General features: G+C 45.1%; 1 protein-coding gene across 2 annotated transcripts; it reads right to left on the bottom strand.

The window, feature by feature from the left end:
* Positions 1–13,663: 13,663 nt before the first annotated feature.
* On the bottom strand, positions 13,664–63,229 carry LOC137299390 (cysteine dioxygenase type 1-like). 2 transcript variants are annotated; one of them, XM_067968095.1, is made up of 5 exons: positions 62,956–63,229; positions 29,466–29,543; positions 25,203–25,363; positions 22,196–22,365; positions 13,664–13,843 (listed from the first exon to the last, which is right to left on the bottom strand). In XM_067968095.1, exons 1-5 carry the CDS (start codon positions 63,123–63,125, stop codon positions 13,814–13,816), a joined length of 609 nt encoding a protein of 202 aa, XP_067824196.1. In that variant the 5' UTR covers positions 63,126–63,229; the 3' UTR covers positions 13,664–13,813. The 2 variants fall into 2 exon arrangements, with proteins under 2 accessions (XP_067824196.1, XP_067824194.1); XM_067968093.1 differs by lacking the exon at positions 62,956–63,229 and adding an exon at positions 50,336–50,463.
* Positions 63,230–72,089: the final 8,860 nt, after the last annotated feature.

Below are 72,089 nucleotides of genomic sequence, written 5' to 3'. Positions count from 1 at the left end.
AACAATTTTACAACACCAAGTTATAGTCCAACAATTTTATTTGAAAATCACAAGCATTCGGAGGCTTCCTCCTTCCTCACATTCACCTGACGAAGGAGGAAGCCTCCGAAAGCTTGTGATTTTCAAATAAAATTGTTGGACTCTATTTATAAAGTCCAGGATCCCGTATGCGTTTTTAACCGCTTTCTCAACCTGTCCTGCCACCTTCAAAGATTTGTGCACATATACCCCCAGATCTCTCTGCTCCTGCACCCCCTTTAGAATTGTATCATTTAGTTTATAGCGCCTCTCCACATTCTTCCTGCCAAAATGTATCACTCCACACTTCTCTGTATTAAATTTCATCTGACATGTGTCCGCCCATTCCACCAGCCTGTCTATGTCCTCCTGCAGTCTATTACTATCCTCCTCACTGTTTACTACACTTCCAAGTTTTGTGTCATCTGCAAATTTTGAAATTGTGCCCTGTACACCCAAGTTCAAGTTATTAGCATATATCAAAAAAAATTGTACTTACAATTCCCGAGTTCAAATTATTAATGTAAATGGTGAACAACAGTGGTCCCAGCACTGATCCCTGTGCAACACCACTTCCCACCTTTAGCCAATCTGAGTAGCTACCCTTAACCCCTACTCTCTGTTTTCTGTCTTGCAGCCAGCTTGCTATCCATTCTGCTACCTGTTCCCTGACTCCACATGTTCAGACCTTAGTCATGAGTCCACAATATGATACCTAATCGAAGGCCTTTTGAAAATCCAAATATATTACGTCCAGTGTATTACCCTTGTCTACTCTTTCTGTTATTTCTTCAAAGAATTCAATAAGGTTGGTCAAGCACGACCTTCCCTTTTGAAATCCATGCTGACTACTCTATTTTGTTTTCGAGATGTTTTTCTATTACGCCTTTGAGTATAGATTCCATTACCTTTCCTACCACCAACGTTAAGCCAACTGGTCTATCGTTCCCTGGACTTGTTCTATCTCCCTTTTTAAATATAGGAATGATATTAGTTGTCTGCCAGTCATCTGGCACTATTCCCTTTTCCAATGAATTTTTAATGTATATATATGTAATAGCGTCTCTACTATCTCTTCCGTAACTTTTTTTAATATGCGCGGATGCAATTCATCTGGATCAGGGGTTTTATCCTTTCTAAGTTTGATTAGTTTATCAATTATCCCACCCCTTTCTATCTTAAATGTCTACATCTTTTTGTCTCTGGGTACTTGTGCCAAAATTGGGAGAGCTGTCCCACAGACTAGTCAAGCAACACCCTGACATAGCCGGACTCACAGAATCATACCTTTCAGCCAGCATCCCAGACTCTTCCATTACCATCCCTGGATATGTCCTGTCCCACCGGCAGGACAGACCCACCAGAGGTGGTGGTGCAGTGATATACAGTCAGGAGGGAGTGGCCCTGGGTGTCCTCAACATTGACTCCGGACCCCATAAAATCTCATGGCTTCAGGTCAAACATGGGCAAAGAAACCTCATGCTGATTACCACCTACCGCACTCCATCAGCTGATGAATCAGTCCCCCTCCATGGTGAGCACCACTTGGAGGAAGCACTGAGGGTAGCAAGGGCACAGAATGTATTCTGGGTGGGGGATTTCAATGTCCATCACCAAGAGTGGCTCGGTAACACCACTACTGACCGAGCTGGCCGAGTCCTGAAGGACATAGCTGCCAGACTGGGCCTGCAGCAGATGGTGGGCGAACCAACATGAGGGAGAAACCTACTTGACCTCGTCCTCACCAATCTACCTGTCGCAGATGCATCTGTCCATGACAGTATTGGCAGGAGTGACCACCGCACAGTCCTTGTGGAGACGAAGTCCTGTCTTCGCACTGAGGACACCACCCAACGTGTTGTGTGGCACTACCATCGTGCTAAATGGGATAGAATCAGAACATATCTAGCAGCTCAAAACTGGGCATCCATGAGGCACTGTGGGCCATCAGCAACAGCAGAATTGTATTCCAGCACAATCTGTAACCTCATGGCTTGGCATATTCCTCACTCTACCAATTCCAACAAGCCAGGGGATTAATCCTGGTTCAATGAGGAGTGTAGAAGAGCATGCCAGAAGCAGCATCACGCGTACCTAAAAATGAGGTGCCAACCTGGTAACGCTACAACATAGGACAACATGCATGCTAAACAGCGCAAGCAACATGCTATAGTCAGAGCTAAACGATTCCACAACCAACGGATCAGATCAAAACTCTGCAGTCCTGCCACATCCAGTCGTGAATGGTGGACTATTGAGTGGGCAATTAAACACCTAAGGTGAGGAGGAGGCTCTGTAAACATCCCCATCCTCAATGATGGCAGACTCCAGCATATGAGTACAAAAGACAAGGCTGAAGCGTTTGCAACCATCTTCAGCCAGAAGCGCCGAGTGGATGATCCATCTCGGCCTCCTCCCGAGATATCCACCATCACAGAAGCCAGTCTTCAGCCAATTCGATTCACTTCACGTGATAACAAGCAACGGTTCAGTGCACTGGATACAGCAAAGGCTATGGGCCCTGACAACATTCCGGCTGTAGTGCTGAAGTCTTGTGCTCCAGAACAAGCTGCGCCTCTAGCCCAACTGTTCCAGCACAGATACAACATTGGCATCTACTCGACAATGTGGAAAATTGCCCAGGTATGTCCTGTCCACAAAAAGCAGGACAAATCCAATCCGGCCAATTACCGCCCCATCAGTCTGCTCCCAATCATCAGCAGAGTGATGGAAGGTGTCGTCGACAGTGCTATCAAGCGGCACTTACTCACCAATAACCTGCTCACCGATGCTCAGTTTGGGTTCCGCCAGGACCACTCGGCTCCAGACCTCATTACAGCCTTGGTCCAAACATGGACAAAAGAGCTGAATTCCAGAGGTGATGTGATAGTGACTGCCCTTGACATCAAGGCAGCATTTGACCGAGTAAAATTGAAGTCAATGGGAATGAGTGGGAACACTGTCCAGTGGCCGGAGTCTTACCTAGCACAAAGGAAGATGGTAGTGGTTGTTGGAGGCCAATCATCTCAGCCCCAGGACATTGCTGCAGGAGTTCCTCAGGGCAGTGTCCTAGGCCCAACCATCTTCAGCTGCTTCATCAATTACCTTCCCTCCATCATAAGGTCAGAAATGGGGATGTTGCTGATGATTGCACAGTGTTCAGTTCCATTCGCAACCCCTCAGATAATGAAGCAGTCTGTGCCCGCATGCAGCAAGACCTGGACAACATCCAGGCTTGGGCTCATAAGTGGCAAGTAACATTCGCGCCAGATAAGTGCCAGGCAATGACCATCTCCAACAAGAGAGAGTCTAACCACCTCCCCTTGACACTCATCGCCGAATCCCCCACTAGCAACATCCTGGGGGCCACCATTGACCAGAAACTTAACTGGACCAGCCACATAAATACTGTGGCTACAAGAGCAGGTCAGAGACGGGGTATTCTGCGGCGAGTGATTCACCTCCTGACTCCCCAAAGCCTTTCCACCATCTACAAGGCACATGTCAGGAGTGTGATGGAATACTCTCCACTTGCTTGGATGAGTGCAGCTCCAACAACACTCAAGAAGCTCAACACCATCCAGGACAAAGCAGCCCGCTTGATTGGCACCTCATCCAGCACCCTAAACATTCACTCCCTTCACCACCGGTGCACAGTAGTTGCAGTGTGTACCATCTACAGGATGCACTGCAGCAACTCGCCAAGGCTTCTTTGACAGCACCTCCCAAATCCATGACCTTTATCACCTAGAAGGACAAGGGTAGCAGGCACATGGGAACAACACCACCTGCATGTTTCCCTCCAAGTCACACACCATCCCGACTTGGAAATATATCGCCGTTCCTTCATCGTCGCTGGGTCAAAATCCTGGAACTCCCTTCCTAACAGCACTGTGGGAGAACCGTCACCACACGGACTGCAGCGGTTCAAGAAGGCGGCTCACCACCACCTTCTCAGGGGCAATTAGTGATGGGCAATAATTGCTGGCCTCGCCAGCGACGCCCACATCCCATGAACAAATAAAACAAATAATGTTGTGCCTACCTTGTTAGTTTCCCTGGTAAATACTGAACCAAAATAACTATTCTATATTTCTGCCATTTTGCTGATATTACCTCAGAGTTTATCTTGTGCATCCCTTAGTGGCCCAATCCCTATTCTGATTTTTCTTTTGCTATTTATGTGTCTGTACTTAGAGAATGCCTTTTTCTTCAGTTTCAGTTTTACCCTTATCTCTTTATTCATCCATGGTGTTTCATTATTGGCTAGTTTGTTCTTTTTTTTAGGAGGAATATATTTCTCCTGAGCTCTATTGATCACCGTTTTAAATATTTCCCACTGCTGTTCTATCTCTTTGTCTTTCAAAATTTTTTTCCAGTTTACCTTCCCTAGTTCCATTCTTATCACCTCAAAATTAACTTTTTTCTAATCTATTACTTTGGTCTTTACCTTACTTATGCCTTTCTCAATCATGATTTTAAACCTTATTATGTTATGATTGCTATTGCCTAGATGTTTCCCTACGCTTACTTCTTTTATCTGCTCTGGTTCAATTCCGATTACTGGATCTAGCAGTGATTCCTCTCTTGTTGGGCTTCTCATGTCCTGGGTAAGAAAGGAGTCCTGTACACACTGTAAAATCTCCATTCCCTTTTCCCCTTTCCCTAGCTCTTCTTGCCAGTTTATTTGGGCGTAGTTGAAATCTCCCATGATTAATATTCAATGTTTTTTTACTGATTTCATAGATTTGCTTACATATTTCTTCCTCCACTTCCCTTCCACTATTAGGTGGTCTGTAGAATATACCTATTAATGTGATCGATCCCTTCTTATCCTTTGTCTCAATCCATATGGATTCTGTTTGTATCTTAATATTACTGTGTCCCTTTTTTCTATTGACAGTGTGTGGTCTATAATTAGTACAGTTACCCCACTACCCCACTTCTTCGTTCCCTATCCTTTCTAAATACATTATATCCTGCAATATTTAACTGCCAGTCCTATTCTTTATGTAATCATGTTTCAGTTGTCCTTACTACATCTGGCTCCTCACTAAGAATTATTGCCTCCAGTTCCCCCATTTTGTTTTGGATGCTCTGCATATTGCTGTACAGGCAATTTAATTTGTTTAATAAAAGTTCTTCTCACTCTATTTTTAACAGTCATTTTGTACATGTGTTCTATAACTGTATTTGTTCCCTGACCTTTATGTTACCCTTACTCCTTTCCTTGGTCTGACCTTTACTCTCATCTCCTATTTCTTTTATCTTCAGACTTGTTATTTTCACCAGATCCGTCCTCTCATTTTACTAGTATAAAGTCCTATCCACAGCCCTATTTATCCTTTCTGCTAGGACACTGGTCCCATTCTGGTTCAGATGGAGCCCATCCCAGAGTTACAGCTCCTTCCTGTCCCAATATTGCTGTCATTGTCCCATGAAATGGAACCCCTTCTGCCCACACCAATCTTTCAGGTACGCAATCACCTTCCTGATCTGTTTATCCCTATGCCAATTAGCACTTGGCTCGGCTAGTAATCCCAAGATATATATTTACTTAATACTGTTGCCTCTTGGTTTAAATTACTTAGCACATCCTTCCCCCTCTGCACCGAATTCCCACTCTCACCAAATTCCCATCGTCACTTTGTTTAGCAAATCACTGCATTTAGTAGATTCACCCAACTCTCAGCAAGCTCTGTGCCTAAAGCTTTTGCAGATATCCTTCCAATATATACCTTCAGGAACACAATAGTTACAACTGGTGAGTCAACTCCCAGCCACAATAATTAACAGGTACCCATTTACAACTGATTGACTGCGAACTGCCACTGACTTGCCTCTTTTTAATAAACCCGTTAGGAGACACTGGGTTGTCCCAGTGTCATCAACCCAAAATAATAGAAATCTAACAAAAGTGCTGCCTTTTGAGAGGGACACAAACAATAAAAACCCAAATCATACCAAAGAAAAAGGAAACTTATCAAATTAATTCATAATGTTGTTGCCGGTGTCAATTATATACTGCAGTCCCTGCGGTGCCCACCGGTCGCGGAAGGCCTCAAGTGTACTTGCGGACACCGCTTGCTCCTTCTCCAGGGTCACCCGAGCTCGGACAAGACCGTGGAAGAGAGGCAAGCAGCCGGAACGATTGCCCCTACGGGCCGACTCTAACCTGGACCTGTGGACAGCCACTTTGGCCAGGCCCAGGACCACACCCACAAGGCGGTCCGCCGACTTGTCCGTCCCCCTCCTCACCAGGTGGTCAAAGATCAGGCGCATGGGACTGAATTGCAGCCAGAGGTTGAGGAGCCGCCCCTTCAACTAGTGAAACAGGGGCTGCAACCTCTCACACGCCGTGTACATATGAAACACGGACTTATCCAGGCCGCAGAAATCACAGGTGGCTTGGGGGTCCATGAAGTGACTTAAAAGCCTATTTGTCGGCACTGCTCTGTGCAACAGTCTCCACCCCAGATCCCCAAAGGTGCAGGGGAGGACTCTTGCATAGGGAGCCCTCCATTGGGGACCCCGCCTCTGCCGGACGGCAAGATGGCACTTGTCCGGACAGAAGACAAGGGTGAGGAAGTGGAGAGTGTGCAGGAGCAGCCCGTACGGGAAGTCCATCTGTGCAGAGTGAAATGGTAGAGTGGCATTCCGAGAGATGGCTCCAGTTGTGAGGTGGAGGTTCCCAAGGGAGGATTCTCAAGAGATGAGAAATTGTGTCCGAACGGGGGTTAGATCGGACGGGATCGCTCCACACGCTTGAGCCTCCTTGACCCACCTGGTGGAGTCAGGGCCAAGTGCGATATTTAGCACCTCAATGACTTTGGCCATGGGCCAGATGCTGAGCCAGGACATCTGTTCTGCCAATGTCTCTGGCGGCATCCAGCCCGCTCCTCCGCCATCCAGTACGTCCCTGACTCTGGTTACCTTGGCAGCCGGGGCCCTCCTCTTCGCCAGCCACGTGTCACCGAAGCTGACCACACGGAGGTGCGGATTCCTGAGCAGCAGCTCCCGTAGGATGCCGCCAATGACTTACAGTTTTTTAAAGTTAGAAAGAAAACCATGTTAAATTTCAGTTTGATAACAACGCACTTTCTGTACTACTCATCCACTACTTACCAGTGAATTCCCATTCTCACCAAATTTCTATCGTCACTCTATTTCCTACATTACAACAGTGACTACACTGCAAAAAAGTACTTCATTGGCTGTAAAGCGCTTTGGGACGTCCTGAGGTTGTGAAAGGCGCTATAGAAATGCAAGTTCTTTCTTTCTTTCTATTTAGCAAGTAACTCTGGTAGATTCACCCAACTCTTGCCAAGCTCTGTGCTTAAAGCTTTGTGCTTTTGCAGATATCCCTCTAATATATACCTTTAGAAACACACTAGTTACTTGGAGGAAGTTGGCCAGGACACCCTACACTTCCTCACATGGTATCACAGGATCTTCAACTTTTATTCAAGAGATAGACAGGACCTCATTTAACATCTCATCCAAAGAATGGTGTCTACAATAATGTAATACTGTCTCAGTAGTGCACTGGAGTGTCAGCTCAGATTATGTGTTGGTGGGAGCTCAAACCCACAACCTTCTGACCTGCAGGTGAGAGGCTACCAACTGAGCCAAGCTGACTCGATGTACGTGTTACCAATTTCTGTGAGTATATTTTTTCTCCTTCCCCTATTTTAAAGATTAGCGCTGAGGGCCCATATGGAAGGAGAGGAGGCCATGACCAGGCCCTCTCCCTCCCCGCACTGACCAGGAGGATTTACTGTTGCTGCCTCACAGCCTACTGCCTGATAGTCCCTGGGGTTGATGGAGATAGCAGCGGTAAGTAGGGAAATGGGATGGTTTGCCTGGCCCTACCTGAGCGAGCTGGTGGTGTCTATCCTGGCGGGTACTGGAGGAGGGAAACTGAACTTGATAGGGATACAGAGTGGTCGGCCTCATCGCCTGATTTTTGCTCCATTTACCACCACTATCCTATATGATTTTGGGGGAAAATCCAACCCTCTCACTTAGAGAAGCCACAGGAAAACATTAGCTCTCTCAATGACTTGGGGGCAAATGCGCTCCCCAGTGTAATACTGAGCCATACAGACCAGGAAGGTCCCATGTCTGATGCTTCGTCCGGCTGACCTCAGGTAAAACAGCAATTAAGGTTGCCACAATTGGCCTCAGCCAGGGTTCCCAGGTGTGAACATCAGGTTAGGGCAGGCACTGGCTCAGCTGTGAAGTCTTCTATGATTGAAGAGCCAGTTGATTGTCCACGCTCACACATGAAGAATGACTGCTGATGCTAGTATCTCAGCAAGAATCAGCAACTTAAGGAAACGAGAGAAGGAAACTGGGCAAATATCTAAACATGAAAGTAAATTAAATTACGCAACTTTGAAAAAAGCAAATGAATGAGAAATGGACCTTGCTCAGCAAGTGTGGAGCAAGCCCAGGGATGTCACATAGCTGTATGCTAAACTGTGGGAATATCTGTAGGGACTTTTGTCAGAAAGTTACAGTGTAACAGACTACTACTGAAAATGCAGATGGACCATATGGAACTATTTTGATGAATGACTCCCCTGGGCTATTACGTAGGTTGACACGGTGTCCTTGGGTGTCTTGGAAAAGAACATTGTTACATTGGCAACTTTCTGCTACAATACTGAATCAACACAAAGAACAAGGGAAAGAACAGAAAGAATGAAAGAGAAATAGGAGAATGAGAAATACAGAAAAAAGGTCGACAGAGAAAGGAAGAGAGGATAAGAAGGAGGAGATGTCTATCAGACACTAAATGGAACAGAAAAAGTTAATCCAGAGCACTATTTCAAGATAGACAAAGGGATCTAAATTCAAGCTGGTAGATCCAGGTCTGGTGTCAGGAAAGGACTTCTTCACACAAAGCATGATCAGTATCTGGAAACCCCAGTGAGGTATAGGAGGGAAACATTCTGGAATAATTGAAGAGGCAGTTGGATGCTGTGATGGAGGGAGAGCGTGGGTTTCCACGGAAGGAGGAGTTAGATGGGCCGGAGAGCCTTGCTCATCTGTACTTATCTTTGTGTGAGAGAAGAGTACTGGAGCCCAAGTTCAGATGTAACTTGATGTTGTGGTCATGTTTATGTTTCTGATGTGAGGCCTCAGGAACGCAACTGGAGACTATAACTCACCCACCTAGGACTTCTCCAATGTTGACAGCTGTGTGCTAAGCGGTGCTGCACTTAACAAACCAGTGGCCATAATCGCTTTCTCTGCGAATATGGTTACAAGTATCGCTACAAAGATAAATACACTAATCCTGTGCTTGCAGCAAGGAGCCAGACTCAAAGGGTGCGCCAGACGGAGATGGGGCTGACTCTCCGACCCACACTCTCTTTGAGTGCGGTTTCTGCTGGAAAAGCAGGTTCGGGGAATTAACAACAAATCAGGGACCTCGGCCCAGTGGCTTATCTCACAGACTAACCACACGGCACTATAAAAATCTGAAAACAGATGCCATGACTCAGATTGAGGTGGACTGGAAGGTGAGGGACCTGCAGCTTCTGAAAAGACCTTAAATCAACTTTATAAAAGATATTAGCATTTAAAAAAAACTTTTTAAAAACTGTTGTAAAATGCAGTAAAAAGTAATTAACAGCATTTTGCATATACACTTTTCCACTGAAATGTCTCAGGAAGGAAACAAAAAAAAGAAAGCAGAACTTTGACGAGGAGAGGAGGACCTTTCAGGCCCTCTTGGACAAAGAGGAGCGGAGGTGAGAGCGGCTGCTGGGGATTGCAAGAGCGAGGGCGCCCCTCAAATAAGCCAGGTGGCGCGGAGGGTGGTGGCATTGAGCTACATTTATGTTGAATCTTCCTGATGAGAATTTCCAGTTTTTTTGTTCTCATCTGCACTTACATAGATGTTGTTTGTTGACTGTTGGTTTTTGCACTGTTGCACTGAATAACAGCTCCATTGTTTAAGTTTCAATCTCGCCTGACCTTCCTTCTATTTGCGCCACCATGGGGAATCAGTCCACCGACACACCTCATTCCTGATCCACCTCCATTTCGCTGGTGGAGCTCCGAGGTGGGAGGAGGGGATGAGGGCTGGGGTGGTTACCATTGTCCAAAAGCCTGAACCGCCAGCTGCTCTTTGGCCACCCTGCCCGCTGCTGGCGTGCCTTCCCCTTGGGTGGGGGGGGGCATGGGGGTTGCCACCAGACCATCCAGGTCAAGATCCTCCAGTTCCACGGGCTTCTCATCTTCCAAGTTACGGGTCAGCCCTTCCTGCAGGAACAATTGCCACTATGCTTCGGGAATACTGTAGAAACCCTCCAGGCATGTCCAGGCATCAGAAGCGTGATTAAAGCCCCCTGATTGTCCTCTCCACCACCTGTAGGTTAGACACCTGTGCACAGTTGTACCTTTCCTGTGCTGCCTTGTTGACGATGCTCAAGGGTGTCATCAGGGTTCAGTGGGTAAGCCTTATCTCCTACAATCCATCCACCTCCTTGCCCCTCCCTGCTGAACAAGTCATGGATATTGGAGTGACGAAGAACAAAAGGCATCATGAGCGCTGATGTTCAGTCCCTTCATCCTATCCATCACCTAGACCTCTCCCGCAACATTGCCCGCCTCTGCCCCACCTCAGCCCCCCTGCCACTTAAACTCTCACCTATGTCTTTATTGCATGTAGACTTGGTTTGTCCAATGCCCTCCTTGCTGGCCTTCCATCATTCCCCCTCCATAAACTCCAACTTGTCCAAAACTCAGCCAGCCATTTCCTGTCCCACAGTAAGTCGTCATTGCCCATCCCCCCTGTTCCCGCTGACCTTCATCAGCTCTCTGCAGTGCTTTAAATTGAAAATCCAGGTCCTCATCTTCAGATTCCTCCATCGTCTTACTCCAGCCTGTTTCCTCAACCATCTCCAGCTTTATATCCCTCCCGCACACTTCGGTCCTCTGACGCTGGTCTTTTATGCATTGTCCCATCCCTTCGCCCCACCATTGGTTTCACAGCCGTCATTTGCCTCAGCCTTACTCTCAGAAATTGCCTCCCAAAACCCCTCTGCTCTTCCTTTTCTCTTTTCACCTTTAAAAGCCTTCTCAAAATCCATCTTTTCAATCAAGCTTTGTCAGCCCTCCTAATCTCTCCTTCCATGGCTCAGCATCTATTCCCTTATCTATTTCTATTTGAGAAGTGTCTTGGGATGTTTTTTATGAGTGCTGTATAAATACAGGTTGTTTTTGTATCTAACCTCCTTCCCATTACGCATGCACCTGCTTCGAGAGTTTAAAGCTGGCAAACTCTTGGCAAACCAAGAAACTGCACAGTACTCTCTCCACACAGGTGTAGTCGGATCAGAAAGACTGAGTTTCTAATGCTGAAACTTGTACTTGTGTATGGTGATGGAAGGAAGAATTCACCTGGTCTCTAAGTGCAAGTGAATTTGTGAACATTTCTTCCATCTGGTGCTTCAAGTGAATTTGTAAACATATTTTAAAAGACCTCGTTCCATAGAAATACCAAACAGAGGACCCTTGTCAAACACCTTTATGATGTTGCTATAGATAGAGACCACAGGAATGCTCACCCCCAGGTGCCATATTCTCTGTAATTCGGCAGATATCGACAGTACTTCTTTTGAGAAACTGCTTATATAATTATGTTTCATGTTGTGCTATTGCTGCAGGACCCTCACCCAAATGGCCATTCTTTATGTGTGAGTCTAGATAGTGAGTTATCATGAGGGCCATCACTTGATGTCCATACATATGCTCTTTCCAGTGGGCTCACTCAATGGGGATCAGGAGCAGCAACCCTGGCTGATTTTTCCCTTTCCTTGCCCAGGGTCCCAAAGGCTAACTGTACCATCCCTACTGCTACCCGAGCTGAGATGAGCTAACTCAGCTTAGACCAGACAGTACCATATTGTACAGTGCATTTACTAACAGAGCCATCAGGAGACCAGATAAACTTAGCTCAGTCAGGGCAGTATTAGTAATATTGCAGTTATGTGGGTACGGTAATGTTATGGTATGGTACTGGACCAGCACCCCAAAGGTCGTAAGTTCAAATCCCACCATGACAAATTGCGAAATTGAATTTAATAAATCTGGTAATTTGTGGACTGGCACCAGAAAGAGTGCCTATGAAAGCTGCCAATTGTCGTAAAAATCCCCAATTGGTTCACAAATGTCCTTCAACAAAGGGAACCTATCAGCCCTACATAGTCTGGCCTACACGTAATTCTTGTCATACACAATGTGGTTGACTCTTACTAGCCTCTGGGTTGGCCTATCAAATCACTAAGTTGTCAGAGCAGATAGATGAACCCTTATCAGTGTTACCCACATCCTGAGAACAAATAAAATCAATATGGAGTGGAAAATCAGCCAGGGTTCTCATTACTGTGCAATAAACCTTGTTGGAAAATGAGTTGCTGTGGTGTCAGGTGAAGACTGGTTCAGGCTCGGTTGTGCTGTCCAAGAGTTCAAATATGGAAAAATTTAGCAAAACCTTCTCTGGAACGATGTTGACAATCGATCATTAAGCTTTTGACCAAGCAACATCATAGAATCTTACAGCACAGAAGAAGGCCATTTGGCCCATTGTGCCTGTGCTCTTTGAAACAGCTATCCAATTAGTCCCACTCCCGCGCTCTTTTCCCACAGCTCAGCCTCACTTGTGGCAGTGTGTTGTAGAGACACAGATCACATGACGAAAACACTTACAAGGTCTGATAAGAGAGGTATAAATTTAACTCTTCACTTTTAGGAAGCAGTCTCGTTCTGATGAGTCTATAAATTATTGTTCATGATATTAGTGGTCAATGCTTAACATGTTGGTACAAGGCTCCTTTGTCCACTGTTTTAGCTGAGGTGTTAACCTGGTTATTTTAAATGCGTTGTTGGCTCTACTGGAATAGCGCACAGGGAAATACCACATCAATGTGACAGATTCCTTACGGTGCTTCAGGTGAGCATTAGGTGGAATTTTGGAAAACGAGGCGGTCACAGCGTTTGGAAGATAAGACTAAATTATTCTTGAAATTAGTGGGCTTCGGACGCTCCTGGGCTAGCCTGATCACCCATGAGAGTTCGGAGAGGAATGTTTAACAGAGGACTCCTGAATATAAATCTCTGTTTCTTTGCCTCTCCTAGGAGATGGGAGGAAGGGATGATTGAAATCTGACAAAGGATGGGGGCAAGATGTAACAGTCTGATGGCCTTTTCTCATCTTGGATGCATAAACCTAAAACGTGTTCATCCATTAATATCTCAAACAATAATTTTGAGCCTAGAGTCTGGAATAAGAAAACAATTGTCATGCATTCCCCTGGATGATGAAGTTGTGGGTCCCAGAAGGACATGTGGTCTACAAGGAAGTGGGGAAAATCTTGCCTGCCTGGCTGCCTTCACCTGGCAACCAGCACGGAAAACACGTCCAAATTAAACTTCCAATCCTTTAGCTTCCCACTTGGGGAAGCAGTGCCATAACCCGCTGATGAGCACTGACAGAGGAACTAGAAAGAACCCATGTGAAAGGGAACATTAAAAGTTATGAGGCAAAGAGAAGTCTTGGGTCAAAGTCAGAATTCAAGAACCATTTTGAAACTTCTTTTTGTAGTTAAAAAAAAATCACACAAAAATAGAATCAGATGGCTAGATGTTTATTTAAAGAAAATAACTTCTCACTGGGTAGATAATTCACCCCAAAAAAATGTTCTTCGGACTCTATCCGGCGACTTCTTAGACACACCAGTGGGAGTAGGTACCGTGTTTCCCAGCTTCCCTTGGTCCATTGTCAGTTATTTTCTTTAGATGTTGAGGTTTCCTTAGAGTGATAAAAAAACATTCCGTCACTGCTATATTCAAGCACACTTTCTCCTTTCATCCTACAGCAGTGCTTTCGTTCTGCCTCTCTGGTTACAATACAGATGATGTCGATGACTGTGTCACTGCACTCCTCAGCTACACTGCAACTCTTCACTATGCTATAGCGCATGAACCACTTCCAAAGGTGTGCCTCACACATTAAATACTCCATGTGACTGTGTCCCGCCCCCCGAGGTATGCTACACCCAAGCAATGACCCATGTGGTCGTAGTTCTACTGCAACCCACTCGCAGTATGCGACAGCCAGTAAATGCCCCATGTGGCAAATACTACCCCACAGGCGTACTACACCCAAGCAATGACCAATGTGGGAGGCTCCCTCCTGACGCATGTGACACACTCAAATAATGCTCCATGTGGCCATACCCATGCCCCTTGCTGTTGCGCTACACCCAAGGAATGCTACATGTAGTCATGTCCCTCCTGGTTCTATTACAGACCAGCTTTACTCAGTATGGCACCCCCGAACTACATTGAAGCCGAGTGGTTGCATCGACCCTCAACTACGCTACACTTCAGGCTCCAGCTCCCAAAGGTCAGCTGCACCCAAGCAATTCTCCTTGTGGCCATACCCATCCTGGCCCTGCTACAGCCTAGCAGCTATTATGTGCCTATTTGCAGGAACATGAAGCTCAGGTTCCATGATAATGAAACATAGGTTCTAGTTCTCTGTATTTAAATAAAATATATGTGATTGACTGATAGTATTTTCAAAAAACTTGACAACATAGTGAGAGGCTGCACCTTCATAATGTATCCTAACAGTCAACAGTTCAGATTTGGCTGGCTGTGTATCCAGGTAGGAGAAACAGCCATGCATTGAATCATAAATGGCTGACTGTGGGCCAATGCACAGTGGCATGGCGTATGAACGCGTTGGCATGGGGAGTACTGTAAGAATATTGGAAATGAGGACAAATTGATATAATTTTCTTAATGCTACTAACCATCATGCTCTGCAGGCTGTGCTGCGTATTTTGCTGAGTGTGCAGCTTATTTTGCTGAATTGTAAACTGTTAACCTTTGACTAGTGACTGACGCTTGTTACCCTCATTGTGAGGCAAGGCAGCTATGTGGTAAAAGAGGAACAATGACCCAAAAAGCAGAACGATAATCTAACAATAGTGATAAGGTGAGGACAAGATGAGCTGGCTAGATTAGTGCGGTCAAACAAAATAGCCACCTTGAAAAACAACCTTGCAAAGGGTCTTGTGACCAGGTGAGTAATGTTAAAACAAGCCGGCCATCTTAAATTCATTGAAAAACAATCTTGTAAATCTATAAGGGTTTTGTGAATAACAACTCCGTATATGGTGTGAGAAACCGGTCAGGGGGCCATAAAAACCCAATGTCTCCTGAGCTCAGCGCAGAGGATCCAGAGAAGGACACACAGCCGTCAGAAGACTCGAAATGACTACGCCGCCAACTTAATTACGAACTCTGCCCATAGATCAAATGGGGTAATATTGTTTCCATCTCTATTATTACTGTCTTTTAATATTAAGTAGTTTTACATGTTTGGTTTGACTACTAATAAATGAGACATTGAATACCATTTGGTGTCACGTCCGAATCTGTCACAAAATGGTGACCGTAGCAGGACGGACTAATCAATGTTTCGTGTTGACATAAAACCAAACATTTAAAAGAAAAAACGTTTAAAAATAGACAGACTTATTTGATCACAAAAGACACGAATTGGTCAAATTCCGGAAGTAAGGTTTTGTTTTAGTATAAGTGATCATGGCAAGAAATGTTAGAAAAGAAACTAAAATAGAAACTAAATGGGTGCAAGGAACCTTTAGAATGAATCTTGAAAATAGTGGAGAAGGATGAAGCCTATGAGACGGCCATAGAATGGGTCGAGGATCAAGTTCAAAATTAAAAGATGAAGGTGAGAGTTGGCAAAAAGACCCTTATGTGGGTGGCTAACTTGTGTGCACTTACCTGTGAGGAATGATTAAACAATTAAAAGAGGAAAATAGGAATCAGTTAAAGAAAACTAAGAGACAGTCAGATGAAAAGAGAAATTAAGAAACAGATGAAAACAAGAAGTTGAAAGAACGTCTGACTGATGTCTTGACCAGGCTGGAGAGTTTGCAGTTGGTGGCTAAAACTGCAACAGCACAGGGACTACAGAGTCAGAAAATATTACAAGAGAGCGATAGACTTACAGAGAAAAATGGGAGACTAAAGTTGGAACTCGCCGACTGTGGAGGGGTTTTAAGGGAAATTATGGGCTTGATATTAGCAGGGCGGCGGGTTCTCAGCAGGGGGTCGACTGGGCGCGTGGGTAATGTGCCCAGTGAAATCAGGGTGCTCCGCATGGAATCGCAGGCTAATTGGAGCCACTTACCTGTGCTTCCAGGTTTCCCGCTGGTAAGCTGCGCGGCGGGCGGACTGCGCATGCGCAATAAAGGGGCAGTCCTCCACTGACTGGTGCTGCAGAAAATAGGAAAAATTACAGCATGGAGCAGCCCAGGGGGAAGGCTGCTCCCAGGTTTAATGATGCCTCACTCCAGGTATCATTGGATGGGGTGAGGAGGAGGGGGAGGACAGAGATCTTCCCCCGGCGGGTGGGAGGAAGCGGCCTGCCTCTGCCACCAAGAAGGCCTTGCTCGAGGTGGCAGAGGAGGTCACCTGCACTACCAACATATCGCCCACCTGCATACAGTGCAGGAGGCGCTTCAATCACCTAAGTAGATCAGCCGAAGTGAGTACACTTACTCATTCCCCGCCCCTCCATCCGCCACATCACCGCCCCCACCCCACATCTCCTTCTGCACTGCCAACACTACTCTATCACATTACTCCTCACACCCACTTAAAGCTCATCCTCATCTTACCTGCACTTACTCACTTCACCAGTACTCATCCCACCACTACCACTCAACCCAATCCTCATACAATCTCATGGCTCTATCTCATACTCACCCTCTCATGCATTTCTTTCACGGTCAGCCTCACTCAACCTGCCACTACCTGTGCTGCAGCCACAGGGCATGCATCACATATGTGCAGTAGGCAGCGTAAGGCAAACGTGTCGTGAGCATGAAGGGGATGCACAAGGGTGTTTGAGGGTTTCTCATGGTGTTTACCAATATTTGATTTCTGATTAACTCACATAACATATTATATTGTCACCACTACTGCCACGTCTTTGCGAATCTTGTCTGGTTTGTGCAATAATGCCCTTTCCTGAGGACCACTATGAAGACCCACAACTGATGCCACTTATTGTGTCACTGCAGAGTGGGTGTAGGTGTATTGGCAGGGCTCTTTTGTGCAGACGACTGAGAGACGTCGGCGATGTCCCCGGTGGCACCCTGGAAGGATGCGGAGCAGAAGTTGTTGAGGGCAGTGGTGACTTTGACAGTGACAGGTAAGAAGATGGTGCTCGGGCCAGCTGGGAGCAGCTCGGCATGAAGGAGGCTGCAGATGTCCACGACTACATGTCGAGTGACTCTGAGCCTCCGTGTGCACTGCTGCTCAGAGAGGTTCAGGAAGCTGAGCCTCGGTCTGTAGACCCTGTGGCGAGGGTAGTGCCCTCTGCGACGCATCTCTCTCTGCGGTTGCCCTCCCTCCTGCTGTGCAGGTGGATGTGTCACAGCACTGTGATGTGGAGCTCCACCTGTCTGAGGTGGATGGCGTGGCCGGCGAGGCTGGTGATGCTATTCGCCCTCCGAGGAGGTCATGACTACAGCTATGGCGGCCCCCATCAGGAAGATGTACATCTGAGGGGGTCCGCAAGGTTGGTAAATGTGTCTGGACACCGGGGTAAGTGTGCAAGTTGGTGAATTTTATTGTTAGGAGGAGGGTGGTGGAGGCCAAACTTTGTCTAAAGTGACAGAGTGGCTTCCTGCAATGAGTGAGGGTCTCCCCCCCACACCTGTCAAATGGACCTTTGCAGCTGCCACAGGCTGACAGCTGCAACACGTCCATTTGAGCTGGGAGTGTTTCCCCCAGTACGGGAAACAGTCTCAGTTAATTTCAAAATCCCAGCCCTCCTAAAATATCAGATCAATCAGGTCTGTAAACGACCTGAAGTACCTGTTTAAGTACTTTAAATGGCACCCCGCCGGCTTTAATTGCGGGTGGGAGTCCCACATGCGGGGGTTCCGCGCGCATGTCAGCGCGTCACTGGGAAACCCAGAAGTGGGCGGGTTGGAGCCGGGCTCCAGACCTGCCCCGGGAATCCCGGATTTTCGCAACCCCCCGCCATGAACGCACCCGCTTGCGGGTGCGAAAATCGAGCCCTATGTATCGACCCATAAATTTGGTCGACCACAAACCGTGTAAGTTAATGATCCAGGAATTTCGGGCTGACGAGGCTGGTGGCTGCTGTAACACGAGGGGTCATGGGAGGAACAGAAGTTTGTAACAAGAGGTGTTTCCGATGTCAGAAAATGGGTTATTACACTGTAGGCTGCTGGAGTAATGCAGTGCCCACCACCCCCCTGGCTGGAAACAATGAGGGAAATCGAACCATGACTCTTCAAAAACCAGGAGGAGTGGAGCAAAAATTAGTTAAATTAATAACCCTCCTGACTACCCAACAACAGAAACAGATACAGTTGAGAGTTAAGAGAAAGAGTGTCTGTACAATGACCCAAGCAGGTGGTGATGGAGACGAGGTAGACGGGGAAGAGTTGGCAGAGAAGGCTGCGAACTATCGCTCCCCAGACAACACAATGATGCAAGGAGCTGATGATGAGAGTAAAGTAGATTTTGAAGGCTTAGATGAGGACTACGAAATAGAAGTCACGGAAGTCAAAGAATCATTTAAGCAAACCCAAAGCGAGTTACATAATAAAAGACCAGAAGGTAGAGAGGCAGTCGTAGAGGTTCTAGAAGGTGAACCGAGAAAGAGACTAGAACTTCCCGCTGGTTCCCCCGTACCCCCTTTCCATTCACTATACCGCATTATTCCAGCAATGGAGGAGAAGGAGAAAACTTTTAAACAGGAGAGCCAATACAAACCTGATAAATGGTCTTTCCCACATGAGATTTTAAAATCAGTACAAAATTAAGTTAAGTAGGAAACATTAGAGATTGAAAATTCAGATGAGAGATAAAGGATAGATGATTTAAAACAGGGTGAAAAGGAAAGATTCTGTCTCTCCTGGTGTTACAAGTTACTGAATTTTTCTTTAGTTTTTAGTGTACTGTCTCTTTAAGTGTGTTGCACTCTGCAGCATGCAGGCTGCAGCTGGCAACATTTCCTCTTTTATCACAAAACTGAAGCAGCCTTTGTTGTCCCATTTCAATCGTTGTGTTTTCTAAGCATAGTACCACAGTTAAATGTACAAGAAGAAATCAAAAGAGCTTGGAGAATTATTATACATTTACAGGACTATGTTCTATTTTATGTCTGTGAGATTTGAGATCTAAGTCGATTGTTTTCTTTTCAATTCGGCAAAGTTTCTTTAAATTCAGTTGCAATCTGCCTGAGTATGGAGCTGCAGTGATGAAGCTGGCTCCGCCTTCCTTTCAGTCAGTACCGCAGAGAAGATTTAAAATCATGTTGCCTTACAGTTAGTTCCACATTTGGGATGATTTTGACCCTGTGGGTCTACAGCCGTCCAACAGGGGAAGTTAGCTGGTAGCAAAGTACAGAGCGTCTAAGACAACAGACAGTTGAGACATCAGGTCAGGATTGTATAGGGTGTTCTATTCCAAGTCTCCTAAGAAAACGGAGTGCATTCTCCACAGATGAAACAAAATGGACAATGGGATATTAATTTCATTTATTATTGGGGCGCATAATATGATAGAGACTTAGAAACTGTAAAATGTGCCATAAGTGAATAACGTCCAATTTATGGTATTGTGGCGAATGCGCACAAGAGACATGCAGATAAAATGGGAACGAGAGGTAGAGAGTGTTAGATAATACAACAGGGGTAGAAACCATACCAGAGGAAGGCATCTACAGAACAAGTCAATTACATTCGGATGCTGTGGGATGGGTAGATGCGATAACGGGGTATTTGGAACAGGAATGTCAATTTGGAATTGGGAGACGCTGAGACTGTAAAGAAACAGGTGCATCATTATGAACATGCGTGGGCCAAACTGGTCGATGCACCAATCCTAAATGCAATAAGTGAGCCAGCACAGGAAGAACGATGTACTGTCTATAACATACACAACATTGCCAAGTTTTTCACTCAGCCACAGGATAAAATAAATGAGATGATATACAAGGGAAACGAGCGAGCAAAGGGAATAGGACGGGCAACCATTTGTACTTTATTTTATTGATCAAACACTGGGATTTTTGATGCGAGTCCAAGATATGTTAAGGGACTACGACTTTGTCCGTTCATATTCTAAGGGAAATGGTGAAACAAATGTGGCAAGTAACATTCGCGCCAGACAAGTGCCAGGCAATGACCATCTCCAACAAGAGAGTGTCTAACCACCTCCCCTTGACATTCAACGGCTTTACCATCGCCGAATCCCCCACCATCAATATCCTGGGGGTCACCATTGACCAGAAACTTAACTGACCAGCCATATAAATACTGTGGCTACAAGAGCAGGTCAGAGGCTGGGTGTTCTGCGGCAAGTGACTCACCTCCTGACTCCCCAAAGCCTTTCCACTATCTACAAGGCACAAGTCAGGAGTGTGATGAAATACTCTCCACTTGCCTGGATGAGTGCAGCTCCAACAACACTCAAGAAGCTCGACACCATCCAGGACAAAGCAGCCCGCTTGATTGGCACCCCATCCACCTCCCTAAACATTCACTCCCTTCACCACCGGCGCACTGTGGCTGCAGTGTGTACCATCCACAGGATGCACTGCAGCAACTCACCAAGGGTTCTTCGACAGCACCTTCCAAACCTGCGACTTCTACCACCTAGAAGGACAAGAGCAGCAGGTACATGGGAACAACACCACCTGCACGTTCCCCTCCAAGTCACACACCATCCCGACTTGGAAATATATCGCCGTTCCTTCATCATCGCTGGGTCAAAATCCTGGAACTCCCTTCCTAACAGCACTGTGGGAGAACCTTCACCACACGGACTGCAGCGGTTCAAGAAGGCGGCTCACCACCACCTTCTCGAGGGCAATTAGGGATGGGCAATAAATGCCGGCCTCGCCAGCGACGCCCACATCCCATGAACGAATTTTTTTAAATGTGAGGGTTGAAGTTCCACTGGTATCATCAATCCGTAACCTGGGATACGCTTCTATTCACTCAATGGGCTGAGTTAGGGATAAGAATAAAGCTCGATTTTTACCCTATTCTTCCCTATTGTGGATGTTATGACCCAAGTATTTACCGAATTGGCAGAACCACATTCTGTGGGATACTTAGAGGGAAAAGTGTAAAGGCAAAGGGTAAACTTGCTTAAGTTAACGCTGTCTGACAGGACAACTGCATCATAGAAGGTACCCAATTTGGATTGTTGTGTCAAGCAGGGGAACCGATACCTAGGCCAATGTGAATGTTTCCCTGCACGCATGCCTGAGTGCAGACGTGATCTAAAATTGGGACTAATGTAATTAAAACTCTAAAATGGGAGGCGCAGGAAAAGATAAAAATTCCATGCCTACGTTTATGAAGGACCATGAACAAACTCCGCCAGTCCTTTTCTTAAAACCTGGGACTTTCTTTGTTCTGATATAACATCCCCCGTCTGCTATTTCATTCCTTTAAGAAATCCCTCTAATTGCTTGTGCATTGTTTTATCATGTTCCCATTGCCACTATGTGAGTTCACCTAAATCTCTCTCCGATTGCGTTTAGTAAAATTGTGTACCATTTCCTTTAGCATGATAAAAATCTACATACATTCAATTACTTAAACAGAAGACAAAAGATACAGAAGGAAAAGTTTAACAGAGCAGGAATAATCTCTAACTGCAAATTATAACAATCTTCTTGTGGTTGCATCACCACAAGTTCCTGTGCTCAGGATGTTGAGGTCAACAGTAGGACCTATACTGCTGCCTTGGCTGAGATCAGCTGACAGCATAGTCTAGGGATTGAACTTCAGCATCTTGTTACTCTGCCCACCTCAGTATCACAATGGGTGATGCGTTTATCCACTGAGCCATAAGGGAGCTACTGACATCTGGTCATCCACTTTATACCACATTTCTAAACAATAGGAGAGATCTATGACAGAAAGAAACCACTGCTGCAACCATCACGTTGCAACATTGGGCATCTATTGCCCAAGTGCAGAGGTGCAGAGAGCCTTAAGCCCGTTAAGCCCATTTATTGTGGCCTTTTTGTACACGCTTTATCCAGATGCCTTTCTTCAACACTTACAAAAGGAGTGCGTTCACCAAATTTGGTCCAGAAAGTCATTTTGACTTGGTTCTTATGGCCGGTTCTTTCATCGTAAGTATGACAGCTGACGAATGGTGGACTGTACAGGTGAAGGCTGATTGCCGACTCTGTGTGACTCACATTTTCCACCCGGTGCAGGCCAATGGTATCTGTGGTTTGGGGGAGGAAGTATGCATCAGTTAGTTAATTGGAGTAACTTTTCTCTTTCCAATTTTTTAATTTTCTCTCTGCGCTGGGATGTGGGCATCATCTGCCCTCTGGCACCTCACGCATGTGACATTGATCATGAGCAGGCTGCTCAATTGCAAGGAACATCGTAGCCAAATGCAATATTGTCATCACCTGATGCCCATGCACCTTCCAGCAGGGGTTACTGGTTAAAGATTGGATGTGCTAACCCTGACTGATTTTTCCTCTCCTCTGCTACCCTGGCTTAGTCACATAACTCAGCACTGACTGGCGATTGAATCTGATATCTTCTTCGTCTCTGTGAATTATTTCCCTGTTTTTTCTTTACATAAAACTTGAACTGTGCACCCAAGCCAACATTTCTCATTCAGCTAATACTACCAAAAACATCTGGTCATTCATTCATTTGCTATTTGTGGGATCTGGCTGTTTGCCCATTGGATGTCCTGTTTGACCACATGACAACAGTAATTGCAATTCAAAAATAATCCATTGGTTGTAAAGCACATTGGGATGTGCTGAGGTCATGAGGAAGCTCTAAACAAAAGCAAGTTCTTTTCTTTAAACGCAAAGTGGTTGCAGTTACCACCCTATCTGCAATGGCTACGAAGTTCTGTAGCTCAGATGGTGCCTTTGAACAACTGTCATTGAAGAATTGTCAGAATAGGTTACCTCGTATCTAATTAACATTTGTGTCACTGTAAAAAGACCATGGTATTAAAATTCCCTCAGTTCCCTTTCTTTGAGACATTACCCGTTTTAACACATCTGTTAAAACAGCAGAGAAAGGGATTTCATATGGATGTTTAATGAATTTATGAACACAGTTTCAATCGTGTTCCTACCCACTTAAAAAAAACTCAACAATTTGGCGGACTTTGAGAGAAAGAATGCGGGAGGAGGAACAGAACCGCGGGGGCTGGGAGAGTGGGGAATAGAACCGCGGGGGCTGGGAGAGTGGGGAATAGAACCGCGGGGGCTGGGAGAGTGGGGAATAGAACCGCGGGGGCTGGGAGAGTGGGGAATAGAACCGCGGGGGCTGGGAGAGTGGGGAATAGAACCGCGGGGGCTGGGAGAGTGGGGAATAGAACCGCGGGGGCTGGGAGAGTGAGGAATAGAACCGCGGGGGCTGGGAGAGTGGGGAATAGAACCGCGGGGGCTGGGAGAGTGAGGAATAGAACCGCGGGGGCTGGGAGAGTGGGGAATAGAACCGCGGGGGCTGGGAGAGTGGGGAATAGAACCGTAGGGGCCGCAGGAGATCGGAGCAAAACTGCAGGGGCCACGGTGGGAGAGTAGGGGAGGAGAAGGAGGGGAACCAGGTAGGACATTGCTGAAAAAAAAATTAATTTTACCTTAAATTGATTGGAAAAGCAGAAAAAAACTCAAAATCTTCATAAAGATAAGTCCAGACACTGGGAAGCCATTAGGCCCATTTGGCTCATAGTAACCTGCATTATCCCGATTACAGCACCTAACTAGCTCTTTATATTTTATTTCCAGGTATTGCTCATTCTTTGTGAACAAGTGTTTCCTGACATTCGGTCATAAACTTTCCTTTTACAACCTATGTATAAATTTCATTACAGACATTAAGGAAATATTTTGGGATTTCAAGTAGCCTTTAAACCAAAAATGCAAATTTTGCAATAATGTTGCAGGTGTTGGTAACATTGAGATTGATCAAACACGAGGATCCTTCATATAATTACTTCCAATTCATTTAATTAATGTAATCTCACCTCTAGCCTCCAAACTCTTTCGCCTTTTTTGTATCTATTTTATTAATATTATTACAGACATTCCTTCTCTGAAAATTTTTCCTTCATTCCTTCTTTCTAAACTTCAAATAAATAGTCTTACATTCTCTTCTTCCTCCCTGCATCATCATTGAGTCAGAATAAAGATGCATTGCAGCATCTCCTACACTTGGTGGTGATACCTAACTACAGCATCTCATCATTCTTCGCCTTTTCTGCTGCTGCTTTTAACCTAGGTGGAATCCTGCACTATGGGCCTTGGGCCTCCATCTAGATTTCTCAAGATTAAAAAATTTAGAGCCATTGTCATGGAGCTCTTGATGAACCTGGCTTGCACAGTGCCTGACCTTGGAGGACCCAATACTGTCATTGGCTGCAGAGTAGGAATAAAAATGACTAGTGGAGGAACGCTTAATGTGGCAATAGTCATCAACAGGTTAAAGCCGCCATCAAAATAATGGGGAAAGTAATGTCATTCGAAATCTTTAAGCGTTCTTCGTCCAATGTCAGCAACAATCATTTCAAGACTAACATTTCTCAATAAAATGAGTGCTCACCACCTTAATAGGCACATGAATACACACGCACACAATTCTCTGGTGAACTCCACTTCTGATGTTCACCTTATCCATATAAATGTCAATCCACAGGCCTGCCCTGCTAAAGTTGGATATTTAAAGCTAGGTTTGTGTTGGACAAGTTCATATTACATTTGTAGGGGTTTGTTTGAAAAAGAAACATGGGTTTTTAGTTTAATTTAACTTCCAGTGTTAGTTTCGTACACTATTTTTGCATCTTTAGATTTATTTTTACAAGAGTTTCCTCCAGTATTGTTGCTTGCTGCTGCAATTTGGTTGCTGTAGTTGGGAATTCCTTTGGGAGTTCCTACAGTGCTGCACACACACCTGGACCAATCCAATCGAGCAGTGGAAGTAGTAAGCAACTTTGTTACTAGCAGGCTTAGAACTACAAGTGTAGGATATCTGGCAGCTTCGGTCCTGGTCAAAAGGGATACCTGACCTTACTGAAGAGAGCCTTACCATTGATGTAGGTGCACTGATTTTCATGAAAGGTTTTCTCCCATTGCTTGGTCAGCTCCTGGTTCTTGAGCTTGACATCTGGCCAATTAAACAGTGTTTCTTTCAGCTGTCCCTGTAGTAGCTTCAGGAAGCAATGTGAATTGGAGTGGTCGTGGATACTGCTGCGGAGCAACCAGAGGAAAGACACTCAAACATAAAGGACACTTCTTTAGAGATAACAAATGAAAGAGAGTCGATAAACTAAGCATAGGTCAGAAAATTTTAGCTTTGCCTGAGATGCTTAAATTTCAAATAAAAACAGAAGTCCCCAAATGCTAGTGAGTAAAGGCTCTGCCCAGGGTGGCACTGAGCCATGTTGATGCAAAGGTCCCAGGTTCTATTCTGGTTTGTGCTGAATTGGCTGATCAAAGCCAAAATGAGCAATGGGGTTGCTACATATGGCCTTAGTGACCTTGGGCTAAAAATCAGCCAAGTTCCTGCTCCTAATTGCTATCCAGTGACTGATCCCGCTCATGTGGACTTTGGGTGAGAATATGATTGGTGTCAGATCATGTTCTAAGAGCCTGCTAACACTCACGGTCCAGGCAGACAAAGAAAGAATGGCCACTTAGGCAAGAAACAAAGCAGACTGCTCCAAAAGGGGTGTAAACTTGAGTATACCTGAAGCACAACTGGGTGAATCATCCATAACCTAAACATCCATCCCCTCCACCACCGGCATACAGTGGCCGCAGTGTGTACCTTCTACACGATGCACTGTAGCAACTTGCCAAGGCCTCTTCAGCAGCAGCTCCCAAACCTGTCACCTTCACTTCCTAGAAGGACAAGGGCAGCAAGTACAGGGGAACACCATTACCTCCAAGTTCCCCTCCATGTCACACAGCATCCCGACTTGGAGATACACCTCCGTTCTTTCACTGTCATTGTGTCAAAATCCTGGAACACCCTACCTAACAGCACTGTGGAAGAACCCTCGCCACACGGACTGCAGTGGTTCAAGAAGAAGGCTCACCGTCACCTTCTCAGGGCAACTAGGGATGGGCAATAAATGCCGGCTTTGCAGCATAAAGTTAATGCTAGGTGGCGGGGTGGGGGGAGTGAGGGTTTGAAAGAAGATGCTGGCATTGGGGAGGCCAAAGGATTCATTGGGGGCTCGGGGGAACACTCCGTCTCCTCCTGACCTACAAGGAATCTTCAAAGAAGTTAAATGAAAGTATTTACCTGCTAGCTACTCTGGCTGTCGGGTTTGGCCCTATACAGGCCTCCCGATTTTTTGAGTTAAAATTGCATCGTGGCGCCAATGACATCATCGTAAAATTGACCTCTGCCTGTCTGGTGTTGTCCACTTTCCCCCACTTCCCCACCCCCTCCGATTTCTTCCACGACCCACGATCTCTCGTTCCCTCTTTGATTCGTGGCTCCTTTCACTTCCGACAAGCAGCCAGCCTGTCAATCTGGCTGCCTGGCACATGGGAAACCAGGAAGCTCAAATACTCACCTTTAATTGAGTTGCGATCGCAGATTGCGACGCACTCATTTGGCTTCCGGGCTCCCCACACGAATATCTACGGACGTGTTGGGTTCCTGGGTCCGAGATAAAATCATGCCCCATATCTCTCATAATAATCATGTTAACCAGGTGATTACCTGTAATGGGTCAGAGAATCAATCACCAAGTACTCCATTCAGTTTCGACATTCTCCTTACATCGTCTCGCTCACTGACAATTGATCACCTGATCTCCCATTGTAAAAACACCACTCATCTCTTTCTAGATAACTATGCTGACACTGCTGGAATATTGAGCGTTACAATAATACAGTTAAAGGAGAAGTAGACTACCTTTTATTATATTTCTCTCTCCATTTCATTCCTGTAAAGTTTTCTCATCAATTTGTTATTCATCTGGTCAGAACATCATGTATTTAGAGCACTTAATTATTTAGAGCCCCTGGAATTCCATGATATCCCCCAAGAGTTTTGGATGAATCATTTTAGCAAGGATCATTGGCCTTGATTTTAATACCTATCCCCCCTCCCCCCCGACAAAGTGTAAAATTCAGGCTAAGAACAAGGTTCCTGTAAAAGGCAAGCGGGGGCCGAAATCCACACTAAAATCACGGCCCGATGACATCATCGGAGCTGCAACTTTAAATTTAACAGAAAACGAGGGGGAGGCCCAACCTGAGAGATTCCCGGCAGCTGAACTGAGGCGGGAGCAGTGGTGGGTCACGAGGAGGAGGACTGCTCCCCCCAGCTCCCTCAAGCAAGCCTTTGTCCTCTCCCCAGCTCCGATCTCCAGCCTCCCTCCCCTACCCCTCGATCTCTAGCCTACCAATCTCCAGCCTCCCTCCCCACTATCCCCAGCGTCCCTCCCCACCGATCTCCAGTCTCCCCCCGCCCCTGGTCTCCAGCCTTCCCTCCGCGATCTCCAGCCTCCCCTCCCCCACCAGATCCCCAGCCACCACCCCCGATCTCTAGCCTCCCCTCCCATGGATCCCCAGCCTCCCTCCCCCATGATCTCCAACATCCCTCTGCGACCCCCGATCTCCAGCCTCCCTCCTACCCCGAACTCCAGCCTCCCCCCCGATCTCCAGCCTCCCTCCCCCCGAACTCCAGCCTCCCCCCCGATCTCCAGCCTACCTCCTACCCCGAACTCCAGCCTCCCCCCGATCTCCAGCCTCCCTCCCCCCGATCTCCAGCCTCCCTCCCCCCGAACTCCAGCCTCCCTCCCCCCGAACTCCAGCCTCCCTCCCCCCGATCTCCAGCCTCCCCCCCCGATCTCCAGCCTCCCCCCCCGATCTCCAGCCTCCCTCCCCCCGATCTCCAGCCTCCCTCCCCATCTCCTGCCTCCCCCCCCCCAATCTCCAGCCTCTCTCCCCCACCCCCAATCTCCAGCCTCTCTCCCCTCCCCCCCGATCTCCAGCCTCCCCTCCCCCGATCTCCAGCCTACCCCCCGATATCCAGCCTCCCTCCCCCCTGATCTCCAGCCTCCCTCCCCAAACCCCAGCCTCCCTCCCCCCACAATCACCTGCCTCCCTCCCCCCCCCGATCTCCAGCCTCCCCTCCCCCTCGATCTCCAGCCTCTCTCCCCCCACCCCCAATCTCCAGCCTCCCCCCCGATCTCCAGCCTCCCCTCCCCCCCGATCTCCAGCCTACCCCCCCGATATCCAGCCTCCCTCCCCCCTGATCTCCAGCCTCCCTCCCCGAACCCCAGCCTCCCTCCCCCCACAATCACCTGCCTCCCTCCCCCCCCGATCTCCAGCCTCCCCTCCCCCTCGATCTCCAGCCTCTCTCCCCCCACCCCCAATCTCCAGCCTCCCCCCCGATCTCCAGCCTCCCCCCCGATCTCCAGCCTCCCCCCCGATCTCCAGCCTCCCTCCCCCCCGATCTCCAGCCTCCCTCCCCCTGATCTCCAGCCTCCCTCCCCCCCGATCTCCAGCCTCCCTCCCCCCCGATCTCCAGCCTCCCTCCCCCCCGATCTCCAGCCTCCCCCCCCGATCTCCAGCCTCCCTCCCTCCGATCTCCAGCCTCTCTCCCCCCCGCCACCCCCCGATCAATTGTTTTAAAGGCTGGAGGTCTCAACCCTAACTTCTTTTCCTTCTTTCTAACTGTGATTGGTGAGGTTAGTAACGGGTTTCAGACATTCTGGCTCCTATATTAATTAAGATATTTTCAGTTGCTGGGTGGACTTTGTACATTAAAAATGACTCTTCTCTCTTTAATCTTTTTTTTAAGTGCAATGTAGAAATTTGCACTGTGACACTTGAAGTGTGATAGAGGTGTGGTGGACAGGAAATTCATGCTAGACATTATGATCCTGATATTAATAGGGAGCCGGAGAGAGTGTGGAGGAGTGTGGAGGAGCGCGTAATTTGCCGAGCAAACCCAGCAAGGCCAGGGACCTGGAGGCCCTGCCAACCCTAACAGCAGGGCCTCATTACAATATTGTTGGGCTGCCTCCTGGCCGGGCAGCCAAATGGACAGCCTGGCCAGCAGGCGGGTAGGAAAACTAGCGGCAGGAGTCCGTAGCCAGGGACCCGTAGGGACCGATATTAGGTGGAAACTGTATTGGGCTGACTATGATGCCCTCATAGTTGAATAACTCACCAACAATCAAACATTGAAAATGGATAGTTTGGCAAAGGGTGCCTGGCACGAGTAGAATTCTACCCAGCGAGTGTTATTGACTCCAAAAGAGAAAATTGGTTAAAAAAAGTGTACTGGATTTCAGTGTCATTCTCCTCTGTGGTTTTCCTTTACCTGCCGTGTCCTTCTCCCCAGCATAGAATCATCAGGTTAAACTTTCCATTTCCTTCATCCACGAGGTTTCGAGTGTATCTGCAAAAATACAAGATCAGATTAAAGCGTGCAGATTAGGATGAAGTGAGAACTTTAAAAAAAAACCACAAACGCCAGCTCCTACATCTCAATTTTATGATTTGGTCGATTCCTCTACTCCACTCACTAGTCGATGAGATGCAGGCAGGGAGGGAACCATAGGATAATTTCAGCGATCCTGTGCTCCTGTTGGGAAACCTCAATCGAAGGAACCGAGTTGGAGATAGGTCTAAAACACTGTAATTTCTATTCCTTTGAGTATCTTTCCCTGCTGGGAGTGCTTTACTTAGCCTTATATCTGAGTGCCTGTTATGTCCTGGGATAAGCTATCATATGATTGGATATTGGGCAGTACAGGCATACTCCTGAATGTAAGATGTGGGGACCACTTATGGGAGTGACCAACACCAGCGAACCCAAGAGAATATCTAAGGTAGACCGAAATTTGTAACAGATACCTAGGCCGTCTGTACTGCATGCATCCTACGACTATGCCCTTGTCCTGTACCAGCAGGTGAAGGCTCATTACCATGGGTCCTACTTAGGCAGAGCTTAATAACAGTCCCTCAGCTAATGACTGATGGGTGCAATAGTGAAATCCAAGGGCATTCACAAAATAAACAATGAAATCGCTGGGTCAACATAAAGCTACTTGATGCAGCTACCGAGCAGAGACTCTTTTGAAGAGATGGGTAAACCATCATGTGGACACAGAGATCCAGCATCGCAGTTCCGGTGCTGTGGCCACATTATAGAATGTATTTTTAATGAGCCCTGTGCACACAGGTCCCCGGCACCAGGTCCCCGGTACTTCTCCACTGTATTATTCCGCACTATGTGTAATGGGTGCATTGTAGGCCTCAGTGCCCAATAACATGGGTTGCCCACATCCAATGTGCACCAGAGCTATCGGCACCCAGCATCGCATTGTCAGCTCCACAGTACTTTTTCTGGGGTGTCTCCCATTTTTATTTATTAGGAAACTTCAGCCCTTCTCCCTCCCCAATTGAGAAATTTGATTGTATAGCACGGCTGACTGTTCCACTTTGCTGTCACCGCTGTGCAGAGTCAGGGAGCGGGAGACTCGGAGAGATGTGAGAGGAGATCTGGAGACAGAGAGAAGAAAATGAGAGCTGGAGAGAGGTCAGCTGGAGACCGGGAACCAGAGAGAGGTGAATAGTGGAAAATCCAGAATAGACAGGAGAGCAAGTCCGGGTCAGGAGCAGGTAAGTTATCCACAGCATCACCCATCACGATAACTTGTGTATAGAACAACCTTTCCCCCTCTTTCAACTCTCCCACAGTCTTACGCCATATATCTTTAGCTAAGGAAGTGCATCCGACCCAACAGTTCACTTTGCTTTTAAATTAATAATGAAAATACAGCCAAACTTGTCTGTGTCTGGGATTCTCATTACTGGATCACAGTTTTGAAAAGGTCAGAGACCTGCCGATTTGTAGTCCTGGTATGCGGCAGAATGGAAATCATGATGCGCCACCAAGGACAGGGCCAGACCCTGCTGGAGTTCTAGGGTCAAGGAATTTAGGTGGATCAGGCAGGTGCCCACACCAGCACTGGCGCATCTTGAGCACTGGCTGCGAAGTGGGGGAGAGAGTAAAAGAGAGAGCTGGGAAGCTGGGCTCAGTCCAAGCAGCAAAACTGACTAAAATATATATGAAACTCTCAGATCGGTCCCCTTTAAGGACAGCGGCAATTTAAATGCTACAGGATTTAATCTTCCAGATCATGACCCTGGGCTGGAAACTCCTGTGGACCCCACTTCTTTTGCTATTCGTACTGGATGCAGGAATCTCCCGTATGATCAGGGTTCCTCAGGAAACTTGCACATGATGATCTTTGGGGCGGAAACCCGGTGCTGTTGGGTCCCACCCCATTTGATGCCCCCACCAAGTTATAACTGCTGGATTTCCACCCCAGGTATGCCTCTGGCCCCAAGGAAATTCAGGGCCCTGTTCTCTAAATGATTATCACAAATAACAGTCTCAATCCTTTTCCTAGTGCCGAGCATCGGTAGACAAAGATGGCCCAAACTTTACTATTATTTAGCACTAGGAGCAACCAGAAGTATAGATGATGTGAGAGGTGCAGTACAAGGAGTGCTTCCTCAGAGTTTGGGGTTAAGATCCATTGGTGCAGGTTAGAGAGAGCTTCCTTCTGTGTCTGCTCCATATTACGTCTGACCTCATAATACGTGATCCTGAGACTGAGTGGGGTAATGTTCCCCAGCCCATGGAATTCCCACAGTGATGAGAAGACACCAAGATGAGGACTGAATCCTTTGGGAAAACAAAATCACGCTCCAGTCACTCTTGCGACTTGCTGGCCATCTGCTCAGAGGTCCAGGTGCATGAATGGATGAAAAGAAAGTTGATGGGCTGAGTCTGCTTCTGCTCCTTTGACAGTGCATACAACAGTGATGGACACAAGAGGTGCAGTGTTACATTGGTCACTCCAGCTCATTTGGAGGGAGGTGGGCTTGAATAGATTAAAGGTATGCTATAACAACAACGACAACCTACATTTATATAGCGCCTTTAACGTAGTAAAACATCCCAAGGCGCTTCACAGGAGCGTTATCAAACAAAATTTGACACCGAGCCACATAAGGAGATATTAGGACAGGTGACCAAAAGCTTGGTTTTAAGGAGTGTCTTAAAGGAGGATAGAGAGTCGGAGAGGTTTAGGGAGGGAATTCCACAGCATAGGCCCTAGGCAGCTGAAGGCACTGGGGTCTTCCAGATCATGGCCCTGGGCTGAAAACCCCCGTGGGTCCCACTTTTGCTACATAGTGGCAGGAATCTTGCCAATGTCCCTCCCGTATGATCAGGACTCTACAGGAAACTCGCACAGGATGATTTTTGGAGGGGAGGTTATAGTTATTAAAGATGTTTTAAAGGGAACAAGGATACGTTTGACATTTAATTTAACTATACCAACTCTTAACTGGTAAAACTGGTATGTAAAGCTGCTATGCAAAGGTAAGCTGCTGTGAGCTTCCATATATTTTTTCAAAATAAAAGGAGCCTGATATGACTTTATTTTTTTGTGAAAGCTGAGGGAGAAAGCAAAATAAATTACTTTTAGCAGCTGAGAAACCAAGGGTGATTTCAAAGCAACAATTCATTAGTGTTACTGCTGATGTTTAATTAACATTGGGCAAAGAGTGAAGGGATTTCGATAGTGCTTGGCTGCCTGGTGCAACAAGAAGTTGTAGAAAAAGGCTTTATTATATCACTGATGTCCACTCATTGAGCAAAGACAATGGGACGGAATTTCCATACCACCTGTCTTTAGTCTACTGCTGTAGCAACAGGTTGGGCTTCTTAAAAGGTTACTGCGTTCTGTCAGCAATGTAAGCAAGGGCAGCTGCAATGAGGCCGTAATGACCATGATCTGTTCTCGATCTTGAGTTGCCATCAATGGCATTGATGAAAGTCAGTGGAGAAGGAGGACAAATTTGGTCATAGCAGGTGGGGAGGATGGAATGACGGTGTGTGTTGGTTGTGGGGGGAGGGAACAGAGAGTGAGAAAATGATTGTTTGGTTTTCATTTGACCCGTTTCCATACAGTCTGTTTTGATGGCTTTATCCATCAGGAACATTTCACAACACATCAAAGACGGCCTCAAGAATGGAATGTACTGGCAAGAAAATGAAGGACTTTGTTTGTGAGGTCACCATGCAGAAAATGAAGAAAGAGACTTTCATGAGCTGAATGCTGAGCTTTTGGCAACATTCACAAAATTTGCAGCAACAAAATACATACAAGTTCAGTGCCCATTGAAGTGGAGACTCGTAGATCCAGGATTCTGAAATTCTGAGTCCAGCCAGACTCCCATGCACAGTAGTAGATCTAGGATTCTGGTATTTGGAGAGCAGTCAGATTTTAGATGTTCAACATTGGATTTAAGGAGTTAGAGTGAAGAAAAATGGAATATTAATGTAAGCTCATTGGTTATCCTTCTCATCACTGAGGCAGAATGTTGTGGGTTCAAGCCTCACAGTAGGACTAAAGTTCTATTTTTTTATTCGTTCATGGGATCTGGGCATTGCTGGCAAGGCCAGCATTTATTGCCTATCCCTAATTGCCCTTGAGAAGGTGGTGGTGAGCCGCCTTCTTGAACCACTGCAATCCGTGTGGTGAAGGTCCTCCCACGGTGCTGTTAGGAAGGGAGTTCCAGGATTTTGACCAGGCGATGATGAAGGAACGGCGATATATTTCCAAGTCGGGATGGTGTGTGACTTGGAGGGGAACGTGCAGGTAGTGTTGTTCCCATGTACCTGCTGCTCTTGTCCTTCTAGGTGGTAGAGGTCGGGGGTTTGGGAGGTGCTGTCGAAAAAGCCTTGGCGAGTTGCTGCAGTGCATCCTGTAGATGGTACACACTGCAGCCACAGTGCGCCGGTGGTGAAGGGAGTGAATGTTTAGGATGGTGGATGGGGTGCCAATCAAGCGGGCTGCTTTGTCCTGGATGGTGTCGAGCTTCTTGAGTGTTGTTGGAGCTGTACTCATCCAGGCAAGTGGGGAGTATTCTATCACACTCCTGACTTGTGCCTTGTAGATGGGGGAAAGGCTTTGGGGAGTCAGGAAGTGATTCACTCACTGCCGAATACCCAGTCTCTGACCTGCTCTTTTAGCCACAGTATTTATATGGCTGGTCCAGTTAAGTTTCTGGTCAATGGTGACCCCTAGGATGTTGATGGTGGGAGATTAGGCGATGGTAATGCTGTTGAATGGCAAGGGGAGGTGGTTAGACTCTCTCTTGTTGGAGATGATCATTGCCTGGCACTTGTCTGGCGCGAATGTTACTTGCCACTTATCAGCCCAAGCCTGGTTGTTGTCCAGGTCTTGCTGCATGCAGGCTCGGACTGCTTCATTATCTGAGGGGTTGCGAATGGAACTGAACACTGTGCAATCATCAGCGAACATCCCCATTTCTGACCTTATGATGGAGGGTAGGTCATTGATGAAGCAGCTGAAGATGGTTGGGCCTAGGTCACTGCCCTGAGGAATTCCTGCAGTAATGTCCTGGGGCTGAGATGATTGGCCTCCAACAACCACTGCCATCTTCCTTTGTGCTACGTATGTCTCCAGCCACTGGAAAGTTTTCCCCCTGATTCCCATTGACTTCAATTTTACTAGAGCTCTTTGGTGCCATACTCGGTCAAATGCTGCCTTGATGTCAAGGGCAGTCACTCTCACCTCACCTCTGGAATTCAGCTCTTTTGTCCATGTTTGGACCAAGGCTGTAATGAGGTCTGGAGCCGAGTGGTCCTGGTGGAACCCAAACTGAGCATCGGTGAGCAGGTTATTGGTGAGTAAGTGCCGCTTGATAGCACTGTTGATGACAGCTTCCATTACTTTGCTGATGATTGAGAGTAGACTGATGGGGCGGTAATTGGCCGGATTGGATTTGTCCTGCTTTTTTTGGACAGGACATACCTGGGCAATTTTCCACATTGTCGGATAATTGTGCTACATTGTCAGAGGTGCCATCTTTCAGATGAGGCAATGGGGTCCTGTCTGCATGTTCAGGTGGATGTAAACGATGCAATATTTGAAGAGAAGGGAGCAGGACATACTGGCCATTATTTATCCCTCAACAAATTCCAAAACAAATCAACCATTCACTTATTCCTTTTGCTGTTGGTGGAACCTTGTTGTGCCATGTTTGTCTACAAAACAACAATCACTGCACTTCAAAAGTAATTAATTGACTTTAAAGCAGTTAGAGATGATCTGAGGATGTAAAAGACGCTTTAAGTGCAAGTTCTTTCTTAATGTTCTACTTTTGAAAGAAAGAAGATTTCTTACGGTCGCTATGTGCTGGTGACATACAGCCCGAAAATCCTGGGAGTTCAAGGGGCACAAAGTGGGCAGAACCCAGATCTTCGGGGTTTGCACCCCTGTCTACAATAAGTCGGGTACTGAGTGTTCCTTCCACCCTCCCTACCTGCAGTCAGCTTTGGAGTGTGCCTGGAGTCATTCCCCGGCTATCCTGGGAATTCTGGTCATTTCACTTTCCTTGGGCACAGTGAGAGTCATGCCTGCTAAGAGCAGGCATAGTTTCCATACTGGGCTCTTCCAAGGCCCCAAACAACTCATGGGCGAAGCTCGTCAATCCCATTACAATGCAGGCTATGGTTTCCCTCTGGGGAAACATTGTCAGTTTGTACATAAGTAAGTTCAAAAAGAATTGGTTGATAATTTTGCTAGAAAATGATGAGAGGATATCTTCCTTCTACAATTACCATGTCACCAACACTGTAACCAGATAAAAACTCATCACCCCTCCTCCCCCAGCCCCTCCGTCAGATTTCCTTAATGTGCTTTGTAAATAGGATAGTCTTAATCAATTGTACTAATTATATCAAATGGGAGATCAGTATGGCACAGACACTCAGATGTTCCCAAGATTAGCAATAATCAAATATCCAATTTAGACTTGTGAAGGAAAACAATAAATCTGCCAAAATGAATTTCTTTTCGGCTTGACATATTTTGCAGTCAATTCCAAACTGGCCACCAAGCAATTTCATCTCATGTGTCCTAACGTTGCCAATCTTAATGACATTTGCTTTATAATCAACCAGACATTTGGCACAGCTTGCTCGGCTTTTATCTGCTGAGCTGTATTGGCCTCTGTCTGACAATAATTGCAGCCAATTATATTAAAAAAGAGGGCATGTAAATCTAACCAACATTTGTCCACCTTCACGTATAAGATAATTAGTGTAACTGAGGCCATAGTTCTTAATGCAGATCTTACTTTATAGAAAACTGCTCTGAGGTGCCTTCTCATCTCTGAACGGTTTAAGGCACGAAGCTATGCAGAGCAGAAGGTCCGATTTTAGATCCCTGGCCAGTTCTGAGCTGATTTCAGTAGGAATGCTACAGTTAGCGTCAGCACCCCTTGGCTGAGAAAGGATAATCTTATCAGGGGTCCCACTGCTTCTCACTGTCCAGTGACATCTATTGCAATGTGTGTGCATGTATGTGTGTTGGGTACGAATAAGATTGGGCTCAGTCCAGGCTACCCATGAAGAATGCCCACTTGGATGAGACACCAGACAAAATATTATTTTAAAAACTGCTCTAGTGCAAGGACATTGTGAATAAAATGCATAAAGGCGTGCACGACAAGTGACCTTCAGATGTGAGGTGGCTCTCAATGAAAGGCTGGAGCTGCGTCCCCCAGAAAAAGCCTCACTGACAGAGGAGTGATCAACTGACTCCTCTGAGTCTGGCACATTCATTTACATTACACATTTAACAATGGCATTTGCTATATATAGGGATCAAATACATGTAATCTAACTTTATGGACAACTATAAGATTGCACGTAGCTTTTTTTAAGACTTAAGCTTTTTTGTCCTTTTAAATTTGCACGAAACAAACATGAATGGAAAATGCACTTTCAAATTTAATCCACACATCTTTAGAATGATATTGGCCACAGACAATCTGCTAAAAGTCCTAAATATAGAATTTTGATCTTCATGGGTGATTCATTCACACCTTGATCCATAGATGTCTGTTTGAGGGAGAAATGCTTTGTGGCCTCTGAGGAAGAGAAGGAACTAGGGAAAGAGGAAATGAAAGAAGAGGAAGAGATGGAGCTGGAAGATTTATTACAGCCAACGTTTGAGGAGCAAATCGTAACCTAGGTGATACCGAGGGGCAGAGACTCGCTACAGCAGAAATGTGCACGGGGTCATATCTATAAAGGTACAAAACATCCAAAGGTTAAGATGCATCAGAGTAAGAGACACATTAGCCTTAATGGTCAAGAGCTGAATCCTCAACTCACCCATCTTGCACCCAAATGCAGCCAGAGATAGGAAGTGCTCCAATAGTGGGCCACGTTGTACAGAGAGTTGGGATCATTAAAGCTTTCGAGTCCAGAATCCCTCTGGCCTAACCTTTTGGGTACTGGAGGAAGATTGGAACAAGAGGAAAACCACTCTGGTTTCATTCCAGAGGAATGAAAAATGTGCAGTCTGCTTCATGCCAGTTCCACACGGATATTATCTGTTTGCCATTGGGCAAGGCCAAATTCGTTCAGCTGAGTGGAAAAATAGTTTAATGACTTGAAGTCTAATTCTTGAGGAAGCAGCCAACCATCCTTGTGTAAAGATCTTGCTCGACTCGAGTGGAGGTTCTGTCCCAAATCAAGGCCACTGGAAACTCCCAAATAAGGCTGGGACACAACGTATCTAGGTTCAGGGTGGAATTTGCAACAGTTGAGTTGAACCTGTTGGGAATTCATTGGAACAGCTGAGCAATTTTGGGGCCCTTTTCTTTGCCTAAATACAAATCTACTATAGAGCCTCATTATCTTTCACAGTAATGTAGCACCTGATGTGTCTGAAGTACTTATACAATAGGGCCACTCAGGGGTCCCCCTGAGATCATCAGATTTCTTAATTATTTTGCATTTGTTGATTTAGGAACATAGGAACAAATACAAACCCCATGCACATGTACCACAAGTGGCATGCCTCTCTCCGAAGAGTGGCACGCCATAGGAGTGGCCGCACTCTCCCTTTCTGCATCGTTCGGGTCGGGCCGGTCCCGTGCAGTCGGTGGCGACATTACTCAGCGACGAGGCTGAGGCTCGTGCCCAGCTCGGGCTCCATCACGTGGGATGAGTGCTCCTCATTTAATTCGCTGTGGGAACAGCTCGGACTCCATCACGTCCTCCCGAGGAAGTGATGTCACCCTCTCTCTCTCCCTCAAAGCCCTCGCCACGCGGCCGCAGCAGTTGATTTTTCTGAGTGAGTATATCAGTTTTGCACTGTTTTCTTAGTTCGTGGTGAGTATAGTTTTTGTTTCATTTCCATCCTAACAATGTCTCTGAGTAAACTGAGCACATCCAAACGAAAGAATGAAGAAGACATGGCTATGAGAGAGTTTAATCCTGCTTGGGAAGAACAATATTTGTTCTCATTTACTCCAGATAAAACGTCGAAGTCAATTCGTTTGATTTGTGATGCTACCGTGGCTGTCCCAAAAGAAATAATTTGGAAAGGCATTTTGAACAGAAGGATGGGGAATTCAACTTAAAATATCCAGTTGGTTCAACTGTACGCTCAGATATTATTTCCAAGAAAAAAGGCAAGTCTCGCAGCAGAAAAAGAGAGGAATTGGTGTCTGTGGTGAGAGTATCGTATGAGGTTTCTTTCCTGCCATGCAGGAAGAAGCGACTTTACATTGAAGGAGAACAGGTCATTAAAGGGTGTTTGTCAATTTTTGCTGCAGATGCTGGTGATCCCAAAATCAAATCAATGGTCGATGAAATTGCACTTTCCCGAAACACCATCACAGGAGAAGAATTGATGAAATGTCTAGTGACATCACAGAACAAATTAAATTTCATGTTTCTGCTTGCAAATATTTTTCGCGAGCGATGGATGAAAGTTGTGATTTTACTGAAACGGCGCAACTTAGTATTTTTGTCAGGTGTGTAAATAAGTACGTCGATGTGATTGAAGAACTTCTATCTTTGCGTCCTCTCATTTCCACCCCTCATTTCCAGGACATATTTACAGAATTGAAGAAATGTGTTGAAGAGAAGAAGTTGAACTGGTCAGAATTAGACTGATGGGGCACCCTGTATGACTGGCAAAAGAAATGGTTGTGTTGCTCGGCTTGAAAAGTTTTTGGAACGCAAGTTATTCAAGTATCATTGCATCATTCGCCAAGAGTCCCTCTGTGCCAAAGGCACGAACTTTCCGCACGTCCTCGATCCTGTGGCACGCTGTATAAACAAAATTTGTGCATGTGCATTAAATTGACGTGAATTCCGGGACGATGATTCAGGCGATGCCAAGGAATTACTTCTTTGTTGCCAAGTACGTTGTTGGTTGTCAAAGTTACAGGCTCTTATGAGATTTTGGAAACTAAAAGAGAAAGTGTTAATGTTTTTAACAGAAAAGGGCGAACTTGTTGAGGAGAGCAGTTTACCTGGAGATAAAGACTGGCTCAGTGACCTTGCCTTTCTCACTGATATCACCGAACACCTTAACAGCCTCAACTAAAGTTTACAGGGGAAGGACTGCCTTTTCCTAACACTGTTAAATTTTTTCTCAACATTCAAGGCAAAACTGAAACTGTTTATAAGTGCTTTCGGTCGAAAAAATCTGGATCATTTCAAATGTCTGCTGCAGCTGAACTCTGAGAATGCTGATGGCAATTTCTGCATTAATTTTGAGATATATAAGAACACTAGCTAGCGGATTCATTTGAATTATGGTTTCATGATTTCAGTGATGATAAAAATAATTTGATACTCTTCACCAACCCATTCACCCTCTCAGATATCGAGTTAGAAAGTTATCCACCAGACCCGCAGATGGAAATTTTAGAAATGAAAAATCATTCCGGACTGCATGCCAAATTCAAAGGATTGTATGATTCACCAATACATCAAGACTTGAAGTTGTTTCGGAAATTAGTACCACAGAATAACTTTCCTAGTTTGCATGAATTTGCTCTGCGTTATACATGTAGATTTGCCTCAACCTACATTTGTGAGCAGACTTTTTCTACCATCAAAAATAACTACTGCTCCAGACTGACAGATGGCCACCTCAATAATCTGCTGCAGCTGGCATGTTCAAAATTGAATCCAAATATCGACCATATCATCAGGAGCAAACAGGTTCAGAAGCCACATTAAGTATGTAAAATTGCCATGTTTAATTTGTGGACCTAGTGACCATTACATAATTAGGCCTATATTGGCACTGTAACAATTGTTGGGATTATTATTATTTGTTTTATTCAGCTAAGATTGGCAAATTTAAAACATTAGTATTATTCATGACAATATTGCAAGTGGCACGCCTGCACATTCTAGTTTCACAATGTGGCACTCCTTTGCAAAAGGTTGGCCATCACTGCTGTGTAATAATGGAAACTGTTTTACACAATGATTTGCATTGCGTTATTTTGGATAGCTGACACTATCTTTCAGCAGTTAGGGCAAGGAGATCCATGGAAACATATCAATATTTGAAGCAGTTCCCCACAGATATGATAACTTGGTTCCTGGAAGCATATTAATCTTTAAAAGGGGTCTCTAGAAGTGTGTTAATATTTGCAGGATGACCCCAGGAATGTGTTAATGTCTGTAGGGGTTTCCAGGAGTGTGTTATTGTTTGCAGGGGGACCTGGGAATGCATTATTATTTCCGGAAGATCCTTGGTAGTGTGACAATTATGCAGAGGTTCCTGAAAGTGTGTTAATAATCACATTGGGGGGGGGGAGGGTGCCTGTGAGAATATTAACATTTGGATGGATTCTTCAAGTGCACAGTTATATTTGTAATAGTTTCCGAGGAGTGTGTTAATCTTTGCAAGCAGTCTCCAGGTGTGTGTTAATGTATATGGGTGGGGGTGGGGTGCGCAGGGGTGTCCCAGGAATGTGTTAGTAGTTACAAAAGGTCCCTGGGAGCATGTTAATATTTGCAGAAAGTCTGAAAACCACTGCTTTAAGCAATGGCTAACCTTTGAAAAATAACATACAGCATACAATGCATTTGATTTAAAAGGACACGAACAATGTCACACTTTTCACATTATGTAACATTTTATAACAAATTAACTGGCACCAGGCAAGCCACCTTCTACAAGCATGTATTACGGTAATCAGGATTCGGAGAATAAGGGAGCACAGAACATCCTAGAACATTCCAGAAGCCAAAAGTGCTAATCGGCGGTTGGGCACCCTTGACCCCTGTTATTTTCTCATGAATAGCAACAAGAAAACCATCAAAAACTGATTAACAACTTCAAAAATGATGACACGGGCCTACAAAAAAAGCTGACGACTCAAAAGCAGCCCTAAATATAAGTCTATGATAGGTGAAAACACATAATCACACTGAAAGTGCAGTGGGATATGGGCTTGTTGTAACTTATGCCATAGATATACCTAAAATTCCTTCCACCTATTAGAAAGGGAAAAAAAAACATGAGTGCACCAAAGTCTGAAGGAGAATCACAACCAGAATCCTTGTTTGAAAGAAGGATAAAAAGAACTTGCATTTATGTAGCTTCTTTCCTCAGGACATCCCAAAGTGTTTTACGGCAAAGTGTTTTACGGCCAATTAAGTACTTTTGAAGTGTAGTCACTGTTGTAATGTAGGGAAACACGGCAGCCAAATTGTGCACAGCAAGGTTGCTCAAATAGGAATGAGGTAAATGACCAAATAATCTAATTTGGTGATGTTGGTTGAGGGCTAAATATTGGCCAGGAAACCAGGAAAACTCCCCTGCTCTTCTTTGAACATGAGATCTTTTATGTCCACCTGAAAGGACAGACGGGGCCTTGGTTTAACGTCTCATCCGAAAGTGCAGCATGACCTCAGTCTAGTATCAGCCCAGGTAATGTGCTCAAGTCCCTGGAGTGGATTTTGAACCCGTTACCTTCTGACTCATGGGTGAGAACCACTAAGCCAAGGCTGACACCTGATAAATAGTTTAATAAATATCAGACAGAAAGAAAGAAAATACAACTGTTTACAGTAAACAGGACGGGCGGAGGGGAAGGCGAGATAAAAATAAAAAAAGGGGAACCCTGACCCTAACTCGCCTCCAACGCGCCCACTTCTGGTTTTAACAGAGTGGGGTTGGGGGGGTGTGGGCGACTGACCTGCTCTCCGGAGGCGGGCCTGCTATTTAGATATTTTAATGAGGCTGCGAGCCTCACATTTTAACTTTCTTTCAGATTTAACGCTGGCTGGCCGGGTTTCCCAGGCCTCAGGAAACCCGGCAGGTGAAGGGAGGCGAGAACGGCTGGATGGAACAGGTAAGTGCCTTTCCAGCACTGCTCGTGGGCCAGGAGGAGCGGGAGTGCTTCCCCCCGGACCACCAAGCAAACCTGCTTCCCTCCCCCTGATCGCCACCCTCCCACCCTCGCAAATGCCCCACTCACACCCCCCCACAAGTTTGCCCCCCCACAATGTACTGTGCTGCAAATGGTATTAGTGCTAAAGAGCAGATAATGATCAAAGCTGGGCTGTGCTCAAGGATGAATTTCCCCCTCCACCCACCAACCCAACAGTTTTGTGAGGAAGAAGCAGTCAGTATTAGGCCAATTCTAGCAATCCACTTCCGGATATTCCTGGTTGTTTTATTCCAATTGCTCTGCAGTTTATTAAAAAAAGGCAAAGAAGGTGAATCCCTGCAGAGTCAAGAATCCACAACTTCAGATATTTTAAGACACAGCGGCCTAGAAATTTGGCCGCGCAGCTCTTGGAGCAATGGGATGGACGGCAGCCATGGGCTCTGCCCTACTGGATCGCTTGGACCCACCTGAATGTATGGCAGAAGAGCTTTCTGGGGCGAAGGCTGCACAGAACGTTCAAATCCTACACTCATTTTTGTCACCTATCTAAATTAAATACAACTAACATGACACATTGAAGCATTCGCCAAACTATGTAACATTTCATTGCAGCGCACAAGGATTACATTGTGTCAGCTTGGCTCAGTTGGTAGCACTCTCACCCGAGTCAGAAGGTTTTAGGTTCAAGCCTCACTTGAGCGCATATTCAAGGCCGACATTTGAGTGCAGCACTGAGGGAATGCTGCGTCTTTCAGACACAACATTGAATCACCTGCCTCCTCAGGGAGCTGTAAAAGATCCCATGGCACTAGTCGAAGGAAAGCAATCCTCCCAATGTCCTCGCCAAAAATTCCTTCCTCAACATACCCTATCAAAAAAACAGATTATCCAGCCTTTGCTTTGCGTTGTTATTTATGAGACTTTGCTGTGTGCAATTTTGAATGTCGTGCTTGCCGACAAAACAAGTGACTGCACTTCAAAAGCAATCCATTGGCTGTGAAACATTTTAGGATGCTCTGAGGACATCATAAAGTGCAGTACGAGTGCAAGTTCTTTCTTCTCTGTCTTATAATTTGTTAACTTAATTTCAATAACTGGATTATTGGTGTTGAGGTAATACTGTGCTCCCAGCGGATAGAATACTCAAGGGAGCACAAGTCGAAGAATCAGGGCTATTGTGATGCTGTCTCTAGCCTGTGAACGAGGCACAGCAATGGAATTATCCCAATTATAAATGTAAGTGTACCTGCCTGCCCGTTTCCAAGTGTTATTTTTTTTCCCCTCACAGTTGACATGGTCCGAGGTAAAAAAAAATTGTATCTCCGCATTTGGTATTTTGTTGAATAAATGTGAAGTGCATTCTTCTGAGGGGATATGAATAATGTGACTGAGGGCAGTTGTCGTCCTGTCAGTCTGCGCATCTCTCCATTTTAAACTGCAACTGCCTAGTCCTGCTACTCACCCACCCCCCCCACCCCCCTGCGTTACTGCTAGTGACTCCGTTCTCCCCCACCTGGTTATAGCTACTGTCTCCCACCCTCACCATATTGCTGCTAGTAGATCTCCTGGGTTACTGCTGCAGTACAATGCCGCTGCCCCCACCCCGGTTACTGCTGCTGACTCCATGCTTCCTGGCTTAGTGCAGATGATTCCCCTTTCCCTGGGTTCCTGCCACCCTCTGATTTCGCACTGTCTGGGCTCCTGCTGCTCTCTAGCTTCCCTTCCCTCCAGGTTACTGACCTTGCTCCCACCGAGCTACTGCTGTTTTTAGACTCAATTCCCAAATTACTGTCGCTCTCTGACTCACCTCCTCCTGGACTACTGCCGCTCTCTGACTCCCTCCCCTCCCCAGTACTGCCGCTCTCTTATTCCCTTCCACTCATGTTACTGCTGCTCTCCGACTCTCCTCTCTTGGACTATTGGCTCTCTGTGACTCCCCGTCGCCCCCATTGCTGCTTCTCTCTGACTCCCCTCTCCTGGATTACGGCCACTCTCTAACTCAGCTGCACCCAGGTCACTGTCACCTCTGACTTCCCTCCCCCTGGATTACTGTCTCTCGGACTCCGCACCCCTGGATTACTGCCAGTCTCTGTCTTTCTTCCTCCAGATTTCTGCCTCTCTCCACCTCCCCTCGCTCCGGATTCTGTTTTGTCCGATTCCTCTCCCTTTGGATTACTGCTTTTCTATGACCCTCCTCGACTTGGGTCACTGCTGCTCTCTGCCTCCTTCCTTCCAAATTAATAGCACTCTTTGACTCCCCTCTCCACTCCTATCTTTTGGTAAACTTCTCCATCAAAACCCTGAAACCTTGAACTCTCTAAAGCAAGACTCCTGGCTAAGTTTGGCAGTGCATGGATTTAGTGCTAGTGAAATCCAAGTTAGTGAAGATAAAGGTTCGGTGCTTCATTTCTAAGTGTTAACGTAAATCAAGAAACCTTTGTTTAACATATCATTGGGTTGCCAAGTTATTGTATGGGAATACAGATTCTTATGGTTTGACCAAAAATTTAAAAGTCTGGAAAGCCCTATGCAAAAAGTATGTAAAATTTGCACATTGTGGGTGGGACCTGGATTATGCCAAAGTCCTGTCCCTTTTGTACTACACAATACATTCCAGCAGAAGTGCGGTGAAGGAAATGACAGGATGAAGTCATCCATTCAAAATCCCATCATTTCTGCCAGTACTACCTTCAACTTAACTCCACGCCTGTATAGAGCAGGACAAACAGGAAAAATTGTAGTTGACCTGACATGAGCATCACCATGGGTTTTCCAATAGGGATTCCTATCTGCACATTATTAAAAACAAGAGCAGGAAGATGAGGATGAGCATTATTGGGAGGCTTGCCTCATAAGACATTAAAGAGGAGAATGCGATATACTTGTCAATATCCTGCAGTAAGAATATACAGACCCTGGCGTTCCTTCCAGCATGTCACTCAAGACATCTGTTTAAGAAAGTTATGCTTTATCGAAGAAGCTTTGGATCACCTTTGCCTCTTGCTTTATAGAAAAGGTAACAATTGCATTGAACTCTTTTTGCTACAGGTTCATTTCAGGGTGCAACAGGGAAATTTACCAATAGAAGGCAATATACTATCCATTGCTGAAAAAGTCAGGTCACTACTGTCCTGTTTAACAAGGCAGCACAGATCATCAGGAAACCCTGATTGGTATAATGTTAGGTGAGACACTGATGAGAGTTCCACCAACAATAGGATGGAAAGTCCTTACTGAAATCCAAGTATCCAAGTATACTGATATCCGCTGCTGTACCCCTGTTAAGCTCCTTTGGCCCCCCCTCAAATAAAACCAGTAGGTTAGATTGGCAAGACCACCCCTTCATGAATCCATATTGTCTATCTTTTATGATTTTACTTCTATCCATGATTTTATATTTAAAAAGGATTTCCATAACTTTACCCACAATGGATGTCAAACTCACCGGTCTGTAGTTTCCTGGGTCACTTTTCCTACCTTTAAAAAAAAACAGGAGTATCATCTGCCTTTCTCCAGTCCCAAGACACTTCTCCAGTATTCAGTGATTTCTGGAAGATTTGTGTCAGAGTTCTTGCAATTTCCTTCCTTATTTCCTTAAGAATCCTGGATATATCTTGTCCGGCCCTGAGATTTATTTACCTTAAGTTTGCTCAGCTGTTTGGCAACCATGATGGTAGTAATGTGAATATTGTCACAACTTGCCTCTGGAACACCCTCTAGTTCCCTTTCCAGATCAAATAAGTTACTTGTCTCCTCTTTGGTAAAAACTGAGGCAAAAAACGTATTTAGCACTTTTACAGCCTGAGCAGCAACAGTTGTCAAGCCCACACTCCGATCCAACTTTCAGTAGTCCCACTCCATCCATTTTGATGTCCTTGTTTATTAGATTTTTTTAAAAAAAACAGAGAAGCAGGTGCTCAGCTTTTGGCCCCATTAAAAGTGTACATAAAGCAAATAAGGTCTGACAAGCAATGAGAGAACATTAAATCAGCACACCAGCAGAGTAAATAAAGCTCCACAGTAACCTTTATCTGGCATTACCTGCAACAAAAGATACAGTGGGATTTGCTTATAACATCAACATTCCAATGTCCCAGATCACTTACCGTATAACTTGCATGGAATGACACCCCTGCTCAAATGAGAGATTAAGGGTTGGCGACCCCTAAGATTGAGCAATGCATTGGGTTAGGTACTGGCCTTTCTGCTCTCGGATTTGGGTTCAAATCCAAACCAGTCTCTTGCTTGTTGGTTGCAAGGGCCAGTTCCTAGTACACACAGACCCACGATACAAGATAACAGGCATGTGAAAAGGAAAAACTTCTGGTTTTTAAAGTTATATTGAGAGAAAAAGAAAAACGAGGGATGGAGTGGGACCACTGAAAGTTGGATCGGAGCGTGGGCATGACAACTGTTGCTACACAGGCTGTATAAGTGCTAAATAGGTTTTTAGCCTCAGCTTTTACCAAGGAGGAGACAGGTAACTTATTTGATCTGGAAAGGTAACTTATTTGATCTGCGCACTGTGGCTGCAGTGTGTACCATCGTCGCTGGGTCAAAATCCTGGAACTCCCTTCCTAACAGCACTGTGGGAGAACCGTCACCACACGGACTGCAGCGGTTCAAGAAGGCGGCTCACCACCACCTTCTCAAGGGCAATTAGGGATGGGCAATAAATGCTGGCCTCGCCAGCGACGCCCACATCCTGTGAACGAATAAAAAAAAGATGGTGTTTCAGAGGTAACCCCCTTAGTGATTGCTACTCTGAGGTTTGGGCTAGTGTGTTGCTGGAGCAGAGCAGAGGGCAGTAACTGCTCTGTACTTGGCCTACGAGTCCTTGATCCAAACATTCAAAGTGGAAAGTTTTCCATTCCCTGATGCTAACATCCCTCCCTTGATCAGCACAAAATTCACACAAAAATTCAATTTCTGCCTGAAGTACAGTACAAGTGGAGCAGTAATTGTTCATTATTTTAGCCCATAAGAAACGCTAAAATAAGCCCTGTGATGATGATTTTTTTCCTTTGCTTATTGACTGAATCTTAGATTCAAATATTTTTCCTCCCAGTTGCCACTGAGCTGTCTACAAACACGGTCATTTACCTGTTCCAAAGCCATTGCTACTGACAGAATCTTCAATAAGTTAAATATTAATTCTGTATAATTAAACACACTTCTCCTCTCTAAACTGTTCAAATTTACAAGTCTGCTTCTACCTCCAGCTATAATTTTTAAATTGTTCGATTTGCCTATTTGAACTTGAAGGGACTGGTGGTTTGGAAAGGCCTGTTCTTAGCACTGTTTCTTCATCGGTGGATTTGGGAGTTAACAGGGGGACCCAAGAGCCTAAAAAACACAAGTGGAGCAGTCAGCAGGCGCTCTAGGATGATGAATCCCTAGGATCTATGGGCCAGATAGAAGGGGGTTTCAAGCTGCATAGTTTGGAGATAGAGTTAGAGAATGAGGAAAATCATCTTTTCTCTGACCAATGCAGGGAGTTTGAGGCTGGTTTTACAAGCGCTGTCGGCAGCAGGTGCTGAGTATTCCTGCAGACAAGACTCTTATCCCCGCCCTCTTTTCTGGCAGGTGCTGAAGATGTGCCCTGGTGTCATGAGAGCCCATCGGCAATATTTTAATGAGGTGACTTCTCCCTGAGTCTGGATACTGTGGTGGTGTCAGGAATGGAGATCACTGGCAGCCACTCTCTGCATTTCGCCAGCGGATGGGGTGCACACATTTTTTAGAGAAAGTAATTTCTATATGTTTGTAAGTATAAATAGTGTGACTACTACAGTCGGCTACAGTTCCAGAAGCCCCACACATAGCACCAATAAATCCTAACCCTATTTTTGTGGTTAAACAGGGATCACTGTGTTGGGAAAGCTGGGGATAATGTGCCAGGGAGCAGAGTCTGAATTACCAATGGCTCAAATTATGGGATGCTGGGTGACATCATATAAGAACACAATGAATGGGAGGACCCTAGGCAAGACAGAGGGTCAGAGGGATCTTGCTGTGCAAGTTCACAGATCCCTGAAGGCGGCGGAACAGGTAGATAAGGTGGTAAAGAAGGCATATGGGATACTTGCCTTTATTAGCCGAGGCATAGAATATAAGAGCAAGGAGGTTATGATGGAGCTGTATAAAACACTGGTTAGGCCACAGCTGGAGTACTGTGTGCAGTTCTGGTCGCCACACTACAGGAAGGATGTGATCGCTTTGGAGAGGGTGCAGAGGAGATTCACCAGGATGTTACCAGGGCTGGAGCGCTTCAGCTATGAAGAGAGACTGGGAAGATTGGGTTTGTTTTCCTTGGAGCAGAGGAGGCTGAGGGGGGACATGATTGAGGTGTACAAAATTATGAGGGGCACAGATAGGATGGATACTAAGGAGCTTTTTCCCTTCGTTGAGGGTTCTATAACAAGGGGACATAGATTCAAGGTAAAAGGCGAGAGGTTTAGAGGGGATTTGAGAAAGAACTTTTTCACCCAGAGGGTGGTTGGAGTCTGGAACTCACTGCCTGAAAGGGTTGTGGAGGCAGGAACCCTCACAACATTCAAGAAGCATTTGGATGAGCACTTGAAATGCCATAGCATACAAGGCTACGGACCAAATGCTGGAATATGGGATTAGAGTAGACAGGGCTGATGGCCGGCGCGGACACGATGGGCCGAAGGGCCTCTATCCGTGCTGTATAACTCTATGACTCTAAGAACAACCAAGGACATGAAAACACTATTCAACCAGTTGAAGCTCATCCATCTGGTACCCTAACTCTTACATCAAAACTCATCCCTCCTGCAACCTAAATCTTCTTTCTACTACCATAATTTCCCATTGGAGCTTATATCTCTAGCACCCAAATTCTCCCATCGAAGCTAATCCTTCTAGTACCCCAACTCTTCCAATGACACAGATCCCTCTAGTATTCTAACTCTCCCATTGAAGATCATCCTTCTAGTACTGTCATTTTCTCATCAAAGCTCATCATTTAAGAACCTTAACTCTCCAATCAAAGCTCAACCCTTGAGTGCCCTAAACTGTACAACCATGCAACTGTAATTTTAACACCTTTAATGGTTTTGCCTTTCCTGCCTTGCCCGGCAGATTATTCCAGACATTTATCACCTTTTGAGTAAAGAAGTTCTTCATGATAACTGTTTAAAATGACCTTTTCACTAATTTAACTTTATACCATCTAGTGCTACCAGCCTGATGTACTTTGAAGAAGTATTTCGGGTTTCCCTTATGTATGTTATTTAATATTTATATACATTGATATGGTGCAACTCCTCCCCCGATGGTTCAGAAGATATCTCAAGAACTCCAGGGAAGACTGAGGTAAGAACTGACTTCTCCTACTTACGACGAGGCCCAAAGCCTGAAGGAAATGAATAGTGCCTGAGTTATGCAGGAGCAGGGGTGTCAAACGAGTAACTCTGGGGTCACATGTGACCCCAAGCTCTGGCAAGCTGGCCCTTGTCACTCAACCGACTCAGTTCCATGATTTATATTTCTTATTCATTGGTTTGTCCTGAATTGAGTTTTGGGAGCCCAAAGGTTTGACATGTGTTGTTTTTAAGCATTGCAACCTCATTGTTGGATAAATCCTAAACCGGAACAACCAGAAGATAGATTTCAACAGTCGGGCAGCCAACCAGCGATATTGCCGATAGCTGGCACGGTCTATTTGTAGAGCTGGGCCTCATTAGCATCAGGTCAGCAGGCTGCAGTTGAAAATTGAGCGCCCCGGGGAAGCCCGGCCAGCCTTCGGGCCAGAAGGTAGGCAGGTCCAGGGCAGGGAGTTCTATCTCGGGGAGGGGGAAATCTGGAGCAGCACGGCCCCACACTGGTTTATTGGAGCCTAGAGGTTGACTCCTGCTTCTTCTAGTCCGACAAAGATAAAAAAGAAAGACTTGCATTTACGTAGCTCTTTTCACGACCTCAGGACATCGCAAAGCGCTTTACTGCCAATGAAGTACACTTGAAATGTAGTCACTGTTTTACTGTAGGAAACACAGCAGCAAGGTACCTCAAACAGCAACATGACAATGACCAGTTAATCTGTTTTTGTAATGATGTTGCTTGAGGGATAATACAGACGTAGCTGTGGGCTGCTATTAGGTTGGACGCCAACAGCGCATGCTCCACCCAGTACTATTCTAAAATGGCGATTGGGGTCCTGTGTACATCATAGGACCCTCATTTATATTATAAATGGACCTACCACTGATTCAGGCGGGCGTTCCAGCCGCCCAGCAGTATATCTGGGGTGGATTGCAGTGGTCACAGTGACAGTGGGAAAGGGGCAGTAAGTCATTCCCTGCCATTTTAGGGGTGTTACTGCCCCATTTCTGCTGGGCAGGGGGGGGGTCTTAAAACCTATCTCCAAACCTGTTTGTATCAGCAACTTGAGATATGCGCAAACTAATAGGATGATGGATTTAAACGTTTATGTGCAGGCTGTGCACACTAATGAAACGTGTGAAGGGAAAGGTTAGGCACCCCTGGTATAGAGCGCAGTGGAAACCCACAGGAGTTGCTTCAGGGTCCCCAGCTTTTCACACTGTTGACAAAGGATATAATGGAGAGTGTAGGGGTGATTCCATGAACCTGAGCTCCCATTTGGGAGCCACCCTCACAGGGAGTGCTGGTCGGAGAATCGGGGTTACAGTGTTGTAGCCCTATATCCAATCTGTGCTCCCTGAGTCAGGCTCCCCGCTGGGAGTGCAGGTTCGCAGAATCAGCCCTTACAATTTGTAATATTATCTGATATCACCAAGCTATGTGACCAGATGATGAATATTAGGCAGATTCAAGCACTCAGAGGGATCCAAACCAATTAATTGCATGGGAACAAGGGATGGATTTTAATAGGAATAAATACAAGGTAATACCGCAACAGGAAACACAGAAAATGTACACAAGGATAGAAAAGGAGTAGTACTTGGCTATGATCATTAACCATTCAGTGAAAGCATCCATTCAATGTGAAACTGTTATCAACAAGGCTAACAAAGTATTGTGAGGCATCTCAAGGACTTTTGATTATACTTCAAAGCAAGCTATTCTAATCTTGCACATATCATTGTTGAAGCCACTTTTGGACTATCATGTCCCGTATTGGGCACCCATCTTCAAGGCATCAACACACTGGGGAGGGTCCACAGAAGAGTAGTAATTCTGGGATTTAGGGCTGTAAATTTTGAGGGAGGACTGACAGACCTGAATTAGCCTTCACTGGAGAAAAGATGGAAAGGTTTTAAAATTTTGACTGGCAAATGTAGTGTAGATGCAAGTGGACTATTTAATATGGACTGGGTTTACAGAACTGTACAACAGGAGTATAAACTGAACAAGCCTCAAACCCCAAGAGATTAGGGGGTTGAGAATGTAATTCCGGTGCAGTGACGGTGAGGCTGGTGGTCTTTGGGAGCTCCATACACCTGCAGCTCTTTGATATCATGGGTGTTCCTGGTGTACAACATAAAACTCATTGGGAATGCATGGTGGGGGGGGGGGAAGGAATGGCTTATCTGGTGCTGGCAGCTCTTTAAGGACTGCTGATTGCCCTTAAAGCCCATTCTGCTACTGAAGGGCAGAAAGGGCCACAAAAATGACACTGCTTCAGGAGGTCCTGCACATTAAGGTAGTCCTTTTTGGAGCTTGGGGACATCCTCTAGTCACACCATAGATGGCTGAAAGACTGAATGCCGTCTCAGTGAACATGAGAGCAGGTGAGGAAGAAATTTGCTAGTCTTAGCAAGATTGCCACTGTAAACGTGCTTACATGTGCTTTAATTTTATAAGATTGCCTTATAACGTGGTCTTAAAAGCTCTTCATTGTAAGCTTTGTAGAGCATCACATTGGAAGAACGCCCAGCCCATTGGCAACTGCTCGTGTACTTCTCCAAAGCACGGCCATGGCCACGTGTTAGCAGGGCACTGTGTATTTCTGCCGTGTCAATGTGTTTGCTGTAAGGCTATTTCAATGTGGCAAGCAAATACCAAGCATCCTGCCAACATGAGGTTTTGCATGCTTCATGTTCACAGGCTCACATAATGTGGTTGCTGGGCTGAGCACTCAGATTAGTGGATACGTGGAACAAACTCTTAACAAAGCAATTTATTCCTTGTTGATTCGTGCCTTCAAAAAAAAGTCAGGAAATGTTCCAGCACAGAGAGCCAGCCCATCAAGTCTGCACTGGTGTTTATCTCCACTTGAGCTGCCTACTCTAATTCCACTCTCATGCACACTCCCCGTTTTCTTGATTGCTGCTCTTTTTCAAGCAACTGTCTTACACCCTTTTAAAATAATTTATGGGTTCTGTTTCTACGACAGTTTGTGCAGAGAATTCCACATTCAAACCACTTATTCATTTCTAACCTCTCCTATAGCGTCTTTTGTGCTTATCTGAACTTTGTGCCCTCTTGTTACCATCTCACCAACTCATAGAAACAAGCTATCACTATAGTTAGGACCATTGTAAACAATTTTACAACACCAAGTTATAGTCCAGAAATTTTATTTTAAATTCACAAGCTTTCGGAGGCTTCCTCCTTCCTCAGGTGAACGATGTCGAGATCGTTCACCTGAGGAAGGAGGAAGCCTCCGAAAGCTTGTGAATTTAAAATAAAATTGCTGGACTATAACTTGGTGTTGTAAAATTGTTTACAATTGTCAACCCCAGTCCATCACCGGCATCTCCACATTATAGTTAGGACCAGAAATGAAGATGCTGGGGGTTGGGATAGACTGAGATGGTCAAATTCTGGCGATTAGTTCTGATCGAGAATCCCACCCAAAATCTTAACCCATCTTTTCTCTTCCAGATTCTGATTGACCTGCTGTGCATTTCCAACATTTTCTGCTTTTATTTCGGATTTACAACATTTCCTTTGTTCTTTACTTTAGGGCAAATGGGGTTTGTTGGACCCAATAGTCCCTTCTCATTCCGGGTTTTCTTATGTTTTTAAGGTCTTTGGGATCTCTACTGCTGAGGGAAAATCAGATCAGTGAAGCAGAGATAAGGAGCTCATCCTGCTAAAGTTTATGAAAAATAGCCTTTCAGATTCTGCGCTGAGCCCGGCAACCAGTTCGCCAGAAAGAAGAAAGAGTGTCTGGCCATTCATTAATTTGCTGTTTGAGGGACCTTACTGTGCGCAAATTGGCCTCCGCATTTGCCTACATAACAATAGTGACTGCACTTCAAAAGTAACTCGTTGGCAGTGAAGGGCTTTGGGAAGTCCTGAGGTCGTGATCAAGCACTATATAAATGCAAGTTCCTTCTTTTCATTATTTGATGGTGGTAAGTGGTGAGGCAGTGCACAGCTGTGACCTCAGATGGCTGATACAGTTGACCACGTGACTCTTCCATTTCAGTTTAAAAAGGGCCATGCCAGATCATCGACCTCATAAATGTCACCTTGTTTAGGTCAAAATGTGTAAAATTTAAACAGACTGTGTACACAGTGGGAAATTACTTACTTCAAGGTTACTACAGTTAATGTAGAGTTAGAACACATCTGTGCTGAAAACAATCTCTAAAGTAAACAGATATGGATTAGGCTTAGGATTGCCAACCTTCCAGGATTGTCCTAAAGTCTCCAGGAATTAAAAATTAATCTCCAGGATACTATAGCGAGCAACCTGGGGGGGAAATAATTGGTGCATTAAAAAAATGGTGTGTTCTTTTCATTTTCTTTATTACTTATACAAATATTGGAGATGGGAAAAAAAGACTGTTTGATTGACAGTCAAGAATCATCCAATCGAGTAACGAAGAGTCTGTTCACTTTCCAATTGGCTTGGGAAGGCGGTGCATCGTAAAGATGGATGTGTCGGACGACCAATGGTGGGAGCGAGGGAGCGGGGCGGTTGGAGGTGGGAGGTCATGTGATGAAACCGCCAGGAATACCCAGAGCTGGCAACCCTAGTCAGGCTGGTGCTGCAGTTGTCAAAAATATCCATTTTGTGCCTTGTGCAAGATGGAGTCTGCTGGGCGATTGGCGCAGATGTGTCAGAGAGGGCGTGAGTTAGGAGTAAATGGGTAAGGAAGATGATGCTGTGAAAAGCATGCACAATAACGGCTGAGTTGTTTATAAACAAAAATATGTCTTACGTTTTTTAATATAATACAACCTTAAAATTGCTGTGGGCCATACTCGTATGGACCATTAACACATTGGTCTGATTTTGCTTTGTTTGTTATTTATACGAAGATCCTAACCTGTTTAAATGAAAGATAAGTTAACATGGTTGTTAAAATAGGAGCCAAAGCAATGTCATACAATTGCATTGAGCGAATATTGCACACAGTGGGTGTAGATTTTGAATTTGTGCAAAGATGAAAAACAGTTAATAGTGAATCGGCAGCACGTTTTACATTTCTCCCCATTTTACTTCCATTCTGGAAACAAAAGTTGAGCAAGATGTAAAACTGGCTGTTGATTTACTATCACCTGTTTTACATTATTGCAAAAAGTTAAGATCTCCCCCAGTAAGTTCTAAGCTAACAAATGAAAACAATTCTATACAAATTCAAAGTCCTGCAGTTCTCCTGGCACTGGGCTTGAACTAGATTCAGCAAACCAGATACACAAATTCAGACGTAGAATATAATAGGGAAACCAACATGTTCAATGCAACTTCAATTCTATTGCCTGTGCAAATGAGATCACACCTCACCTACCTAAAGAATATCTATAGAACACAGTTGGAGTCTTCGACCTCCGTTCAAATACAAGCAATTTTGGCTGGGAATTTCCTCGAGGCATCTCCTGGTCTGCTGCGGTAACCTTGGCGTAGGTTCGACGGAATCCCCACTTACGTGCTTAAGTAGGCTTTCCGCTGAACTTCCGTCAAATTTACGATGGTGGAGAGGGTCCAATTATTCCCCTGCCCTCTCACCTCGCGCTCCAACCTGCACTTTGCCTTAGGGCTGGAGTTTCACAAAAGTTACCATTACGGTTAAACCATTTGAATCATTAAACAACAGACATTAATCTCAGCACGGACAGGCTGTGGGAGTCGGGACCTTCTGATCTCAATGGTTGTGATTAGTTTTAGACAAGAGAAAGATTACAGAAAAAGAAAGTTAAACAGAAGTTATGAATTTATATAACGCTTGATAGCACATCATCTGGGAGCCTTAGTATCATTAAGCCATGGGATGTGCATTTAGGCCTGTAATTTCCCCTGTTGTGTAGCTCCCAATATTAGTTTCCTTGGGGTCAATATGGGGAAGAGTTGAGTGCAGGTCAGGAGAGAGACATAATCACACAAGGAGTTGCCTTGGGCTACTCAGCTCACTATAATGCTCAAAGAATGGTCCCAATTTTAACTCCCTGGCTGAAACCGAGGCGGGGAGCAGTTAAAATGAGGGGAGCGACTTACCCCCTTCGATCCCGCTGCCTTCCCGACGGGTCCGAATATTAACCTGCTCTTTTGAGCAGGCATGCGGGATACCCGCCCCTCGCTGCCAGGGTCTTGTTTAAATATGCAGATTGGGGCCCGATGATACCAGCTGCTATTTTAGTCCGAGGCCTGAGTGGGGGAGCAGTGACTGCTTTTCTGTCAGCTCAAACCTGCCTCGAGGGGGATCAGGGGCCGGAACAGGCCCAGGCAGGGAAGTTTTCTCTTTATATTTTGGGTTTCCATGAGGGCCGTGAGGCGCAAGAGTGCTCCCCCGTGCCTCACAAGGAAACACTGGGTCTCCCTTCCCCCAATCGACTTGACCCCCCCTTTACACCCCCCTCTTACCACTTACATGAATGCCGGGGAACGATCCCTACGGGTCCCTGGCTGCGGCCTCCTGCCTGTGATCTTCCGCCCGCCGACTTGGTAAGCACACCTGGCCGGGTTCGGGCGGGCCTCCGATAAAAGTTATGGTGACGAGGCCCGACCGTTAAGATCGGACGGGGCCTCCACATCCCCGGGTTCGCCGCCCGCTTCAGGGCTCGCACGTACTGTGGGGCCAATGAGTTCGGTGAGGAACCAGAGGGCTGACAGTATCCACAGGACAGTAACCCAACATGAGTCAGCCCATTAAGGGGAGAAAAAAACACTTTTAAAAAACTTTATTTTTTGCTTCATGCTTCGTTCTAAAATGCAATCTGTAAACAACCTTTGTTTTGTGTCCACCATGAACTTCACTCTCTTCACTCAGCGCCTGATTTTCATCGAGGATTACTTTGGAACATTGCACACACATAGCTGCAACTCGAGAGGGAGATTACTCCCTCGTGATGGGCAGAAAGATGTTGCTAAACAATGAATTTGTAAATTTTATTTCACAAGTGACAACTTGCGTTGATATAGTGTCTTTAATGTCAAGAAACGCCCCATGGTGTGTCACACGTAGGTGTAAGGAAAACGGATGCCACGGCAGGAAGGATGAAATTGGGAGAGGTGACCGCAAGTTTGGTCAGAGGTCGGTTTTGAGGTTTTTAAAGGGGGGAGAGGTTTAGGGAGGAAGTTCTTGAGAGTAGGTCCGAGGCAGCTGAAAGCTTTGCCACCAATGGGTTTTGGTGGAGGGAGAGGCACAGGAGGGTGGAGTCTGAGTAAGAGAGTATGCTCGCAGGTTATACCACTGACAGTCTGCCTCACTCTGAAGCTAATATAACCCCACTGCTTTTCTTCAGTCTTCATTTTTCCTAAAAAATCCCTTTCATTCTGAGTTTGCCAGGAGTGCAAGCCGTTTTGCAGAAGACATCTACTTATTTGGCAAACGTCCAATGTTTTAGTCACCTAAACAAATGTAATTTGAATCTCTGGACCTGGAATTTTAATTTTAATTTCGTGTTAGTTTTACGAAAACCATTTAGGCAAAGATTTACGGGCCTATCTTAGCCTTGCCCGGCTGACAGGAATGCGGCAAATGGGGAAGGGGTTAAAATGGCAGTCGCACGCTTCCCGCATACTCCCGCCGCCATTTGAAGTGCGTAGTTTTTGCTTTCGGGCAAGGTGCCCGCCATAGGCAGGCGAGGGCCTCATTAATATGTAAAAGTTGGGATTCTACGACGCAATTGCGATCCCAACGCCATTTTAACTTGCAATCTCGGACCCGCTAGTTGAATCTGTCGGCAAGCAGAATTGGGGCCAGCAGAGGCCCATGAAAGTCAGTCATTTTGATTTATTTTAATGGTTTCCTTGTAGGTCGGGAGGAGTAGCTGTGCTCCTCCAGGCCTCACAAGGGAAACCCTGATCAGTTTTCCTCCTTTCCCCCCCCCAACCACTTACCTTCGTGCCAAGGACTGTTTCCTCGGGTCCCCAGCGGCGGCCTCCTGCCGCCCGAACTAACAAGCCCACCTGCCTGCCTTCCAGCCAGGGCTTCCCCCCACCCATTCTCCCAAATCTCCTGGGCTGTCCGCTGTGAGGGGCCGGACAGTTTGCTGCTCACCTAGGCCTCTGCCCACGCGATTCCCGGCGGCAGTTAAAATCTCCCGGGCTTAGGGTCGCCAACCCTTCAGGACTGTCCTGGAATTTCCAGGAATGAAAGATTAATCCCCTGGACACTGCTGCGAGCAACCCAGGAGAAAAATCATAAAGGCGTTAGGAACATAGGAACATAGGAACAGGAGTAGGCCATTCAGCCCCTCGTGCCTGCTCCGTCATTTGTTAAGATCATGGCTGATCTGTGATCTAACTCCATATACCTGCCTTTGGCCCATATCCCTTAATACCTTTGGTTGCCAAAAAGCTATCTAGCTCAGATTTAAATTGAGCAATTGAGCTAGCATCAATTGCCATTTGCGGAAGAGAGTTCCAAACTTCTACCACCCTTTGTGTGTAATAATGTTTTCTAATCTCGCTCCTGAAAGGTCTGGCTCTAATTTTTAGACTGCGCCCCCTACTCCTAGAATCCCCAACCAGCGGAAATAGTTTCTCTCTATCCACCCTAAGATAGGGTGGATAGAGAGAAACTATCTGTTCCCCTTAATATCATATAAACTTTTTATTTCATTTTCTTTGAATACTTTTGTTTATTTATTATAAAAATATTGGAGATGAGGCAGTTGGAAGCAGGAGGTCATGTGACGAAACCTCCAGGAAAACGTCCAACCAGAGTTGGTAACCATAACCAGGCCTCCCACAGTGAGAGGCTGGATAGTTTGCCGCCCACCTAGGCCCCGATCAGCACGTCCCCTGCCAGGAGTTAATATCCAGGCTTCAGTTTTTATTTGACATATTTTTGTTCCATTCCCTTCAGAAACTTTGTTTCCAAATTTATGTTTGAAGAATTGTCCAAATTGTTGTTCACTCCTCACACAATGCAAGGACACCAGAAATGTTAAAATCTAATAAAAACCGAGGCTTGAATAAAAGCTCAGATTAAATGTTTCATTTTACCACATTTGTTCCAGAGGCTGTGGTTGACCGACCAGCACTGGTTTAGCCTCAGGAATATTTTGAATTTTAGCTTTTGCCTCGTGCCTTTCAGCCGCTGTAACTTCAGCAAAATCCCGTTTCGTCGATCTTACTGCGGCCGGTCGGAAGGAACCCCGAGAAAATTATTAACATTCATCTCACATTTTAGTTTTGTTCTACTTTTAGCCTTCAGGAGAAATTCAGGTCTAATTTAAATTCATTGACAAAAATACATAGAGTTTCCGCTTCTTTCCATTAGTTTTGCGTCCAGGTTCCAGCCGAACCAGCGCAAAAGAGCGGGGATTTTGAAACGTAAGTGAGTTATGCCCAAAAACACTTGCTTTAGGGTTTTCCACCATCTTTTACACTGGTTTAAGATTCAATCCGCCCAGATCAGTCCCCGCCCACAAAACTGGCCACGCCCCCAGGTCAACATTGCGAGTTTCCGCGGGATTGCGTTGGTTCGGGAAAGCTCTTCAAATTGCACTCAATTTCTGAGGCGGATAGGCACTAGTAGGCAGGTTTTAAAAGTTTTTACGTATCAAAAATATTTAATTTACTAAGAAACTAACTAGCGTACACCAATGAAACTAGTAAATGGTTCATTATAGTTTGTGTAAGTCATTTTCAGTGATTTTAAATCAGGTTACTCACAGGTGGAGGACTGAACACATTAAAAATGCTTATTTTTTGTGATTAAACCCCTTTTCAGCTATATTAATAAAACTGCAACAGTTTACCACTCTTAAATGCATCAATGAATATTTTTTAATGCAAAGAATAAAAAATAAACCATTACATCCTATTACGCTACCAGATTGCGTTGGTTCATGGTAGATATTACGTTTGTGATTGTGCAAATGCTTTTTAGCGGAAACTTGAAGTGTAACCTAACCAGCGCAATTTCGGGCGAATTTCGGGCGCAATTTCCCGATTGTGTTCAAAATGGAAACTCTACCCCTTGTTTAAAGCTGGGAATCCACAGCAAGTTGGTACATGAGATGTAACAATTGGAGGTAAGTATTGGTATTTAGCTGTATTGAGGAGTAGGGTGGAGGGAGATAGCTGCACTGGGGCAGTCTTGGGCTTTAGTGGTTCCGAGGGATGGTTATGGAATTTTTCAGGACTGGGATGGAGTTTGGCAATATGGAGGGGGGAGAAGGAGGGAGAGGGGGGAGAGGGGGGCTTGTCCTGTGGTCCGGCATCACTGTGATGGAAGACCCTTAGGTTTGGCAGAATGGAGGGTGGAATATAGGATTTGATTGCTGGGTGTCTGTCAGCAGTGAAGAGGGTGAAGGGCATAGGTATGGGCCTGACAGCATGGGCTGGAGGGGAGGGGGATCCTGAATCTGGCAGCATTGGTTTGTAAGTTTCTGAAAGTTCTCTCCAAACACTGAATTCAATATTTTGTGATTCGGTCCTGCATATATGACACCATGTCTCTCTTTCTGTGTCTGTTTCTGTCTCTTTTTCTTTGTGTCACTTGTGTGCTCTTTGTCTGTTTATATGGCTCTACCTCTGTCTCTTTCTGTGTCTCACTGTCTCACTCTCTATCTTTCTCTCACAGCTGTCATTAATTAGAATGTTTACATTTTCTAACTATCAACAAAATGCAGGTGAAGACAATCAGAGCCTTTACGTTTGCTTGAGAAGCATTCAAAATTCAATTCATTTGTTTATTTTAAAAGCAACTCAAATTAGAATGAGGAAAGACACTCTTTCTGCCTCTCTCTCTCACCTCAATACTCTTATAATTCAAATACAAACAAATGCTGCAAGCATTTAATCAAATCTGTCATCCTACTCTGTCTCTCACACACACACCTCAGTTTAAAAAAAAACAATATAAATTTTATCTGAACAAAACTTTTGAAATTTGAGCTTTACTGGCAGTAGAATCTTGAGGTTTGAGAGTATTGGCTGGATTTCAATGTGTGTGAGAATTTGGGAGGAAGGTTTATAGCTGTGAGAGAATTGTGGGGAATTATGCGGAAGCTAGATAAGCACATGGGGGAGAAAGGAATCGAAGGATATGGTGATAGGGTTAGATGAAGAGGGGTGGGAGGAGGCCTGTATGGAGCATAAATGCTGGCATAGATCAGTTGGGCAGAATGGCCCATTCCTGTACTATAGCCTCTATGTAATTCTATGTAATTGGGGAAGGTATTTCTGGGTTATGTAATGATTGGGTGTGAGGTTGCAGGATATGCAGTAAAGGAAAGAACGACATCCCAAAGCACTTTACAGTCATTTAAGTACTTTTGAAGTGTAGTTACTGTTGTAATGTAGGAAAGGCATCAGCACAAACAGCAATGTGATAATGATCAGATAATATGATTTTAGTGATGTTGGTTGAGGGATAAATATTGGCCAGAACACCGGGGGGAACTCTCCTGCTCTTCTTCGAATAATGCCATGGGTCTTTTACATCCACCTGAGAGGGCAGACGAGGCCTCATTTTAACCTCCGACAGTGCAGCACTCCCTCAGTACTACACTAGAGTGTCAGCCTTGATTGTATGCTCAAGTCTCTGGACTTGGGCCTGAACCCACAACCTTCTGACTCGTAGACTAGAGTGCTAAAACTGAGGAATGGGAAGGGTGCCCCAGGGTGTGGGATTATTGTCAGAAAATGTTATAATTCCAAGAAAGCATTGCTATGTAAACAGCCAACATTCCTTCCTCAAGCAACATCCTGATAAAACAGATTAGCTGGCTGTTCACTTGATGGCTGCATTTGTCCATGTAAAAAAGTACCTTCGAGACATTTCAACCGCAAGCCACAATGCTGATTTTCGTGACCTACTTATTGATAAGATTCAGTGCACAAAACAAACAGAAACACAAAATTACTGACTTCATGTAAACAGGTCCAATGGTTCATGTTGGTGATGGGGGAGGTGGGAAAAAAGAACTGGGGTGATCTCTGAAATATTTAACAGATGTTGTGTTACTGAGCACAGCAACATGGCTTTGAAATGGTGAATATCGGGGAAGTGGCTTAGTTACTAACTACACGACGTACCTACCTCTGAGAGTGTTAATGACTAACTATAACAACAGGATACTTGCAGTTTCACTGTTTAGGAAAATTAGTTTTTAAACAATGCTGCAGGTTGATGGGGAGCAATTTAAGATTGAGAATCCCAAATTCATCTTTTTATGTTCAAGTCAACAAATGTTATTCTAGTAGAAGCCTCTGCCCGTAGTTATCTTTGAAGAAATGTAAACAGCTTGAATTGGTTAGCTTTGAGGCAAAACCAACCTCATGAACACATATCTAGCAAAACTTTTTTAATTTGCTTTTTTTAACCCAAAATGATCTTACATCACTGCGATGAACACAGCTTCCTGCCCTACCCCCACTTAAACAATAAAAGATTTGTCAAACATTTTTCCACAAAGACAGCGTCCCTTTAAGATCCCTGGACTGCTCCAAGACAGACTGACTGCCCCCCTTTTTTTAAAATCCCTTTTTGCTCTCCTGAAGTCACTGAGGAATGATGCCAGCTGATCACCTGTACTTCAACCAAATTTAACAAGCCTGCAAGTGCAAGTCTACAGACTGTGTTGGCAGACTATTTGACTGTGGAAGGCACATAAACATACTGAGGGCAACCAGTTTGCACCAGCTGATGCTGTCAGTAAAAGCCATTGGCTATAAATGACAGCACAGACATAGAACACTAACTTACAGACACCCAATTATAAATTGATCCTTAGAAGGAAACCGGTTGTAGGCTGCCAATTATGTGTATTGTGCAGTTGTCCATCGGATCAGGCACATTCCAATGCATTACATTTATAAATGAGCGTAAGGAATAATTTGCCAGCAAAACCTGAGATTTGTTTGGAAAAACTGAATCGAAAAGAGCTCCACGTAAAGTCTGCGAATTTGATCCTGTCAAAAATTCCAGCCCTCTTCCCTCCCTAGCTTTGGGAGAAAGTTGTTGAACTTAGAGCAAAATCTTGCAACATTGTTAAACTTTATTGTAATAATTTAACTGTATTAACATTTAAAACGCATTAACCGAACCCCTGCTTATTTAATACAAAAAAAGTATTTATGCAGTGTGAAAAGTTCCAGTACAGATGACTCGACACTGTACCAACAGAATGTAATCTGCACAGTGACTGCCGTTAGTCTCACTGCTGGTGGTTTAAATGGTTACCTGTATTTGTCGAACTTTGCGAATTTAGTCCATTCTGCGGGGTTACTTTTGTAAGATTCCATCAGAGCGTGCACCTCATCCACACTGATTTTATCATTCGCGAAAATCTCATGAAGTTGTTTGATCAGATCCGATAACGTCTCAGGTACCTGGAGTTGAGTCTGATTCATCCTATTGCTTATTTTACTTACGCTTTCAGTGAATTTAAAAGGAACAAACGAACGGCAGGTCAGATTCAAGGAAAGAATAAGTGGTGACAGAACAGCAGCAAAATTTATAAGAGGTCTGGAATAAAATTGTGGGCGGACTTTGGAACAGAGGGAGGGACTTCAGGGAATTAAAGTAACATGAACTTATCAATACATTACCACAGCGTACATATGGACCCTGCATTCTGAGCTTGTGACTCAATATAGTCTTGTGTGCCGAAGGTTCACAGTTTAATATTTTGTATCAAAGTTATCTCAAATTGTGCTAAAATGCTTTGGAGTTTTTTGTTGTTGAACTTTCAATTGGAACTAGTCCTACGGTGAAATTTTAGGGATGGTTTACATTCCTGTAGGTTCTGGAGAGGTATGATGATGCACAACACAGTTATGCCACATTGTTGAAGTCATTTTACATGTTTTTTTTTACTATTGATGGATCGCAGCTTTGCTGTATCTCAGTGTCTGGTTCATTCAGAAGAACAGCGTCACGCTCCCACATTCTGCAAGAAGATGTTATTGACTCTCCCCCAACTAAAAACAAACCAGCCAACTATCCGGAATTTGGATGTCCAGTCCCTGTGTATCTGGACAAGAATCAGCGCGAACCGAACCCCTAAATTCGACTCCCACTTCCCACCGAGTCTTGCTCCACAAAAACCGACCCCCCACTCCTATCTGAACAGTACATCAGGACAGGGTGGGCACTGTAACCCAAATAAGAGTTCTGTACACGAATACACATAGCATAAAACAAGTGAGTTAGAAACACAAATTCAGCTTAAAGGGGTATGATGTAGTAGCCATTACAGAAACCTGGCTACAAGCTGGGCATTACTTGGAGTTAATAACCCCGCAGAACGGAGCAAATTCGCAAAGTTCGACAAATACAGGTAACCATTTCAACCACCAGCAGTGAGATTAATGGCAGTCACTGTGCAGATTACAATCCATTGGTACAGTGTCTAAACACGAGCCGTATCTGTACTGGAACTTTTCACACAGCATAAATACTTTATTGTATTAAATATTACAAAAGAAGAAAAATAATTTTCGAGGCCTGTGGGACATTTTCTAAGCAGAGGTTTGGTTAATGCGTTTTAAATGTTAATGCGGTCAAATTGTTACCACAAAGTTTAATAATGTTACAAGATTTTGATCTAAGTTCAATTTTTTTCCATATAGGGGGAAAGTGTCTGGAATTTTTGTCAGGATCAAACACGCGGATTAACGTAGAAATATTTTCTATTCAGTTTTTGCAAAAGAATCTCAGGTTTTCCCGGAAAATTATTCCTTACACTCATTTATAAATTTAATGCCTGATCCGATGGACAACTGCACAACGCATATAATCGGCAGCCCACAACCGGTTTCCTTGTAGGGATCGATTTAGAATTGAGAGTCTGTAAATTGGTGTTCTATGTCTGTCCTGTCATTTACCCACAGTATCAGCTGTTGCAAACTGGCTGCCTTCAGTATGTGTATGTGGCTTTCACAGTCGAATAGCCTGCTAACACACTGTAGGCTTGCCTCTGTAGGCTTGTTAAACTTGGTTCTTTACAAAGGACAGGGATATTGGGGAAAGAGGGGAGTAGCAATATTGATAAAAGACACAATTACAGCAGTAGAAAGAAAGGATTTTAGTGAAGCTGATCAGGCAGTGGAAACACGTTGGGTAGAATTAAGGAACAGCAAAGGATGCAAGACTGTCTACAGACCTCCTGAATCTAGTGATGTAGTGGCAGAATGTATCAATACGGAGATCAGAGAAGCACGTAGCAGAAATAATGCAATTATAATGGGTGATTTTAATTTTCACAAAGACTGGGAGAAGCAAAACAGCTCAAGTCGTAAAGGCAGCTACTTTCTAGAATATTCAAGATAGCTTTGTGGAACAGTATGTTTTAGAACCAACGAGAGAACAGGCCATATGAGATTTAGTGATGAGTAACGAGGCAGAATTAGTTAATAATCTGATGGTAAGGGAACATCTCGTGAACAGTGACCATAATATGATCAAATTTGATATTAAGTTTGAAAGGGAGAGTAACAAACCAAGGTTTTAAACTTCAGTATGGCAAATTTCAAAGGGATGAGACATCAATTGACCACAGTAAACTGGGCTGAACTGTTAATGAGTAAACCTAATGGGTAAACCACACAGTGGGAAGTATTCAGAGAAGTAATTGGCACAATAAAAGACCAGTACATACCCCAAAAAGGCAAAAGCTCCACTTGTGCAGTTAAGCAACAATTGTCAACAAATGAGATAAGAGACAGTATCAAGCTAAAAAATGCAAGAAAAGTCGGACTGGGAGAGCTATAAAAAACAACATAGGGATACAAAGAAAGTATTAAGTGGTGCAAAAAGGATTATGAAAAGCTTGCATAGCATATCACAGCTAACGGTAAAAGTTTTTATGACTATAATAAGAGAAAGAGAGTGATATAGGGGAATGTGGGCCCATTAAATATAGACATAGGTGATACTGTAATCGACAATAAAGAAATGGCAGACTTATTAAATGAGTACTTTGTATGTGTCTTCACAGAAGAAGAGGGTAAAATACCAGCATTACAAGTGAAAATAAAAATAAATTAAAAGCAGGAACTCATTGGATTTAATATAAGTAAAGATATGGCAATGGAACAAATGGTGGGACTGAATATAGACAAATCTCCAGGACCTGGTGGGGGGAGAGTCAGAATATTTGGCATCAGGGTGGGTCGGGGCGGGGTGGGGGGTGTCATCAGTTAACATTCAGAGCATGTGGAGTCATGGGAAAAATAGCAGAATGGATAGCAGCTAGGTACAAAACAGAAAACAGAGAGTTGGGGTTAAGGGTAGTTACTCAGACTGGCAAAAGGGAGGAAGTGGTGTCCCACAAGGATCGGTGCTGGGACCACTGATAGTCACCATTTACATAAATGATTTGGACTTAGGAATTGGAAGTACAATGTCAAAATTTGCAAATAACACCAAATTGAGGGGATTCAATTAATACTGAGGAAGACTGCGATAAAATACAAAAATACATTAATAAACTTGCAGAATGGACATGTGATTGGCAAATGAATTTCAATATAGATAAGTGTGAGGTGGTGCATTTTGGTAGGAAGAATAAGGAGGCCACATACTGCTTGGATAATAAGAGTCTAAACGGGGTGGAGGAACAGAGGATTCTGGGGGTACAGATAGACAAATCACTAAAAGTAGTGACACAGGTTAATAAGGTCATTAAAAAAGCACTGGGGTACATTTCTAGAGGGACAGAATTGAAAGCAGAGAAGTTATTTTAAACTTGGTTAGACCACACTTGGAGTGCTGTGAACAGTTCTGGTCTCCATATTATAAACAGGATGTAGAGGCACTGGTGAAGGTGCAAAAAAGATTTACAAGGATGATACCAGAACCGAGAAGTTATATCTATGAGGAAAGATTGAACAGACTGGGGCTCTTTTCTTTAGAAAAGAGAAGGCTGAGGGGTGACCTGATAGAGGTCTTTAAGATTATGAAAGGGATTGATAGGGTCGACATAGAAAAGATGTTTCCACTTGTGAGGGAGACCAAAATTAGGGACCAGTAATATAAGAGTCACTAATAAATCCAATAGGGAATTCAGGAGAAACTTCTTTACTCAAAGAGTGGTTAGATTGTGGAACTTGCTACCACATGGAGTAGTTGAGGCGACTAGCATAGATGCATTTAAGAGGCAGCTAGATAAACACATGAGGAAGAAAGGAATAGAAGGATATGCCGATAGGGTTAGATGAAGTAAGCTAGGAGGCGGCTCGTGTGGAGAATAGACACCGGCATAGACCCTTTGGGCTGAATGTTCTGTTTCTGTGCTGTACATTCTATGTAATTCTATGATGTTGTCCACATAGTCCAATAGAACCTTGAAGGTGTTGACTCCTGATGGAGTCCTGTTACACTTGCTCCTCTGGTATCTTGAGTTGTAAGCTGACAGTCAGTGCTTTGGGACATAGTCAGTCTGTCAGCATTAACTGATAAAAATCTGTGTGACTGGTTCCTCTCCGCAGTGCTGCTTTGGGTTGCCAACTCTGGTTGGGTGTATTCCTGGAGGTTTCATCACATGACCTCCTGCCTCGAACCGTCCTGCCCCCACACTCCCGCCATTGGTCCATCCTCTGGGCGCAATGCCTTCCCAGCCAATTGGAAAGTGAACAGACTCTTTGTTACCCAATTTGATTAATCTTGACTGACAGTCAAACAGGCGTTTTCTCCCATCTCCAATATTTTTACAACTAACAAATGAAAATGTTCAAAGGAAATGAAAGAAACACAGTTGTTTTGATATCCCAATGATTTTTCTCCCGGGTTGCTCGCAGCAGTCATCCTGGAGATTAATCTTCAATTCCTGGAGACTCCAGGACAATCCTGGAGAGTTGGCAACTGTAGGCTGCTGCTGAATCCCCTGCTATCTCCACCCCAACACCAACTCATTGGCTCCCCCACTCCTACCTGAATGCTCAGTGAGGTCAGAATTTGCAAATCCTCTGCTTTGGTATGTATGTGAAAAATACGAGTTATATCCTGGATGTGGGTGAGATCAGTACCCTGATTATTAAGAAGAGGGGGCCTGTAGTGACCCTGTGACACAGAAAATGATGATCAGTATCATCTTAACAGCCTCGGCCCAAGTTCATAGACTGACTGAGGACAGTAATTCAGCTGTGACAGAAATTGGAGGAAAATGCAGCCGTTTCAGTGTTCAAAGTGTTACACAATCGAGCGCTGTAGATCACCATCACAAGCCAGGAGAAACAGAAACCATCTCTTGTTTGTGTGAGCACAGTTCGCCCGTCTCACTCACTGTTCCAGTTTCTCTACCGTTACACTCACTGGAAGGCTGACATGTATAAAGAATGAGAACCATAACACACTGAAGAATGCAAGACAATAAGGGAAGGGCCAAGATAAACATGGAAGAGTCTAATAATGGACAGGTTGACATCCCAAACCCCAAGAGCCTGTCTCTTCTGTTTACAGATGCTGACTGACCTGCTCTGGGCTCTGGCATTTTCTGCTTTGATTTTCAAAGGTGAAAGTGAGAGATTTAGCAATGCCAACATTCGTCATTGGAGTGAAATTCTACCATTGGCCTGTGGAGAAGGACACATTGAGGGACCAGAAATATCAGGAGACAGTTTGAGAGGCTTTGCTCCTAGGGACAGCAGGGTACCCCACAGAACTGACTCCACGGTCTGTCCGCCAAACCTGAACTGGGTAAAAAGAGTTCAGTGTCTGATACTTGGACCTGGCTAACCTGGGTCAAATTCACCATCACTCTGCACCAGCTCCTGGTCTTGTGGGAACTGATCAGGAGAAAATTGCACTGTGGGATTGTTCAGTCTCAGATGGAGTGACAAGAAAAACTGGAACAGTTATTGGGGTGGGGGCGGTAAGTGAATTATTGTAGCAAACATATTTTCTGCTGCCAAAAACATTTGGTCCCTCCTCCCTTGAGGGTGCTGAATCCTGATAGAGTCCAGTTCGACATCCTCCTCTGGTACTTTGAAGGTGTTGATTCTTGACTCCATTTTCAAAAAGCCTCTGATAAGTTATCACATAGTAGACCCATGACTAAGGTCAGAGCATGTGGAGTCAGGGGACAAGTAGCAGAATGGATAGCAGGCTGGCTACAAAACAGAAAACAGAGAGTAGGGGTTAAGGGTAGCTACTCGGACTGGCAAAAGGTGAGAAGTGGTGTTCCATAAGGGTCGGTGCTGGGACCACTGTTGTTCACTGTTTATATAAATGATTTGGACTTGAGAATCGGAAGTTCAAGTTCAAAATTTGCCGATGACACCAAATTGGTGACAAAATATGAGAAGACATTTACAAACTTGCAGAACGGGCGTGTAATTGGCAAATGAATTTCAATATAGATAAGTGTGAGGTGGTGCATTTTGATAGGAAGACTATCAAAGGAGGCCACATACACCTTGGAAAGTAAGAGTCTAAGTGGGGTCCTGGGATACAGACACACAAATCACTAAAAGTAGCGACACAGGTTAATAAGGCCATAAAAAAGCAAACAAAGCACTAGGGTTCATTTCAACAGGAATTGAATAGAAAAGCAGAGCAGTTATGTTAAACTTGTATAAAACGTTGGTTATGTGGTTGTGTTACTGGACTAGTAATCCAGAGGCCTGGACTAATAATCCGGAGTCATGAGTTCAAATCCTGCCATGGCAGCTGGGGAATTTACATTCAATTAATTAAATAAAATCTGGAATGAAAAGAAACTAGTATCAGTAATGGTAGCCATGAAATTACCGGATTATTGTAAAAACCCATCTGGTTCACTAATGCCCTTTAGGGAAGGAAACCTGCCTATATATGACTCCAAACCCACAGCAATGTGGTTGATTCTTAATTGCCCTCTGAAAAGGCCTAGCAAGCCATTCAGTTGTAAAATCTCGCTTAAAAAAAGTCATAATAAGAATAAAACCGGACGGACCACTAGGCACCAGACACGATAAAGGCAAACCAAGCCCAGTCGACCCTGCAAAGTCCTCCTCATGAACATCTGGGGACTTGTGCCAAAATTGGGAGAGCTGTCCCACAGACTAGTCAAGCTGACGATCCGGATTCTTTCCCCTCAGTCTGGTTCAGTAAAAACTGAAGTCGAATACATTTTAAAGTTCAGCACAACTTTAATAGCAGGGTTCTTAGTCTGCAGCATTGATTTGGACTCCTGATAGAGTCCCTCTATGCTGGCAGAGCAAGAACAAAAACATACAGAAATCCACACGTTTTTATACAAATCAATAGGGTTGGAACATACTTAACGAGGGTCAACACCAATCATAAGCCGGGCACAGGTTGCCATGCGAGGTTACATTATTTCCGGCCAATCATAAATCGTCCATGTGCTGATCATGCTGCTGTTAGACATCAAAGGGGATACTTCCTCACCTTCCAACTTGGAATGTTCTTCCCTGTTCCTTCTGTTCCTTATCTCCCAACCTGGAATGTCTTTCAACTTTGGCTAAGCTCGTTACCTATATTGATCTGCCATAAACATGGAGACATTCAGACCAGTCCTTGAATCACATCAAAGACTCTACATTGCTAAGACCATGCAAACCTGCTGACTACGCAAACATATGGCCCAGCAGGAGGCCAGGCCACCTGTACCAATCTCAGTTACTAACTAATTAACCCTTTCTAACCATTTTGCATTCTGCTTCTTTGCCACGTAGGCATCTTAATATTTTACCGAAAACTGACCACGTAGGGATTCTCAAAGCAACAGCCTGACAAAGCCATACTCACAGAATCATACCTTTCAGCAAATGTCCCAGACTCTTCCATCACCATCCCTGGATATGTCCTGACCCACCAGAGGTGGCGGTACAGTGATATACAGTCAGGAGGGAGTGGCCCTGGGATTCCTCAACATTGACTCCAGATCCCATGAAATCTCATGACGTCAGGTCAAACATAGGCAAAGAAACCTCCTGCTGATTACCACCTACCGCCCTCCCTCAGCTGACGAATCAGTCCTCCTCCATGGTGAGCACCACTTGGAGGAAGCACTGAGGGTAGCAAGGGCACAGAATGTACTCTGGGTGGGGGACTTCAATGTCCATCACCAAGAGTGGCTCGGTAGCACCACTACTGACCGAGCTGGCCGAGTCCTGAAGGACATAGCTGCCAGACTGGGCCTGCGGCAGTGTGGTGAGTGAACCAACACGAGTGAAAAACCTACTTGACCTCGTCCTCACCAATCTACCTGTCGCAGATGCATCTGTCCATGACAGTATTGGTAGGAGTGACCACTGCATAGTCCTTGTGGAGATGAAGTCCCGTCTTCGTACTGAGGACACCATCCAACATGTTGTGTGGCACTACCACCGTGCTAAATGGGATAGATTCAGAACAGATCGAGCAGCTCAAAACTGGGCATCCATGAGGCGCTGTGGGCCATCAGCAGCAGCAGAATTGTATTCCAGCACAATCTGTAACCTCATGGCCCAGCATATTCCTCACTCTACCATTACCAACAAGCCAGGGGATCAACCCTGGTTCAATGAGGAGTGTAAAAGAGCATGCCAGGAGCAGCACCAGGCGTACCTAAAAATGAGGTGCCAACCTGGTGAAGCTACAACTCAGGACTACATGCGTACTAAACAGCGGAAGCAACTTGCTATAGACAGAGCTAAGCGATTCCACAACCAATGGATCAGATCAAAGCTCTGCAGTCCTGCCACATCCAGTCGTGAATGGTGGTGGACAATTAAACAACTAACGGGAGGAAGAGGCTCTGTAAACATCTCCATCCTCAATGATGGCGGAGTCCAGCACGTGAGTGCAAAAGACAAGACTGAAGCGTTTGCAACCATCTTCAGCCAGAAGTGCCGAGTGGATAATCCATCTCGGCCTCCTCCCGATATCCCCACCATCACAGATGCCAGTTTTCAGCCAATTCGATTCACTCCACGTGATATCAAGAAATGGCTGAGTGCACTGGATACAGCAAAGGTTATGGGCCCCGACAACATCCCGGCTGTAGTGCTGAAGACTTGTGCTCCAGAACTAGCCGCGCCTCTAGCCAAACTGTTCCAGTACAGCTACAACACTGGCATCTACCTGACAATGTGGAAAATTGCCCAGGTATGTCCTGTCCAAAAAAAGCAGGACAAATCCAATCCGGCCAATTACCGCCCCATCAGCCTACTCTCAATCATCAGCAAAGTAATGGAAGGTGTTGTCGACAGTGCTATCAAGCGGGCACTTACTCACCAATGTCCTGCTCACCGATACTCAATTTGGGTTCCGCCAGGACCACTCGGCTCCAGACCTCATTACAGCCTTACAGTCCAAATATGGACAAAAGAGCTGAATTCCAGAGGTGAGGTGAGAGTGACTGCCCTTGGCATCAAGGCAGCATTCGA

Source organism: Heptranchias perlo, chromosome 29 (genome assembly GCF_035084215.1).
Source record: "Heptranchias perlo isolate sHepPer1 chromosome 29, sHepPer1.hap1, whole genome shotgun sequence".
Classification (NCBI taxonomy): domain Eukaryota; kingdom Metazoa; phylum Chordata; class Chondrichthyes; order Hexanchiformes; family Hexanchidae; genus Heptranchias; species Heptranchias perlo.
Note: the sequence above shows the minus strand (reverse complement) of the source record. Positions and strands in the feature narration are given on the sequence as shown.

What these genes read in the sequence shown, in the direction of transcription:
- LOC137299390 (XM_067968095.1), bottom strand. Translation starts at nt 63,125, where the DNA reads ATGAATCAGACTCAACTCCAGGTACCTGAGACGTTATCGGATCTGATC. An exon ending in GCAAAGTTCGACAAATACAG is followed by an intron (nt 29,544 to 62,955) that starts GTAACCATTTAA and finishes GTATTTTTGCAG; the next exon opens with ATACACTCGAAACCTCGTGG. An exon ending in TGGGGAGAAGGACACGGCAG is followed by an intron (nt 25,364 to 29,465) that starts GTAAAGGAAAAC and finishes GTTGCTCCGCAG; the next exon opens with CAGTATCCACGACCACTCCA.